General features: G+C 32.2%; 1 protein-coding gene and 1 non-coding gene across 2 annotated transcripts; both read right to left on the bottom strand.

The window, feature by feature from the left end:
- Positions 1–33,521: 33,521 nt before the first annotated feature.
- Positions 33,522–47,203, bottom strand: LOC108903522 (pyruvate kinase-like). Its single transcript, XM_018705741.2, has 4 exons — positions 46,816–47,203; positions 38,492–39,085; positions 36,433–36,775; positions 33,522–33,822 (listed from the first exon to the last, which is right to left on the bottom strand). The coding sequence occupies exons 1-4, from the start codon at positions 47,201–47,203 to the stop codon at positions 33,522–33,524; spliced, it is 1,626 nt and encodes a 541-aa protein (XP_018561257.2).
- A 16,865-nt stretch (positions 47,204–64,068) lies between these two features.
- Trnat-cgu lies at positions 64,069–64,154 on the bottom strand. Its single transcript is given in 2 exon segments — positions 64,069–64,104; positions 64,117–64,154. It is a non-coding gene; the product is annotated as a tRNA-Thr (tRNA).
- Between the last annotated feature and the right edge of the window lie 7,935 nt (positions 64,155–72,089).

Below are 72,089 nucleotides of genomic sequence, written 5' to 3'. Positions count from 1 at the left end.
TTCCGCATGTATTACTGTGTGTATTACTAAATGCAGATGGTCTATGTACAACGCACTCCGCATGCGTTAGAAAATCGTCCGTTGCGTATGTCAGTCTCAGTTGCTCTCGAGGCAACTGCGCTATATAACGCCATGGTTCTTAAATGTTTTTCTATAAGAATTTTAAAAGAGCCTTCGAATTTTCTTTTCTCAAATAAACTCTGATGGTCACTTCTTTCATCTAGCATGGATAACAATAATAAATCATCATTTTCCTCTTTTTCTAGGAGCAAAGCTAACATTGCATTATTTCTTTTTGCCATAGCTTAGTACACAAATTCTTAACACAAGTTATTCAGTACTACACACTAAATCCCTGCCAAAAATAAAAGAATAGAATAATAAACAAATGCGGAATGCGCATTGCAGAAGATAGACCGTAGCTTTAGACTCTTCAGTGAACAAGACGAATCCAGACGAACTCCGCTCTCCGGTATCTCTACTCTGAAATTTCTTTGAAAAATATAGTTATGGGATATTTTGTCGCTCACGGCTCAAAGAATCTTTTCTCCCTCTATTGATTCCTTGGGGACAACCTCGTGTCATCCCTTATTGTTTAAGTCTATATGAGGCCTTCCTCAACTACAAAGTGTAGTTTTGGAAGTGACAGAACAGTCTCTAAGACTTAAGTGGTTCTTGATAGTAACTCGTCGAACTGCAGGCCAACATAGCTGTATAAGTGAAAGAGAGCCACATCTATGAAAAGCCACATAGTGGCTTCAGGGATCAATCCCCCATCTTGCCAAAATGCGTCCTGCAAGTCTAGAAGGACGCAGTTGTGATTTCTGAATAAATTGGTAAAAACCGATTGCATTCCGTTTTCTGGTGATGAAAAGAAGGACTGGATGGATTCACCCATAGTGTCTATCTATCCCATGCACCAGTTCTCTGTTGTGCTGAGTTAGCTCAATAATAGCGCGTGATAGACCAGGCAAGTTAGACAAATATTAAAAAATGTTTTCTGATGAACCGATCGAGCTGTGGTTTTTGGCATTGTCTTCGAAAAAATATCTGGAAAAAAAGTCTGTCTATTACACTTTGGGGCTGGATCGAAACTGCATTGCGGGTGTATAAACTGCATCTTGGAGTGCATCAATTTTTCCCAATTTTCTAAAAATGGTAAAAATTGACTAAAAGTTGTAGAAATTTGTGTGCACGGGTTTTCGGGGTCGGAGATTCCGAATCTGACCCTGAAAAGTTGCCCGACGCCCCTGGGCCCCCCCAAGAGGGCCAGGAGGAGGAGCTTCTGTAAAACATCGAATAGCGTTATTTTTTGAAAATTTGGTCGGCCATCTTGGATCCGCCGTCTTGAATTTTGCATAATCGACCTCGGATCCGTGATCAGTGACACCGATTAAAATTCGTGATGTCTGACCTTAATTAAACCCGTTTTTTTAGGTTAGAAAAAGAACCATCTATTCTGACCGCGGATTCACGTTTGACGAGGTGTTAATCATATAAATGAACATTTGAATATAGAAAAAAAAAATAATATTTTTCTTAGCACTTTTTTGTGAATTTTTGCAATTTTTACCTTGTTTTTTGAAGTTAGGAAATTCCTGTGATTGTGATAGCCCCAGAGCGTCGGGCATACTTTTCAGTGTCAATATCGGAATCCCCGAACCAAAAACCCCCGAGTGTAGATTTAGAAGGCAATTACTCCGCTGTTCGATGTTTTACAGAAGGCCCCCCCCTTGTCCCCCTGGGGGGCCCCAAGGCCGTCAGGAATATTTTTCAGGGTCAGATTCGGAATCTCCGACCCCGAAAACCCGTGTACACAAATTTCTACAACTTTTAGTCAATTTTTACAATTTTTAGAAAATTCGGAAAAATTGATGCACTCCAAGATGCACTTTATGCACCCGCAATGCAGTTTCGATCCAGCCCGAAAGTGTAATAGATAGACTTTTTTCCTGATATTTTTCCGAAGACAATGCCGAAAACCGCAACTCGATCTGTTCATCAGAAAAAAAATTCCGTATTCTGGGTGATTTTGGTCTAACTTGCCTGGACTATGATGATACAACAACAATCGTTTGCCAATCTTGAGCAAGGATAGCCATATGGAAATATGACAGTCAAATTAACTCTACATACTGAACTGTATTTTGTAATTTGACGAAAAGGCATGGGATACGTATTAAAACAAAATATAATAAAATAGAACAAAACAAAATAAGTCAGAACACAATAAAATAAAACAATACAAAAAGAAATGAAACACAACAAACCAGTACAAAACAGAATAAAACAAAGCAAAATACAATCATAAAAATGATATTCTTTAATAATAACAATTATTATAAAGAATTTAGTGGAAAATTGTATTTGTGTTTCCAATTGTAATTTACAAAAATCATGTATTAATTATTAATTTGGTGTGATTACTTCAAGAGTTAGAACAAAAAAATGGAAAGTGCATAAGTTCTAAAAGTCGTATAAGAAACTACCAAGATTTATGTTTATTTTACATTTTAATCTTGAAAAGAGCAGTTGTCGAGAAAATGTACTGCAAACTCTGTATACGGTGGATATCCTAATCCCATGGTCTTAATATAGAAACCATTAAACATGAAAATATTATTGTGTACGGTTATCTGGGCGTTTGCCACTTTTTTTCTGGATACTGAACTCGCACCATACAGTATTTGTTATTTTTAACCTAATTTAGCGGGTATTAATATAACATAAAGAATGAGTTACACGGTACGGAGTTTTCAAAAAGCATCCAGTTATTTCTGTACTCTTTTATGTTCTATTCGTATGCACTTAACTACACTAATATACTTTATTCGTGCTCTTTGTCGCTCCGCAGTCGGGTTGCTTCCAAAAGGGATTAAGCCTAAGTCCGCATGAAAATATTTTGGTTGTATATTAGAGGTTGAAAAGTAGCAGGATTGGATTAACCCTTGTCGTCGTCTTAGAAATCCAGAATAATGCTTCATTAGTACATTTATTATACAGGTAATGGTCTCTTCATCTGTTTGAAGGAGAGAGATTAGCAATCTCTTTCAGTAGATTAGAGTTTACTCCAGTGTAAAGTTTAATTATATTTTCTCTACAGAGCCTTCATAAATGCTTACAAACCACGTGACCAGTAATTTTCTTTGAAACAGTAATTTTATTTCCTTCGCGTTGGTAATTAAATTCTGGTAAAAATTACTGAAACAATAAGATCAAGACTTCGTTAAAATGCAACATTTTGTTTTACCGGTTGGAGTAATTTTTCACGAGATTTCATTCAACCAATCAGTGATCGGATTATCTCGAGTATAAATTCAATGGTTCACTGTAAACGAATTTCAGTAGCGTCCGTCGTCCGTATCTGTTATCGCTTTAATTCATTTTCTGCCATCGTTTTATTGTTTTCTATTTGCCATGTACATTTAAATTTAAAACTTTCTTGACACTTCGTCGGATTACTAGTAAGTGGTAACAGAAACAAAATTTTGAGGTTACTAATATTTTTATTTCAGAACGTATTATGCCTTTTACTCCAGAACAGTACCTTATCGAAATGCAACTCGAAGTGAAAAAAAATTAACCATGACACTTTCTTAAACCAGAAATGTACTAGGTATTGTCAAAATATTTGAATCCAAACACCGCATTTGCAAAGGAAAATCTAGGCAGACCAACTGTACTTACAGAAAATGTTGATAATATGAATGAATAAATCAAAATCCTACAAAGTCCGTATCAAAGTCGTCAAACAGGTAATTTTTTTTGTTAAGTTCGTGCAAATTATCTCAAATTTAGTTTCTGTCATTAAAATATTACAACTTCGAAAATTTTGTTTGAATTTGGGATTAGAATGAAGTAGGTGCAATAAGTATCCTAAAATTTTCAATTTAGAGCTTTCATTTGGAACATGTCATAGAAAAAACGACAGCATTTTTACCCGTACAAGGCAACTGTAGTACAGGAATTATTTCCCCTAGACCATCGAAAGCGATTACAGTACTGTGGGTGGTATATAGAAACATTAATAATAATTAGTTGGACATTTTCCACTGACGAAGCATGGTTTCACATATCAGGTTACAGAAATAACCAAAATTATAGAATCTGGGCTGCAGCAAATCCTCATACATTTGTGGAAACCGGTTTATATCCCCTAAATGTAGGAGTTTGGGTAGCGATTCAAGAAGACGTAAATTAATGAAACTTTTCGTAATGCTATTTTATCTATTATAAAAAGTAAACTGTCTATGTTTATTTTACTCTACACTTAAAAAAATAATAAACTGTGTGTGACAGGTTCACATAATGTTACTTTTGCGTTCATAGTAAAAATTTGCAATTTGTTCATTAATAAGTTTTCTTCTTTTAATAAAGTTAAAAACATTTCAACGAAAAAACAAGAGTATGTTTAGGAAGTATCTAATACTAAATTACATGTACCTATTAAATTTAATATTGATAGTTCATATCAATCAATTTTAAAAACAATTTTATTTAATTACATGTAACTCCTTCAACCACCTCACTGGGGTTTAGGGATTTTCATTTTATATTATTAACCGTGAATTGTTGGTTACTTGACTATGCTCAATGGTTACGTGGCTTGTAAACATGTATGAAGGTTATGTGCTTTTAATAGTTCTTATTTTATTTTTGTCTTTAGCTTTTTATTGTAAAGACATTGCTACATCTAAAGAATGCAGGACATAATTGAAATCAAACTCATTTTGCAATAAAGTTGAAGAAATTACTCAAATTATATATCAATCATACGCGATGATTCACAACAAATGCAAAAAAATTGTAGGTCATGGAACATAAAAAATATTACAAGCTTGTTTTATAAACACGTGTCCAAATTTTAACGGTTTAGTAGTAACAGGGTGCGGAAATTATAAAAATAAATAATTAAATAAAATTATTTTGGCAAAAACATGGATATATACAAACATTTTTTTACTTTTTGATTACGTAAAATTTTACCATTAAAGTATTGTTCAGTGCCATTAAAAGTAATTTTAATTTTAAGGCATATTCAAAACGTAAAAAGCAGTAACATTTTATTTGTTTTAATTTGGTAACATATAAAATAATTAAATATCCTTTAAATAATGATATTGTGGGAAATAACTACCTTGCGGACTACAGTTTCGATGAGCATTGAATTATACCCGCAATATCTAGTAAACTACTAAGGTCATTCGTCAGCAGCCAGTTTAGAACTCATTAGTTCGCATCACTCTGCCATATGTGAGATGACCGACGAACGATACAGCTATTTGGATGCCCTCTACCGAAGTGTGTGTGAGATATAATCTACAAAGTATGTAATATTTTAATTGTTAATGCTAATCAGTGATATCTTCTGATGAAATTAAATTTGCCATATTTTGTTATTCTTCATATTATAGATGATTAGATTTAAAATTTAGAAACTGTCAGTTTGAATTGGTTTGATATAATTAAAACAGAAAACCTCTACATTCGAAATTCTATATTCTACATTCTACATTCTAGATTCAAAATGTAAGAAATTGGATTTTTGGCGTTCCTTGTGAATGCAATATGCACAATGTTGGAGAGCCCTCTCGATCTGTAAATATTAGAATAGATGAACCCAAAGATCATATAAAAACCGGAAATTTGAGAAATCTATAATTTGCTAACAAACTTGGAAAACCCTTCATATAATTCAGTGGAGACAGGTAAAGATTTTCCAGAAGGCAAATAATAGTAATAATAAGAGTCTGCGTTTAGTTAATTAGGTGGTGAAAAATGTATATCACATTACTCGCTGAACTTGGATTTTTGTTGGCTACATATAAAAAGAAGCTATGGAACCACATAAACAAAACTTTCAAACAGATTTCAAAATGAAACGTCATTGTAGTGATTGTCTTATTAGCTGTAGTGATGGTCTTATTACTTATCTTTGTATGTAAGATTTTTTTATTTTTATCAGATCAGCTAGTTGTAGCTAAGGAAAATTATTGACAAAAAAACAAGATTTTGTATTAACAGAAAAATAAAAAAACACAATTAGAATTTTTAGGCCATATCATTTCTGAAAAAGGCATCTTGCCATCAGAGTCAAAAGTAGAGAAAATTCGAGACTTTCCGCGTCCAAAAAAACTTAAAGATTTACAAAGGTTCATCGGAATGGTAAACTTTTATCACAGATTCATACCAAACTTTGCACAAATTCTTATACCATTACATAAATTATCCACTACATTACAAAATAATAGACAAAAATCCATAAATGATTTGGCAGAAGAATGTGAGAGTAGTTTTCAAGGTGCAAAAACACTGTTAGCAAATGCAACTATTTTATCACATCCAATCACCAATAGAAAGTTGTCTTTAACTGTAGCAGCATCGAATACGGGTGGAGGTGCAGTGTTAGAACAATTAAATGATGGAAAGTGGATACCAATCACCTATTTCTCAAAACAAATCGATATTCTACTTTTGATCGCGAACTCTTAGCAGTTTTTCTAGCCATTAAACATTTTAGATATGCAGTGAAGGGTCACGAACTTACTATTTACACAGACCACAAACCATTAACCAATACATTAAGTTCAAAATCACAAAAAAGCTCACGACAAATAAGACATCTTGAGTTCATTGCACAATTTACTTCATATATTAGACACATATAAGGTAAAACTAATGTAGTAGCTGATTGTTTATCACGTACAGATGAAGAATTGCCACGTAGTTTAGATTCTCACAAAACTATTGATTTAGAACTACTAAAACAAGATCAACAGGATGATCCAGATCTTACTTTTTTTATTAAAAAATCAGAGTAACAAAAATTGTAAATATTTGTTGAAACCAGAAAATATACCTTTCTCTGAAGAAAGAGTTTGGTGCGAAGTTTCTTCTTCAACCAGAATTTGTTCCCAAAAATTTTCGATTTAAAATATTTACGAACTTCATAGAATTTCTCATCCGGGAATAGGTGCAACAAAAAAATTAATAAATTCAAAATATTTTTAGCCAAAAATGAATGCAAAGATCACTATATGGACAAAAGCTTGCATAGATTGTCAAAAAGCTAAAATTACAAGACATACTAAATCTCCAATTAGCTCTATTAAGGGTCGTTTTGAACACATTAATATTGATATTGTAGGCCCATTAACAACATCACAAAATTATCGTTATATTTTGACGGTGGTTGAAAGATTCACTAGATGGCCTGAAGCTTATACTCTGTCTAATGTTAATACGGAAACTATAGTAAAAAACTGTTCAATGAATATTTTTGTCGTTTTGGTGTACCCAATACTATAACAACAGATCAAGGATCAGTTTTTGAGTCAAAACTTTTTCAAGAATTTACAAGATATTTAGGTTCTCATCCGATTCATACTACTACTTAGCATCCGTAAAGTAATGAACTAGAAAGATTGCATGGAACACTTAAAGCTGCTCTGATAGCAAAATGCGAAACCAATAATTGGGTCAAAGAACTACCTATACCTAGTTCTTTTAGGAATAAGAGCATCTATTAAAACTGATCTAGACTGCTCTTCATCAGAACTAGTTTATGGTCAACCTTTAAGACTACCAGGTGAATTCTTTATCAATTCACAGCAGAACATTGAGACTTATCCTGTACTCACTGGTTTACGAGAGGCTTTCGCTAATATTAAACCTACTACGACTAGTAATCATTCAAATAATAAACCTTTTATTTCCGCAGATTTGTTAACCTGTAAATACATATTTTTAAGTTCCGAAAAACTTAAATCTTGTTTATTACCTAAGTATGAAGGTCCTTACAAGATTATTAAGAGATTCAACAAAACATTAGTTATTTTCAAAGATAATAAAAAAATGGTGGTCAGCTTAGACAGAGTCAAACCTGCATTTACGTTGGCAGAAAATTTAGAAAACACGTCATGTAGCAATTATCAAAAGAAAGAGGTTACATTCGTTTTAAATTTATATATTTTTTTTGAAGGGGGAGTAGCTGTAGTGATTGTCTTATTAGCTGTAGTGATGGTCTTATTACTTATCTTTGTATGTAAGATTTATTTATTTTTATCAGATCAGCTAGGGTCTATGGTAGCTAAGGAAAATTATTGACAAAAAAAAACTAAATTTTGTATTAATAGATAAATAAAAAACATAAAATTATTTTGAGGCCTCATCCGTTTCGAATTCATTTATATCAGCAAGAATTTAAAATATATTATTTATGTTGCGATAAAAGTGCATCGTCAACATAGTCATGCCTAGCTTATATAACGAAAACATTGTTTTTCGAAAACTAACTATCTTGAATGCGTGATTTAACGATGCCAATTTGTTATATTTAAAAATTTTTTCTGTGTGTTCAGATATTTGGCTAAGCAAACATAGTTTTAGAAAATAACCTTTGCCTGATACTTCTGGTGCCATGGTTTATTTAATTTTTTTTCGCAGGTGGAAAAATATCCAATATGTGCGTTTCTGTAAAACTTAAAATAATAAAACTGAAAAAAATATTTTGTAGATACATTTACAAGATGCTTAATAAAGTTAATTTATAATTTAACTTTATTAGCCATCCAATAAAGACTCGCTCCTGAGCAGTCTAGAGATATGGTTCTCATGTTCAAAATTTACAGTTTAATTGTGGCAATAATTGGTCAAAAGTCAAGCCAGAACCTGGACTCGTGGCTTAACAAAAGCGAACAAAAAGTGATCATAAAGCAATACTGGTCCAATTTAAGATTATTTTGTAACGTTCCTAGAACCAGTAGCTATGCTAACGGCAATTAAATCATAAAATACTATAAAATTATACTTTTAAGAAATTTCGTAGTGTACCTCACCGACAAATAGTGCTGTTTACGACAGCCTTTGAAAACGAAACTAAATTTATGACTTAACACGCTTCAATGGTCGTTTCGTACAATTTCTATTTCATTAGGTCAACCATAAACCTAAATTTGGGACACATTGGTTAAAATGTGTAGTAAATTGGGCTAGAAAGTAGGTTAAACTGTACCCTATTGATTTATTTTGTTGAAAACATACCTTTTTGAGCTTAAAACGGGCGAGCTTGTTTCGAATTGATTCGTGCAGCTTTACTCTCAGTTTTACTTTTAAAATTTCCTTAATTTGTTACAGTTCTTAGCCTGAGAATTTATTTATTTTCGCTTCTGTAGGCCAGAGCTACTCATAGAGGAATATTTTTGGTTAACCTTATTTATTCAAACTAGGTTAGAACATGTTTTTAGACGCGGTAGGGTGCTGCTTTGCCACCCACCGTTTCAGAATTAACATGTGACTAGCTTAAAGTAAAGCAAACAAAGACGATAAATGACCTGACTGGGTAAACAAATACAGGGCTAATATTTCAAATTTTTGCTACATAAAACAACAATATATCACACTGTCATAATGTAGAAATGTGTACCAACTATTCAAAAAATAATTTACCTATTAGAGGAGAAAATATTTAAATATTGTGGCCATATGTAGAAAGAAATATGTTTTATACTAAATTGGAATGTCAATATGCAATTGCGTTTATGATGTTTTCTTTCATTGCTGTAGGCACTGTTTTCTATACTGGATGTAACTGGATATGCTTTAATTATTATTAATTTGATCATATCCTGTTTTTAACGTTGTTCAAAATATTTAACACATTATCATTGTCTGAATACGTATTTGAGGCAATCCTAAATATACAGGATGTCCGCGGTTAGGGTGAGTAAGAGGAAAAACTTTTTTATTTTACATTTTACGGAAAAAAGGCACATAAAAAGTTTTGCTTGAATTTAAAATGAGGTTGCCATGGTGAAACTTAACATTTCATGTACGGGGTGTCCAGAAAATAAAAAAAAATCTGAAAATGTCACGAGAGTAAACTACCTTTATTTTTAATATTTCTGAAAAGTGATATTTTGCAAAAGTCGTGCAAAAAAGTTACTTGAGTTTTTAAATAAAGCAATTCGCACACAAAATTGGTTTAATTTTTTACAGACCTTAATAAATTTGGAAAAATTGTATGTACAATAAAACATTATTCGAAGACTTCTCCGCCAACGTTCACACAAATTTGAAGGCGTGCAAGGAATTCATTGTAACTGCGTCTAATCTCTTCTAAATATATGGAGTGTACAGCATCTCTAATTCATTGTTTTAGCTGCTCGATGTTATTGTCCAAATGCCTGCTAAACACAATTTGTTTGAATCGGCCCAACAAGTAAAAGTCCATGATTGTTAAGTCTGGATATCGCGGGGGCCACTGATATGGCGAATGCCGGCCAATCCAGCGATTGGGAAATGTGTTCTGTAACCAGGTCCTAACAGTTACAGCAGAATGTGCCGGACAACCGTCATGCTGAAAATAAAAACAATTTCGGTAGGCCAGTGGTAAATTGTCCAATTCATTAGTAAAAAACGTTTGGAGCATATTCAGGTAGCTGTTTACATTGCATGTATCTTCAAAGAAGTATGGTTCTATTATTTCATAAAAGGATACCGCACACCAAACATTTACTTTTTTTAATATTGCCGCTTAGATGGTATTCTAAAATGGGGATTCTCGGTACTCCAACATTGCAAATGTTGTGAAGTAGCAATTCCATTTGTAGAAAAAGTATATTCGTCCGAAAACATAATCTGTTGGTGGAAATTTCGTTCCATATCTTCGATCCACAGACAAAAATCGAAACGTTTCGCTTCATCACCTTCCTCTAAAATATGGTTGTGAATTAGTTTGTATGCCTGAATTTTATTTTGTTTCAAAATTTTTTGTATGAGTTTTTTTTTTCACAATTCCTAAGTATTCTGCTCGTCTCCTCAGTGACATGGTTGGATATTCGTTCACTGAATGTACAGCTAGCACAACAGCGACATCTTCATCATAGTTTTTCTTTTGCCTAATTGTTTTCGCCAGTGACCCGGTTCTCAAACTACTTCATGTAAAGACGACTGCGCCACATGCACATCTAGGTATTTTTCATTGAAATCTTGAATTACTTGGCGATAACTGTTAAGCAGCACTATATTAGATATATTTTTTTCTGTAGTCATTTATCCGATAATTAATTATTACTGATGGGGATTTGTAACGAAGTACAGTGATACAAGTGAAGAATAAAATGTCATTTTATTCACAATCTTCTATTTGAAATAAAAAAGTTTTTCCTCTTATTCACCCCAAGGTTATTAGAAGTAACTTCTTGTGACGTAGGAGTCTATTTATTGTTTTTTGTTTGCAATATAACAGCTTAAACAAATAATAGAATAGTATAGGTACCGCCATGATTTTGTGTAAAAACTAAAGCTGTGCACAAAAAAGGAATTTAAAGTCTGAAGTTAGTAAAATCTCGTTTTTTTATAGGAATAATTGCAGTTTAGGTTGGAAACTTTGTTGTCTGCAGCTATACAAAATATTTTATTCCCAAATCAAAATTTGCGCAATAGAACAATTTTTCTAAAAGCTCTAAAGACAATACTTATCTATAGATTGATTGATATGACGACGGAAGACTCAAACAATTCCAGTTTCATTAATAGTGTAAGATATTTGTGTTAGACTTCCGTTTGATTAAATTTATTGGTTATTTGACACCACACTAGATAAAAATTCATATTCCTATAAAGAATAAGCAATTTTTTATATTTATATTTTTCCAATACAATATACCTAAATGAAAGGCAAATAGGATTAAATAAATTTAAAAAGATTTTAAAGTTAATAAACGACAGTAAAATATACATTTATGAATTATTATTAAGACAAATAATATACCATTAATTAAATTGATTAATTAAACGTTTTCTTAAAATACTAGTACAATGAAAGACATAACAGAACATGTTTAAATTAACAAAGTCAGTAACACTTGCAATATATATTATGCAATTTTTGTGAAGGCTCAAAATACCTATCTACATCTACAGCTCAACCAATTTCATTTGGTCGGTGATATACCCCAATGTGAGAGAGTGCTCACTTTATAAAAAGTTGGAGGACCGAGCGATGGGAACTAAAGTATAATTGGGAGAGAAAGTGAAAATGGGTAAAATCCTCGATAAAGAGTGTCCCAAAATTTACGCAAGAAGTAATTTTGATAGACAGATTTTTAATTAAAAATTGTAAACTTTTTATTGATTCACAAAGTCTACAGCATAGGGTTACATATGGAATAGCATGTCGGGTAAATAAAATGGCCTTCACGGTTTTGCTGGCACATACGCCTCATTTGTCGAAATTTTTCAAGACCATTTTGCATAAACGCTGCTGAATTTCCTCTTTCAATACGTGGATGGTCGTGGGCTTGTTGGTATAAACATTAGATTTAAAAAAATAACTCAAAGAAAAAAGTCTAACGGCGTTAAATCGCATAATCTGGGCGGCCAATTCTTATCACCAAAACGGGAAATTATACGACCAGGAAATGCCTCATGCTGTAATTTAATTGTTTCTCAATCTGTATGGCATGTGGCACCGTCTTGTTGAAACCACATGTCGTCTATACATATATCTTGCAATTTAGGCATAAAAAACTGTATTACCATGTTGCGGTAGCGAGCATCATGAATTATTATTTCTTGGCCAGACGCCTTTTCGAAGAAGAATGGTCCGATGATGACACGTTGTGGAAGCATTTCGGGTTAATGGTTTAAAAAATTCTGTCACATTTTAATGGTGCCTCATCCCTTACCAACCCCTTAAAATGCTTCAGTTGAACTCTGATTGCTGTCGATGGTACTCTTGGTACACTCACATCGTGCACTAAATTTGGTTTTTTTAAGTTCAAGTATAGCTGAGATATTGATTTTTTTCAAAATTTAAAACCCCACTTTCAAGGCACTAGTCAAATGTGCAGCTTAGTATAAAGATAAGTTCGTTAAATCACCATATTTTTGGTTTCCCTACATGCCCCTTCTCTGTGTCGGTTCTTATGCGAAACACCCTGTTGTCTATGTGTTGCATTTTCTATTTCTTTTATTCATATACTGTGATAATTGTATAAATGCAACAATTTGCCAGCAAGGCTACCTTGTGAAATATTTTCTTTGTTTATTTGTTAGATATACTTTGTATTGTCTCATTGCAATCATTATTATTCCGACAAATAAACTGTACTTATTATTAATTCAGTAAAAAAAATACGCAGTGATTATGTGATATTACTCCTAATTTTTTCAGTGTGATATGTATGGATACATTTTGGCGATATCAACATCCCTAAGTGTAACTGCTACCTTTACATCAGCTAAAAAATTGGAATTAAACATTTTTGTTAAGTTAGTCAACATTCTTTTTATTTGAAATATTTATCGTGGGATATAGCATTCAACAATCACCTTATTATTCCAATACAACATGCCCAAAATCAGTTTTCACCCTCCGCTCCCTCGACATTAGTGCTGCCGATGATCCAGATTGTTTTCCCCTCTTCCCCCGGCCGACCGGAGCGGGCGCTATTGTGTCTGTCCGCACATGACTCACCCCGTGAGACAGAGTCCAGGGCGCGTGGACGGTCGCCTCGGGGTAGGCCGCAACGTTCCCACTGAGCAACCGCCCTGGCCAAAAGCTCCGAGAGTGCGGGGTTACCAAACTTGTAGTACGGGTGACTGGGGTACGGACTGCATTCAAAAGAATGTATGTCGGATCGGACTCGAACGCTTGTATTGTGCTGAAAGCCGTTTTCTTTAACGCCGATGTTTGCAAACTTGTTGGAATTTGTTATATATTTTAAACTCTTTTTATATTTATAATTTTTTAACATAGTAAATTGGTCAAGTTTTATTATTTCAGGTGATACAAAAATTATGATAGATTTTCTAGCTTTAATAAAATTGATCAAAACAATACAACTGCTACTATTTTTGTTTTGACGAATTCTAGGGACATTTAGCGATTTGAATAGATTTAATAATTACATTTTGCTATTTTGACATTTTCTACATTTCAGATTCAAAACAGCACAATAGAACAATAAATCATTGTCTAGTGCACGAATGACTTACTTAAAAACAGGATCAAAGCGAGTGTTTTTAAGATCTACGTGAGTACAGTAAATATACCTTTACATATATGTCTTACAACGTGTTATCTTCAATTGTGCAAATTCTCATAAAAGACGGTAAATTTTTTATGAATATTTATAGAATTATATTGACTTTGTAAATACATATACATGCATAAATATGTATATTAAAAAACTAAGCAATTATTAGTAGGTCGTCATACCCAATACTAAGGAAATTATATTCTAAACAAAATGTTACAGCTGAATCACCGTTGTCCTCAAAAGTTTGAATTAAATTAAGAATTTAAAAAACCCTAGTCTCGGATATCGGAATATTTCGTGGTGAGAACTTTATTGATATATGAAGAAGAAATCGATCTCAAAGTTAACTTAAGTAGTTAATATTATATATCAGTTTTGTGGGATGTTGTACTATGAAATCAAAAAAGTAATTAAGTATTTAGAAAGAAAGGGTTACACTCATAAAAATTTTATGTAAAAATTGGAACTAGATCATTGGTTATTTTGACGCCACTGTAGGTAATGTAAATTTACATCATACGAGTAAAGTTACATAAAACAAGTAAATTTACACTTTTTATATAATTCACCCAAAATATAGATTTAGGTACATTATCGATATATGTATATTTACGACACCTAACTTTCAATTTTACTAAGAAACAGGAAAAAAGACCTAGGCATTATTATTTTGTAGTATTTTTAGAAAGAATATCTTCTTTTACACACTTAAATATTTTTCCAAAATAGGTTACGACGTACTTAAATGAAGGCAAAATAACATTTAAAACTTAAGAAGATTTATTAATGCAATAAATGACATATTCTCTAGAGTAGAACATAAATTTCTGAATTATACCTAAAGATAAATAATATAGAATATTATTTAAACCATTCAGTTAAACAGCTTTCTTAAAAAATAATACAATAAAAACTTGATTTAACCAGTTTAAATTAACGAAGTCAGAAAAAATTAAAAACATGTAAAACACCTGCCTACTAATTTAAAGAGCAAAGCACATATTTAATTTTGCACGCCTTTTTTTTAGTGTCGCCTCTATCCTTCAATATTCAAAATTAAAAATGAGCTATCAAATACATTTTCATACCCTCGAAAACCGAAGAAAGCTAGAATTAATCTTAAACTTTTTAAATATGAGACCTTATTACATAAATAAACAATATATGTATACTTATCTAAAACAAATGAAATACATTTTCTTCCATGAAACTGACTTTTAATTTAAAATAATTAAGTACAAGGAAAAATATTCAAGACTTTTTGTGGATGAAAATTTTGATCTAGTTTTGGCGTCCAGGTACATTTTGAGGTGGAATCTTTGAACCATTTCGAGAGCAATGACCTTTTCATGAAGAGATTTATATAATTTACACGAAGTCACATTATTCATTTAAAACATTATATTTAGATAGTTAAAATACTATTATATTATTACGACAGAAATGAATGTAAACATGCCTAGTGAACAACTAGCACAGTTCTATACACACGCGCGATAACATCACACTGTGTGATCACATGACTAATCTGATTGGTTGAGCCAAATCAGGTCATGTAAATTCACACTTTTATTCGTATCATTTACATCAAATTTAGAAAAAGCACATAAGTGATTAGGAATAATACATTTTAAAATTTGAAAGTAAAACGTAAAATTCTACACAATGTAGCAAGTATGTTCAATTCATTTACATTTTTTGTGTATAAAAACCATTACAAATATGTAAAAAGCCTATGTGTATTTCCACAATTTTTATCAGTGTATTTGTAATTGTAATTCGAATTCAAAAATTGATTAAACACCTTAAACATAGTTCATTCTGCGTCTGCAACATGATGAAATTATATTAATAAAAATATATCAATTAGTTTGAGGAAAAATATGAAATTTATGAAAAAATTATAATTGACGCCTGAAAATTTTCATTATTGCTTTTAAGATGACATGAACTGTAAAAAAATATCTAGAAAGATTCATCATAATCCTATTATAAGTAATATGTTATAAGTAAACTAAAAAGCTCATCTTGATATAGCGGTCAATAGAAAGTTTATTGAATAAAAAAATAAATTATATAATGGAGGTTTAGTCAGGTCGAACTGAATTATTTTTGTAGTACTGGTTTATTGGTGTAGTATTTTGTTAGGAGCTATACCATTAATTAATTAATTAATTAATTAATTAATTAATTACCATTAATAAAAACTTCTACATAGACGATTTTTTTTCTAAATATTCATGTTTTGACATTTTTTGCATTTCTAACAAAAAATTCCCATGAACAGTTTTTGTAGACCGAATAGTTTTAGAGTAATTTTCAATTTACTTAACCACATCATTTTAAAATTTGAAAAATAAGAACTTTTGTTAGAAATAGAAATGTTATTGGTAATAGAAAGCACTAATATACTACTGTGTAACTCCGCAACTGTTTGATGCATTTGTAACTCAACTTACAATTAACGAATTCTTACTTCTAATTAGATAAATCTGTGAACTAAGTTTCATTAGTCTATGTATTTCAGACATCCCCAGTGATACTTCAGAAAATACAACCTTTTTCTAATTTTAACACTATCTCGAAATTCATTGAGTGAAAAACGAACACGGTTGAGAATTTCCAACATTAAAAACGTAATCATATACAACTAAAAATGATGTAGGTCTCATGCTTCGTTATCAAAATATAAGTAAGTATGTACTCGTATACTTCAGTTTAAAATGTGTGTTTTTTCGCCTGAATGCTATTTCAGTTTCATATTGTAAATAATTCAGTATGGACAGTGAAAATTTATTTCTTTGATGTTTGACAAAAAGGTTAATTTCTTTTTATTTCTTCAAAACTGAAAATAATTACAGAAGTAGCAATTTGTGAACTTAGAACTGCTTTTTTTGTTCAATTTCAATAATGATTGGGCGCAAAGAAAAAAACTAAAATCACTTCTTCTGTGAATTTAGCAAGTTTGCGCTGAAGCAATTCTGTTGGTTAATTCAAGGACAGATATTTTAAGGAGCTCACGAGTAGGTCAAATGATTTTGCAAATGGTACTTGGGGAGTGTACCTAAATTCAGAATGAAATCAAACAGAACTCATGAAGTGGGCTTTAGGAGAAAACACTGCATCAATAGTTTATATCTCAGTTCACGAATCATTATCATCTCAGGTATGCCAATAGTACTTATAAGCTTTTATATACATATATAAAATGCCAACAAGCAAGATCACCACAAAATATTTGAACGAATAGGACTGCCAATTTCCTCAATTTTAATTCATTTCAATTGCAGTTCCGTTATATGAATAAGTGCGAGGTCTGTTTCGAACTTTCTGATTTACCTGCATAACCTTCTCTGTAACTACATGTCCTTGGATGTTGATATCTTATTTAGTTTTCGTGATATCGTTATTTGAGTGCAACGTATTTAAGTGTTAGTGACGATTTTTGAAATGTGCGATTTTTCAGATCAATGATGCAATGTAAAATTTTGCGTAAAACTGGGGAAAATTTTCATGGAAACGTTTCAACTTTTGGGTCGTACTCGGTGTTACGAATGGTTTTCACGATTTAAAAATGATCGTCAATCAATTCAAGATGATCCTCGACTAGGAAGGCCTTCGACTTCAACTGATGACTTCCACGTTCAGAAAGTCAAACATCCGTTGCGTGCGAATCGCCGATTGATTATCATAGAAATTGCAGAAGAGGTTAGCATCTCAATTGGGTCATGCCATGAATTTTTGACTGAAAAATTGAACATTAATCTAGTTGCAGCCAAATTTATCCCTACATTGAAACAAACTTTCAATCATCATAATTGATTGGCAAAGAATTTTCACGCGCCAAGTAAGCAGGTCAGTCTAAATCCAATGTCAATGTCGCGCTTACACTTTTTTTTCGACTTTAATGGAATTGTGCATTTTTGAATACTGCCTTAAGGTGAACAGTGAACCGTGTGGTGTGTACTATCAAGGCGTTTTACAATGGTTACGTGAAAAAATCCTCAAAAAGGAACCAGAGTTGTGGAGAGACAACTCATGGTTCTTGTACCATGAAAATGCGTCTGCTAACTTAGCTTTGTCAATTCGTCAGATTTGTGCCAGAAACCAGATGATTGTCTTCCCTCACCTTCTTTACTCGCCTGGCTCCTTGCGATTTTTTCTTATTTCCCGCCATATTCAGACTATTGATGACATCAAAGCAAATTTGTTACAGATTTTAAAGGCCATTTCAAATGAAGCTATCCAGGACTGCTTCGTGAAATGGAAACACCGTGTGGAAAAGTGTGTGAATAGGGGAGTGGAGTACTTTGAAGGAGACAGGGACCAATAATGTATAAAATTAATAATAAGTTTCAGAAATTAAAGTTCGGTTATTTTCTGAATAGACCTCGCACGCATGTCGATTTGTACAAGACGACGAATTTTTTTTACTTTTTCAGTTACAAAATAACTCCTGTCAACATGTTATGTCTTATATCTATGAAATTGTACCACTTTGACTGAAATTTTAGAACTGATAAAATGTATGTAAATTCGAGTAGATTATATTAAAAAAGTTTTCTATGAAAATCACCAAAAAAAAAACATATTAATTAAAAACTACATATCTACAGTGTAAACAACATTTCCGACCTTAATAGAACTGTCCAGTTTAAACAGAAAAGCCCTCGAGCGATGATTTATATTAAAGCTTTATTACAGTGGAAAAATATTAAAAATGGACGAAATATATGAAATAGGTGCTACCAGCGAACGTGGCTGTAATATCCAAATAATGAAGATTGATAGATCGTCCATTTACGCGAACTATAACAGAATTAAACTTTATGGATCGATACTGCATTTTTCACTTTGACCTAACTCTAATGTCTGGCAAATGTAATCACAATATTGACCCATTAGCACAATATGACGCGTCAACAACGTATCATCTGTTTCATTTTGTAATTTCATCCTGTCCCTATAGTGAATCAATTTAGAACACTTCAGATATACTATAACACATATTGTTAATCAAATCACTTCTGTAGGGTCATGTGTAGGGGAAATGGGAACATTAGGGGGTACATATTGAGCATAGGGAAGCTGCGTGGACCCTTTCGCTACTTTTAAAGGCCAAGATTGGCGAACAGAAAAGGTGAGATCATTTACGTTGAACTTAGTACTGGGACAATAATAACTTTTTATAATTATGCGAATATTAGAATGAGGAATTTTGATATTTTCCCAATGAAGCTGTTCTCAATGAGGTGCATTCAGAAGCAGTTATCAACGTTTTACTCTACTCATAAGTTTTCTTTTAAATTCACATTCTTTGCAGCATGAAATTGTTATTATTCATCTGAGTTTCCATAAAATCGCGACAGATGTGTTCTGCCGACCGATGAGAGGCTGTTTTTGGACCGCTATCGAGTCATTGCAAGAGGTGAAATATTAGTATTGCATTTAACTCTTGAGAATAAGCAGCAATCAAATAAGAAAAAAATAAGGAATGTTAATCAAGGATCCTGTAATTTTGTACGATAATGACCACCCGGGTGTTGCCTTGAAGACTGGAAAGTTGCTTCAGAATTTCAAAGGAAGATTGTGAATCATCTGGAGTACAGTCCGGATTTAACACCAAGTGATTTCACAATACAAATTTAAACACACTTGATTTTTAATAAAATATTGAGTATAAGATTTCAAAATCAAATTACATTGTGGTAAAATTGTAGACTTCAATAGGATACTGTTATTATCTTTTACTGCAATAAAAGTAGCACATATTTTTTTGCAATTATATGAAACTTGTTTTTATACCTACATGATTACAATTGTGACCAATTTTTTTTGCGCAAAATGAAGGACAAAAGTAGTTTTCCGTGAAGATTTCCAAAAATTAGGTCTTTATATTTACCTACATTACGTACCTTATATACGTGCTTTGTTAGACCCAATTTGGAGTATGCCTCTGTGGTTTGGTCTCAATATTAATTGTTACATAACATCACTAGAAAAAGTGCAGACGAGGTCTGCAGATCAAATAGTTTGTTCAGTCTTCCTTCTTCGCCCACAAACATGTTGTGGTGGTCTCCTTTACATCAAATGATTTTTAATTATCATAATATGGAGAATAGCTTAGATATTTTCAATACTTCTATGGCACATATTAAAAGAATTTTCTATTCTATTGAGTTATCGGTTTTTAATTTCTTTTTTGTTTTTGTTTTACTTATGTTGCTGTTTCTGTTGTTTTTATGATGATTTTTAGATATATTAATTCTTATGTGACTTTACCGTTTTGCTATTTTTTTATTGATTGCCTGATATTGTTTCTGATTAACGTTTGTACTTTTTGGTAATTTTTATTTTTACTTATTTTAATTGTTTATGCTTCTTGTGTTAATGTGTATTTAATATAGCTGTAATATTCATCCTGTAATTGCGTTTCTCCTGTTGGGTGAATTAAAATTAAATAAATAAATAAATATTTAAAGGCGGAAAATCAAAAAATTTAACTAAATAAGGATTGAATAGATTCATCTTGGAGGCTTTATAAAAAAAGCATCTACTGATTAAGCTAAGTTGCAAATCTTGAATTTTTATTTTTAATCGGATTTACACTATTATTATTATTAACTATTTTAGGTTACTTTAATATTTGGAACTTTTGATTCGAGTAAAATGCATGAGCTTAAAAATTACAAAAGGCGTACAATATAAGGTTTTAATAAGTACTCGTATATTTGACTCCAAAACCAGGAAACCATCATTGTAGATAATTATGACATTCTTCAACGACTGAAGAGGTGGTCCTTATTCCAGGATTATGGATACACCTATGGCGAAATCAACTGTGGGGATGGTGTCCGCCAAGATGGTTTCAAGGTTTCACTTCCACAAGTCTTTCGAGACTCGAATAGAGGATCAAAGTAAATGGAAGAAATAGTTTGATAACTTGGAAAGATGGAGGCTGGTATGGTTTACGGTCGGCTCCAAAATGTCCAGAGGGACGGGTGCAGGAATATATGAACTCACACCCAGATGGAGTGCAAGCTATTGTCTGAGAAGGTTTCCAACTATATTTCAAGCAGAAATTTTCACGATAATGGTTTTAGACACACACAAGGTAAGTTCGAAACTTGTATGGGAATGTTTACAAATGCTACTGAATTGGCTACCACTAATACAGTTAGACTCTATTGGGTGCCATAACATAAAGGCATTGATGGAAACGAGAGAGCAGATGAACATGCTAGGAATGGATCTGAAATAAAACTGATTGGTCCGGAGCCCATCTGTGGCACATCTTCCAGTGTGGTTAGGGGATCTCTAGGCAAATGGGCTGAGTAAAAAAAAAACAGAAAATACTGGGCTTCAAGGCCAGGGCAAAACCATGCGAAGGAACCTATGAAGGGCCCTTTGAAGAAATTAATCAATGAGTTGCTGAGCTTGAATAAAATTCGGCTCAGGAAAGTGACGGGAGTTGTAATGGGATACTGTCACTTTAAGAAACATCTCTAGAAGCTTTAGCTTGTAGACAATCCGGTCTGCCGAGGATATGCTAGTGTCCAGGATTTACGCATAGTAGAATGATGGTCCTGGGAAAACCCTATCTGAAACCCAAGGAGCTGACAGAAGTGTCGGCAAGGAAGCTTTCGGACTTTGTAAAGAGGACAAAACTGCTTGCTGAGTAGCCACTAGAAGAAAAATAATGTACATTCTTTTTTTCAAATTTCATAACGAGGTGGATTGTAGATAGGTAATGGAAATTCATCAGTTTTTTAAAACAGTGCTTTTTTATTTTTATTTTTTTATTTGAACTATGATGATTCCAATTGACTCTGGTTCAGACATTGCTAGGTATGACGGATGGAAGTCATCAAACCTGACTCAGGGACATGTCGAAGAATCTCTTAATAACATGGTAGAAGTGCCAAACATGATTTTCACAGTACAAAATATTGAACCCTACTAGTTCTGTTTTTTCTACAAGAAATATTGTCAGAAAATCTTGAACGATCTAATGAAAATTTCATTATTTGTCACAGTACAGTAACTTGCCATAGTTAAATAATGACTTCAAATGAATCTCAAAAGTACTTTTTTTCAGTTTAAAATTAATTGCTCTAGAGTTTTAAAATGCTCTAATAAATCTCCAGTCCCGTATAATATATCATTTCCTGCAATCAGCTAAAACGTTTAAACCGGAATGCTCACACGATATAAGTGGTTCGACCTCTGTTAAACCTTGTACGTAACTAAAATAGCAGGGCAAGCCGCCAGACCAGAATGGTATCCCGTCTATAAAGGTTTCGGTTTGTTGAGGGTTAGTTTGTGTAAAACAATTGAAAGGAGGGTTGAGAGTTAATTCAGCATTGTTTTTGATCATATCCGGTTCGAATAGTAGAAATGATTGATAATAATATGACGTAATTAGACAATATTTTGTAAATATAATTTTTTTTCTTTCATTGCACAACAAAAAAGAATTTCAGATTAAAAGTTAGATAATTTTGTTATCATAACGTTAAATTAACGAAAAAAAAAAATAATTTTATAGTTTTTTTGTACAAAATTTGGTAAAATTGCCTGGAAAATATATAGCTAGTGTTTAAGGTTATACAACAAATTATTTTAAGCAGAAAGTTTCATATTAGCGCGGGTCATAGACCGCCTCATTTTTTATTTCGATGTACAGGGTGTTGACATTTGAAAAAAATAGCATTTTCTAAATATTGTTTGAGGATTTTCAACATAGACTGATTTGTCTGAGAATTTCGATGTCAATGGATATTCTGCAAATTTGATTAGTGCTTTTTAGCCATCCCTCTTCTCCACTTTTTTGTAGTTTTGTTTTTTTTTTATATTAAGATGAACTTACAACAAAATTAAGTAAATCGAAAATACTGCTAAATCCATTCGTTCCACAAAAAGAAGTTTATTCTAAATACAACGTAATGTGCCTAAAGTTTAAAACAGCATTACCTAAAAATATTTAAAAGCGATATCTGTAGAAAACTGAAAATTTCTTCGCCAATGGTGAAGGAATTGTTGTTGTGGAACGATTATTTTTTCAATTTATTTGACTGTGTTCTAAGCTTATTTCAATATCAGAAATCTAAAACTTCTTGTACGTCAAAGTTAATACAAATTTTTCGAAATACAGTAAAATTTTCCTGGTAATTTTACGAAATTTCATAAAATTTACATGATAAAAAGAAATCTATGTTGAAAATTTTCAGTGTTGTGTTATATTTGAGAGAAGAATAACATTATTCTCTAGGCATACTATTTCTCAAGTAAAGTTTCACTCTAAACTTAAATTTTTAAGAACTTTTAGGCGTATGTTACAGAGCAACATTTCTTTAAACAATACGAGTAATAATATCGTGTTACCGAAATAAGTACTTTTTATTCACAAACACATTCTAGCTTTACAAAACGTTTAGTGAAATGGTAGCGTTGTTTTACTTTTGCGTCATATATTTTCTTTCGCCTATTATTAAATTGCCACAGATAAAGCTTGACACATTGTTTTCAGACTGAGATTTTTGAAAACAAAAAAAGTATGTGAGAAATAACGACATATTCATTATTTACATAGTTATATAATATTTTATCAACTAACTGTCGAAAAACTATCAAAATATATTAAAGGATTGGGTATTTATTATGTTATACTCGTCTTGTTGCTACATTGAGAAAGCTGGAATTACCACTAAAATAATATCTAATTTTTCAAGTCAAGTCAAGTTTATTATTTTTTTTTAGAACAAGTAATTTTACGTTACTTGTTCTCTTTTTTTAAATAAACTTTATTTACTTTTTTATTGAAACAGGAAGACCCTTTGGTGCTTCCAAAAACTTGAACATTTAAGAAAAATTGTTTTCTGTAATTAGGAAATAATTGCTGGTATAATTGCGAACTGGAGCAAATAAATTAAATTTGATAACAAAATTGTGATAAGACATCGCAAAACTGGTCTGGACTTGGGACGACATATTACTTAAAACTAGCGCTTTAAAATTAAAAAGACACAAAAACTAACTCGGGTTATTTTATATCATTCTAACTTATTAAATTGTTAATAATTAATTTAATGGCTGAGTAATGAATAAAAAAGGTAAAGTTTAAAAAAAATCTATGTACCTAAGCTGAAATATTTATGTACATAAAGGTTATGACTTTGTAAGCATAACACGTAATATTTATGAACCTAGAGGTTGCTTGCATCTAAATGCGTTTCTTTATATGGCATTTAAAAAGAACAGCTTATTTTACCTTTAAAATACAATAAAAAGTCTAGAGAACAAGTAGAACTTTAGACAAAATACAACAAAAAGCGATTATACTTACTTTAGGCAGAATACAATTATGTAATTATAAACAAAAATAGGCACTTACTTGTGTTTTTTTGCATGAATTATGTCTAATATGGACAATTTATGATGTATTATGTTACTTATGGATGAATATTCCAGCTGGAACAATACCGACACACTGAAAAATTACTACGGATATTAAAAATTTCAGGTATGTTTTGTAAATATTTACTGCTTCGTAAAAAATAAACACTGTTAATGAATATTTACTTTATTTCTGTAAATTTTCATACCTACTAATATTACACCAACTACGTATATGTCCATATAAATCCATAAATTTCATAAAAAAGGTAATTTTTCAGTAAATAAACTTTGCTTAGAAATTTTATCTTCATTTTTGTAGTAGTAACATTAAGGACCTTCTATTATAGGTATAGCCCCATTGTAATAACTAATAATAAACCTCACTTTTCAAATAATCCTTAAAGACTTCACTGATCCTAGTTCTGTCTTCGACATTTTCGAAAAAAAATCACATTACAAACCTTTCAATGAAAGTGATTCAATTTCCGGCAAGATTGGAAATTAATTGACTAACATCGTATATTTAAATTGTATCGTATCGCAAAATACTTTAATTGCGATTCCAGAAATATAATGGTGTTATACTATCTCAAAAAATCCTTTTTCGAACGTATCCTTTTAAATTAATATTCGATTCTTTCTGTGATTGCATGTTCTGATTTTGCAGAACTTTTAGTTTATATCTACATCTCGTCCCATTCAAATATATTAATAGCAAATGAGTAAATGGCTATAGAAACAGATAGCAGAAACAATCACATTTTTAGATACAAAAATTACATCATAGTTTTCACTAAGAATGTGCGATTTCGTTTTACATCAACATTACAAGGTGATAGTTTAACACATTAAAAGGTACTGACTAAATAAAGAAAACTAGAATGAATTGCATTGCTGATGTAGATATTTTTTTTTTGTTAAACCAACAGCAACTTCCTAGAAGTTAGATATTGTCAATACTACTGTCGAATTCACGGAAGCCACGAGGCTGGCCCGACTTATTATTGAATTGAATTATGACCACTGTTGTTAAGTTATAAATTGTGTATTTATCTTTAGTGAAAGTACTAAAATTGGATCTAAATTTTGACTGAATCGAATGCAACAATGAACCGCTAGCAGCAATAAAAATCTTTTTCTATATCTGCAAGGACCTTACACTGTCGTTTGACAGATTTATCCTCCACTCAGAGATATGGTAAGTTAATTAAAAAATGTCATCAGAAAACCTCTACATTACCTTGGTTCGATCGAAGACAGAGTATGTCTCAATAATATGGTCACCGAATTATTCATTATACTAGGGTAGTATGACAAGTACCTGGCCTAGACAAGAAAAAAACATTTTTATGTCTAAAATTTATTTTATTTTTGAACGTTCTATACACTCAGTCCAATGTTTCTCTATCTTTTGTATCCCCTCTAAAAAATACAATTACTCCAACCCTTCAAAATAAGTGAGAGCCAATTTTTTTCCTTCGAGCCATCATTTCATATTTGGAAATAGGTAATAATCTTTGGGTGTTAAATCTGGCAAATATGGTGCATGAGGTAAAAATTCGTATCCTCACTTATGGAATTTTGCCGTGGCGTCGACTCGTGTACACACGTGAATTGTCTTGATGGAAGAGGATTTTTTCTTCACCAACAAGTATCTTATCACCGCTTAATATTCAATTTTTTCCACTGTTGTAAAATTACAAAAGTTATTTAAATAGTCGACATTCACAGACTAAAAAACGCAGCGACTTGACAGTTTGACAGTATTGTTGTGTATATTTACGAAAATTATCACTTTTTAAGTATTAGAAGTGTCATTTCCTACCTGGGACAGATACTTATCATAAAACCCTCATGACTGACAATCTTGAAAAGTTTCAGTGTCGTTTATTAAAACTTGCTTCTTTTCGAATTGAAGCTAAATACCCTTGGCTCATCTTAAGAAAATTACTTTAAATTAAAATAAAACAGAACTCTATATTACTCTTTGCATGACCTTTTTGATTTATTTCTAAATTTTTTCACTTATTTGTTTTTATTTTTTATTATTATACCCCATTTGTTTGTATTTCTTTGAGTGTGTCATATTCAATTATATCATTCTTTGCTTATATCAGTATTATGTTGCTTACTTTGTTACTAGACTGTGGCTTGTTGAAAATAAATAAAAAAATGTATACAATAAAACCGTAAACAGACTAGGCGATATCTGTTTTGGTTTGGGTGAATCGTATATCCACGGAGATTTTTGGCTTTTTGACTTTTTGGCTTTCAAATATCACTAGAAATGAAAATATTTCTATGCACATAAAAAAACGTAGGCATAACTTTTGGCGGCACAATATGTTAAAAAATTTCGAAAAATGTCAATATTTTTCTTCCTATTTAATTATATCTTTCCAAGAGTTGATTTTAGGCGAAAATGGAAGAGGAAAAAATGTTTGTAATTAAATTTTTTACAAAATATGACTAGTTACAAATCGAATGAATCATGATTATTATTGTAAAAATCGCCAAAAATGGGGTTAAAAAACATTATTTTTTAGGGAATCTTTTTGGGGTCTTTAAATTGGGTATAAGACTTTCATACTTGGCTCAAGAAAACTTCATATTATGTAGAATCATCACACCACATTTCATCAAAATCGGTTCCATAGATTTTGCATAATAATTTTGCAATTCAGATTTTGAAAAAAAAAATTGCAAATTTTCAAAATTATGCACAGCAAAAACCAAGCCCCTTAGATACTTGAAAATTTAATCATATATAGAAGGACTTTCCAGCTTCTAAACGCTTTTTGAAAAATTCAAATCCGTCAATTAGGAGAGCTCTGGCGCTTGTTTAAACATTGATCGAATTTTTATACATTTTTTATATCCTGATTTATTAATGCAATTAAGTATGAATAAAATATTTTTGTAATTAATTTATTAATTTAATCATCATTTATTTTGTGATTAAAGTGTAATTCGAATATTATTTGAGGAGGTGATTTTCAAAATGCAGTTTTTGAAACATTTTTGAGATTATTACCTAATAATCATGTGAAAAATTGTTGGTGCTATAAAGATAATAATAATAATTAAGTGTATTAATCACCTGACATTAGAAAATATATTTTGTGGTATTTTGTTTAAAACTTTTTTGAATACGAAAGAAATTCGTTTTAAAAACCAAAATCGAAAACTGCGTTTTGAAAATCAACTCATTTATTCTTTAAAATATAAGCAAATGAGAAATTTACTCATTATATTACTAATTTTCGACATATTTTGAAAATAATTGATGTTTAAACAATTTTAGAACATTTAAATAAATTTATTTTTGATCTTTGATAAACAGTATATAAGTTTATGCACTTACCTTTAATACAATAAAAAAATAAAAGTTAATAATTAAAGGAAGTTTAAAGATAAATAATTATCGGACTGTTGAAAGACCAATACCTAATTATTAACGTTAGGCATTTGAAAATACGCTAATTATTATTTTTTAAATCGCGGGACATCGATTTAAAAAAAATCATCAAAATTGGACCTCTAGAAGCTGAGATATTAAAGATTTTTAAGCGCTCCGCGGTTTTGAACTCGCCTATTCAATTTCGAGCAGGCCGAAGCGGCCGCGCTCTCTGCTTCCCTGCTTTTTTAACCCCATTTTTGGCGATTTTTTCGATTTTTATAATAATAATCATGATTAATTCGATTTGTAACTAGTCATATTTTGTAAAAAATTTAATTACAAACATTTTTTTCCTCTTCCATTTTCGCCTAAAATCAACTCTTGAAAAGATACATAATTAAATAGGAAGAAAAATATCGACATTTTTCGAATTTTTTTAACATATTGCGCCGCCACAAGTTAAGTCCACGTTTTTTTATGCGCATAGAAATATTTTCATTTCTAGTGATATCTGAAAGCCAAAAAGCCAAATATCTCCGTGGATATACGATTCATCCAAATATGGACTTTTTGAAACATATACCGTCTGGACTAAAAAGCCATGTGTGTAATAAAGAACTGTTATTGTATTGCACGTCAAGGTCAGATCTACCTCAATATTTCTTCAATAATTCTCATAAAGTATTTTAAATAAAATCCAACACTGTACTAAAATATATTTTAGTACATATTTTCATAATATACAGGGTGTTCCAGATAGACATTCAATTAGACATTTCTGGAAAACTACGCGTACTGGAATTCTGAAAATGTATGTACGGGGGTTTCTCCTAATGTTCTATCGATTGAAAATATTGGCGTCTCCGTGGAACTTCCGGTTCTACCGGAAGTAGACGTCAACTCGCTTATTTCAAACGGAATGTACTATTTTTTATTTAATTTTTGGATTCTACATCGAATTTTAAGGTATGTTTCATACTATTTCTGATACGAACACAGTGGCAGATATAAATTGTGAAGTTCAATGGGGCAATATTAATAAATTTTACTACAATGTTTTTACTATTTTACTGTATTTGTGACAATTTTTTGCACAAACTGGAGAACTGCAATAATGTAATAATTTTTTGCAAGGTATTTTTTCCGTTGCAAGTTTTTATCAAACGCACTATTTTTCTGTTAAGGATTTTATTAATTTCGTAAATTTGACAACAAAATAAATTTATCATAATTAAATAACTAATTTTTCGATTAAATTTCCAAATAATACTTCAATATCCCACATAATACGTCACAGTGTCACCCCTGTATTTGGAGCCGCTCACAAAAGAACCAGTGGGCCGTGAAATTCGATGAAATGTGACGGTGCACACATGTGACCACGCCAATGTGCCTACCAATCAACTATACTGATTTTTAGCGTCGAATGATTAAAGCCCGATTCTCGCAGATTTCGTGCACTGGGTTTTTCGTTTTTAATTTTGCCGCTGCAGAGTTATTAGGTTATAGTTCGCCGGTCACTACACTTCAGTTTTAGCGTGTAATGAATAAAGTGGTACATGGAATGCCTCCCTAATAAAGCCGCATTGATTTTACACCATTTTGTGTAATTTGCTAGGTTATGGATTTTTTTATTAGGGGAGATTGAACAACTGCACTAACGATGGGTCAAATGTAGTTAGTGAATTATTTGAAAAAGTACATGAACGACTCTTAAATTATTAGAATTCATCTTGTGCTCAGTTAATAAATAAATATATTATATAACTTGAAATTTTGATGAAAAAATGACGAACAAAATACAGGATGTAACAGCCACATTGAGACAAACTTTTAGGGTTCCTCTTATCAAAACAAACAACAACCAAGTGAAACATGAAAAGATTCTTAAGGGCTGTATGATCCTTCAAATATTATCAATAATGATAACGAATAACACTAATAGAAATGTTTCATTTAAGCAAAATTAAATGAATAGGTAAATGTAAAAGTATATTTAACAATATATCGGGTGCGAAGGGTTGGGAAATCTCGAAGCTGGAGATACTGGTGGCCAAAATAAGTCGAATGTGCCAAATATGCCTTCCGCAAACGTTGCTGGTTTCAAAGACACAGGGAGTACAATGTTTGAAGTTTATTTTGAAATTTCTCAATAAAACTGACAGAGTGCGAATAAAAATATTGGCATTATTATGTTTTTTGACATGACAATTCAGAATTTTTAACTAACTAATTTTAACGTTGCTTGTATAGAGCGCCATCCTTTGATAAATAAGGGATTTTTTTTTACATTTAAAGTTGCGGACATTGTGTACGGAAAATATGAAAGAATGTCCTTCTTTTCATAAAAAAGTTACTCTTGCTCATTTTCGATATTTCCCTGTATACAAATTTCAATGCATTTCGTTTTTAAGGAGGTATATCGGGTTTACTAAAATGCACATATATACTTAAAATTTATATAGCGTATTACCCAGTGCTCCCTCTGTGCGTCATATTTTTTTGAAATTTGTTTTGAATCTAGATTTTGAGATATTGTTGAAAGTTCGAAAGTTGTTCATTTTAACATGGGTTTATATGGCGAAGATGGACGGTGCGGCTCTTTTTTTGCCCATAACTGAGAAAAAAATGTAGAAATTGTGAAACAAAACTTTTCCATAGATAGTACACGGTATTATCTTATTTTTGATGTAAAACTAATGTAAGTTTTGAACATTGCAGCTGTATTAATTAGAAACAGAATTGCATTTCTGTCTGACTTGAGGATTAATGTGGCAACGTCGCAATCAGCTGACAGCAAAGAGGGAATACATTTGAATGACTTGATAAAAACGAAATTGATTTCAAACATATACATTTCTCCTAAATCCCATGTACATTGTTTCAACAATAAATTATCCACAACAGATTATTTTTTGTAATGTTTTTAAAAAACTAAACTAATTAAAAAAGCGTAGGAATCTGTGATATATTTATTGGAATAAAAAATACAGTTGATAAATCCTTTTAATATATTTAATGGTTTATAAAAACATCGTANCATTGGTCTTAGGGTGTTAACTACGCATAGCAAATTTGAAATAGAAATGTTCAGGCATTTTGGAATTATTGCAGACAATGTTTAATTTTACAGAAACTTTGACGCCCTGTATTTCGTTAAGGAGGCATTTGCGACCCTATGTTTATTAAAACTTTTCGTCTTAATTTTTTATGTATTATCTACCCTAGAAGTCTGTTAGTGGTTTTTTGAATCACCCTTTATAATAATTATATTTTACATAGTTTATACACAATACATTTTTGAACGCGTACGCATCTTTACCCGAATTTGACGCGCAATATCTCCGATGTCCGAGCTCTGTAGGTTCGCAGTGTGTACAACTGCACTCGATTATTAGCGCTGTTGCCACATCTACATAGTCTTTATGCGTACGTTAAATATAATTTAAAACTACTTAAATATTATATTTTTATGTTGTTAATTTTCAATATGTGCATATTGAGTAGATTTCTTTGCTATATAGATAATGTTTATCGCAAATAATTTCAATAGAATTTAATTTTTTCAAGTTGGTAGTAGATTTCAGTCCCATAAGAAAAGCATAAGACCCCCCTGCGATCCTCACTTCCCTTGGACCCCGATATACCTTCTTAAGCCGCCTTTAATCCTTAAATTAAACTAATGTGACTTGACAACTAGTATAAACCAAATTATTTAGGTACAGTTTTCTAAAAAACAACATAAAGGGAAACTTATGAAACTAAATTAAATTAAAAATAAAAAAAGTAGAAAAGTACATAGCACCAAAGAAATCCGTTTAAGGGAACACTGAAAAAAAAACAGACAAAAATATAGACACGACACGAAATCTCATTGTATTCAGTCAATTAATTTTTCATATAGAATGTTTTCATTTTCCAAACTAGGAACCATGTTTCTATTAGAAATATGTATAACAGCTTGAATTTAGTTTGTTTATTTACTTCCCTAGCTAGAGATACCATATCGACCTATAAATATTGAAATAAATAAACACAAAGATATTGTCTGAAGTTATTTATTTCTTCTTTTTCTTTATTTTTTGGGTATTTTGTCATCTGAGGAAAAATTAATGAAATAAACCTTCGCTGCACAAGAATCGGTAAAGGGTTATTTTTATGAAAATAGATTCTTTTTAACCAAAAATCTCGCACTGAAAAAAGAAGACGAATTCAAAATACAAGAAAAGTTACTATATTGTTGCATACCTTAAAAAGTTGTTAACGTTCTGAAAATTTATCTGTTTTATAATTACTTTTTGTTAATTATTTTTGACAATTTAAATTTGCTTTTGTTATAGTTTGGGATGCTATTATTACTTAGTTCATCGTTTAGAATTTGTAGCCAACAAGGATTCAAGCTCATAGATATTTTCACCATTCAACAAAATAATTGCGGTTTCTTCTAATTTTCTTTTAAAGATATTATTTTCCTTCTCCAAAATTTTAACCGAACGCGTTTGAATTATATGACCGCTATCTCAAGTGTGATTGCCAATTTTTGATTTCTCAAATTTTTGTTTTTTTAATGTCAATTTCTTAATTCTAATCTTTACACGTCGTAAGGTCTCTCCAATGTATAGTGCATTCACAAGGTACGTTATAAATGTAATTTTTTTGATTTTGAAAATCATTATGTGGGCGCGTCGTTGAGAACAAAGTTTGTAAGGTATTAGTTGTCTGAAAAACTGTTCTAGTGCTAAATTTGTTACCTATTCTTCATCAATTTTCGAATAATAAAGGAATATATGTAATTTTTATTGTGAATGTAATTTCCCTTTGTTGTGGACAGAACTGTCTTAAAAGTTTCAATGTTCTGTTTGAATAAAATTCTCAGGGTATTGATTATTTATTAGTACATTTTTTATTAATTTCAATTAATTGTTAAAAATTGCATCTTTTGAGGAAATCAATTTGAGTTGGATCCATCGCATAGACATTTAATTACACCTACAGAAGCTACTGCGGGTGCTTCAAAGTGTATATGATGAAAATTAAGGGTAGTAAATTTTCTTAATATGGTCATATAATTTTTAAATTTGGTTGGATCACTTTGCTTTTAAAATATCCACGTGTCAGTGATGTGTATGCATAGAAATTAAATAAGTATAGCAAAGTCTATATCAAGGTATGTATTAACATATATAGAAAAGTTCTCTTCGATGGAAGATAGAAAGTTCTCTTTGATGGAAGGTACAAACTACCAAAAACTTCCTGTTTCCAAATCAGCAAAAAAATAGGAGTTCCCATTTAAAAAACTTAACTCGACCTTCAAATGACCTTGAAGGTCAAAGTCAAGGTCAAATCCAAGGTAACCATCAGATAGCCAGGGAAAAATCTTTACACTATTATCTGAAACGTTTTTCTGCCGTACCGGAACTTTTGGATAGCCCTGTATAATTTTCATTTATAAGAGATTTGATATTTATACGGAAAGAAAAGTCTTTATTCTTAAAATTTCTAAAAGCTGTTTCTCTTTTTATAACATTGATAATAATAACCTTTCCCGAATCAATTCGGATACCGACGATTTAGCCTAATTCTAAAAGTTCAAATTAGGTTATCAAAACTCATACCTAATTAATAGAAATGAGTTTATTTAAAGAAAAATCAACCCCCTGAACTATTGAGGCAAATATTTAATATTTTCTCTTCCTAGCCAAGGCATCAAAATCGGATGCATAAATAATCTGTATGTTATTCGGTATTCCACACCCAGGTCTTGATCCAGAGACAGTCACCACTGTGTCTCCCGCCCGGACATATCCAACATATCTTCCGTAAGCCGTCCCCAGCTGGAGCCTCTGTTCGACATCCTTGTCCCAATTTCCTTCGAATGGCCTGACGTTAACGACGCTGTCAATACCTTTGTAAATTGCTAATTGGCGTGCCACTCGCGGGTATCTTGTCACTGCTATTATTGGACATCTTGGTCGAAACCTGGAAAATCAATGCTGTGTATCTCTCATCTTAAATAGAACTGAAAATTTTATGTTTCTTGTAGGATGTGGGTAATTCGCGCGCATAAAATGGAAGAAATAAGTATATGTGCAAAAAATGTTGTAGCCTTTGATACTTTCCGAAAATAACATGCAGTATGTTGGCCCTCAAGAATACGAAATAAATATGCATAAGTCTAATTTTCATACATGAGGTAAAACGTAAATAAATATTTATAATTCGATTTATCTTAAATTACTAAAACGAGATTTAACTTGTTTTCTTTTAGAGCATATTACTGGTACTACTACAGTCTTAGAAGATAGAGGTAAGCGATCTAAATAGTTTTGTTACAAAATTCAACAAAACGGAGAAGTTTAATTATACTAGAATACCTCCAAATACTTGATTGCAACTGATTCGCAGGGCCTCAAAATAAAAAAGGTGTCGCATAGTACTTTGATCCGCCGAATTGGAATTCCTGGATCAGTTTTTGTTTTGACCTTAAAATCAAGACATTCGTCTAGAAAGCGGTTTTCGAGATGTTAAACTGACCTGAGAGTAATTGACCAGCAAAACATTCGAATTCATGCTTTGCACCATAACCCAATAACCCCGTAACTTCATAACTCATGGTTCATAACTCCATGATCCCGTAACCCGAGATGTGCGAGAGTATAGAACCATGAAACATAGATCTCATACATCAGGACTATGAGTTGGAAGGCGTTCATAAATTCTTAACCCCAGAACCTTGGGTGTGCTAGTATGTTACATCACGAAACTCTGAGGAATTGAGTCTGTAGTCCTGTTCAACTCCGAAACAGTTTAACCATGGTGTCGTTGTGTACGTTGGTGTACAGTCCGTGCGATATTTGTTTTGATAGAATTCCAAGAAAACCCCTGCGCCACTTTCCTGGAATTAACAGCATTCAACACACGAGGTAGAAACACATTGGCGGAAAATTTCAAGGCACGCTCCTGCCGCAGTATATTGTTACAGTATTTCCGATAACAGAACATTATTGGCTTATGCTTTTCTTTTAATTCTGTCTCAATAAATATTGTATACATATAAAGGAAATGTGGTTAAATATTTTAATTTTCTATTAAAAAGTCATCCATATTTATTTTAAATCTGACTTTTTATTCCTAGTTTTTGCACAAAAACTATTAATTATGTCACCTACAGTAAACTATACCGCTGTTTAAATTATAGGAAAACGAAAAGCGCAAATAGGAAACCACAAGCGGGAATCTTTATGGCAGAATATTATAATTATCTGACTTAAAATTTCATTTTGGTAAGTTTAGCATCCTAAGGGCTGTGACGTCATCAAAATTATTTTTCCAATTTCATAAATTAATGTTTTTTAAATTTGAATTTTTTTTTCTCAACGACTTTTATTGTTCTTTCTTTCAAAATATTGAAATGGGTACTCAATGAAAAAGTAGATATGATTATGATTTTTTGGAAAAGCTCTAAAAGATTCAAAATCAAATTGAACAAGTACTTTGTTTACCACAGCAATGCTGATAAAATCAGTAACAGTCTTGATTGAACCAGTGTTTTTCTTTGTACATATCGTTTGTATATTTTAAACGGCAAGAGATATCGAAAAACTTTTTTAATAAAAGTTATTGAGAAAAATGTGGACTTTCGAAAAAATATAGGCTGTTACAAATTCGCTTCTCACTACAGCGATCTCGGAAACGGTGAGAGGTACGAAGTAGCTTAAATGGGGGCAAAGTTGCATAATCAGGGGACCAACATTATGCTTTAAAAAATCAAGGCTAACGTGATTAGTTTTCGAAATATTTGTAAAAAACCGAAATTTTGGAAATCCGTTTTTGTTTCATTTCAGCCTTGTTTGAAGTGATATTGAAAAAAGAACACTTTCTCATGGCTACTTTTTGCCCTCTATCGATTGGCATAATCAATTTTTATACGTAACGTTTCGTCTCTCCAGGACTATCATCAACTTCATTTTTTTAAATACGACCCTGAAAATTTTATTATATTTTTTGCAAGCTTTCATGAGCCCCAATACTACTGCGTGAGCCCGAACCAGACAGACGTTTTGTCTCGAAAAATTCATCTTCAGTGTAATAATTCCAAATTTATTTAATTTTTTTATTTATATTTCTTTGTTTATTGAATTATCGTACACTTTAAGTGTCGTCAGACCATGTAAAATCCATCTAGTTATTTAAACTATTACCAGCATGTGGTACAGTAAAACATTTATTATTATTATTAACTACTACCATCACTTGGTGATACATAACTCAATAACTTGTTAAGATCCACTTCTTATTTGTGGAAGGGTGAAATGGGCGGTGACTATTAGACGCCTTCATTATAGCCAGCTTTCTCTATCGCACGGATTTCTATGACTTACTTTATCGCTCTCACGTAACGGCAGATGGACCATCGGTACTTTCCGACCCTGTATTATCATGCCATATAGATCCCCGCTTGTTTCTTATTTGGTCTTGTTTTACTGTAATAGTGACCAACAATCAGTTCTGGGCCACCTGTATATATTTAAAATTCATTCTGTAGAAATGGCGGAAAATACATTTTATGATTTCCAAATAAAATCTTACCTCGACAGTAATTTTGCTGTCCTTCCTGAAGAAGTAAGACAAATTATTGCAGCCGCACCAGATTTGAGAGCGGATTCCACAGCTGAGATGGCCAAGGCGTAAATCGCCTCCATTGGAGACGAGATGTCGTTGGTTAGTTCATTGAAAATTCGTTTTTCGTAGACCGCCGGTTCCGCTTCTCTACAGATAGTTGATATCGAAATGACGGGTTCCTTCAAGCAACATTCCGTAGGCAACATCAACGCGTCAGCACCATCGATGATAGCGTTAGCGATGTCGCAGACTTCTGCCTTCGAAATTGATTTCACATCCGATATTCGTATAGAACATATTATAGGTATGCCTGCGGATAAATACTTAAATTTTATTAACAAACATTTTTACTTTTCTTCAAAAAATTAATTTTAAGATGTATTGAAGTATCCATTTAGTATCCATTTTTTTTATCACAGCACCAAAAAAATATTATAGTAATGTCAACGAGGTGGAAAAAATTCAATCAAAAATAGTGGCGCGTATTCAGGCACGATTTTTTTTAAATGTGTTTTATTTGGTTCACTGACATTCCCACAATTATTATTTTTTCTCCTATCAAAAATGAGTCTGGAAAGGACTAATGGATATAAAATATGCGATAAATATTACTTCCTATATTATAAATGCAAAATTATTACATTGTTTTATCACTGTGACCCTTTTTTAGGTTTATTCTGGGTTTTAATAATATTGGAGTTAGATGAAAGATCATCTTCTCATAATGCTGCTAATAGACCGAGAGATACTCGTAGAAGTTGAACGACGTCTTTCTCGTTTATGCCTTTTAGGGTACTGAAAGATACATCAGACAATTAAGATTATGGAAAAAAACGATGTGCCCGCCAGGACACATATGTGAAAATTTAATTTTCTTTTTCCGCAGCTTTTCCAAAGCCCTATTTTCTTTAGTCCTTAGTAGGACTTATGCAAATGTTTTTTATGAGTTTTTCGAATACAATAATGTCATATTTCTAATTGGCATTAATGAGAAATTGGTAGACAAATAAAGATGTTTTTCACATTTTCTTACAAAGTTTTCCATTTTTAGGTCCCTTGCGACACTTATGCCAAAACAATTTTGTGATAAAATTGATACTTCTCTTCAACTTATGAACATGGCATAAGTGAGAAATACGTCGCTGTACACATTATTTTTTTGAAAAGGAAAATTGAATTTTCAGAAAGATGTCCCGCAGCCCATCTTTTAAATTTAATTTATTGTACTTGTCTCTCGGTTACCTTTCAGCACTCTCAGAGGCATAAATGAGAAAGACGTCGTCGAACTTCAGTCTAATATCTCCCGGTCTATAAGCTTTGGCAGTGGATCTTTCTTATAGCTTTCAGCGTCCGATTTTCCTCTTATGAACAGAAGCTTGCTATGCCTCTACACACGCGTAATATATGGGCTGTAGTAACTTATTCTCCCTGGCAGAAATTACACAGGATATCTTACACCAGACGGATATTACTCAGATTTTGCAATATTCAGTTAGCAGTCTTACTGTCATTGATCCGCTACTTCGGTTCAGTGAGTTTGCCATCAACTCATTCGACAATCTTTTTAATAATATGATTCCGTCTGTATGGGGGTTTCTTACCACCATTGTTATGCTCTACTCTTCATACAACCATACATGTTTTAATCCTTACTAGCAATGCATCATAGGTTTTGAGCACTCGTAGGGCTCTAGATGGATCTACTTTTGCTAACTCGTCAAGATTTTTGTTACTTCGAAGGCGCTTATGTCCAGGTATGTGAACAAGGGACTTTGTAGACTTACTGTAGTATCCAAACACCCGCTTTCTAGCCTAGATCAATGGTACAAATACGATTGAGCGCCGTTCTCCTTACATTTCTTGTGACAGTTGGTTATAAACAAGTTGAATTTTATATCAATAACCCTCTACTTTTCTAATTCTATCGCATGATGTTTCTTTTGGATGTGGAAATACGCCCCAACATAATTGTACCTACCCTTAACGAAAATTTTTCCTCAACGTTGACTATAAATATAAATCTTACCTGCTAAATTACATTTGGCTGTAATGGATTTCTGTATCAAAAAAACTTTTTCTTTCGGAAGTTCCATCATCAACCTGTCACAATCTAAGCATATCCCATCGGACACCTCAATAATTTTGTCTATATTCTCTATAGCAACCGAATTCTCTATTTTGGTAATAATTGAAATAAACTGCCCCGCTTCGCCCAACAAGTCTTTGATATCCGTTACACCATCCTTATTGCGTATGCCGGAAAGGAAAAGGAAATCCACTTTTTCCTTAATACCACTCTTAATCAGTTCTTTGTCATTCTCGGCAACTTCATTTGTTTCCATGGGAACATTTGGTACCACCACGGCAGAGCTACTCAGTATATCACCTGCACGTTCAACTATGCACTTCACAATGCTCTCCGCGCATTCGATGGCTGAAAGTGTTACAGATCCATCGTTTAGCATCACTTTGTCTCCTGGTTGGATTACTGACGAGAGATTCTCATAGTCTACGAATATCATGTCCTCCGTAACGTGTTCTTCGTATACTGGGTCGGTTGTTAGGTGCGTTATTTGGCCTTTTTCCAATGAAACTTTTTTATTAGGTGGTTTTATTTGACCTAGAAAGAAAATAGGTAATATTACTTCTTGATCATGTTTTGCCTTAACGGCCACATTCATATTGAGGTATGTGTCCATTAAATATCAATATATGATTTAAATTGATCAAGTGTCTCCTAAATGCTGAGATGTAATAATTATGAAATATTAATTTAGCTAAAAATATTATATTGTATTACAAAATAAATGGAATTTTTAAAAAATTGAGACATCAAACAAATTTGGAAATAAAATGTAGCGTAACAGATTTATCAACATTTAAGGAAATATTGAAAATGGTTTTATTATGATAGGGGATTCTTTATAAAGGCAGGAAACCCAGTTAAATAATGAACAAGACAAAAATATGTATAGATAACAATAAAATTACAATAAAAAAAAAAACAAAATACAATCTGAACATTGATTTATGTATAAAAAACACAGTTTCCATGAATAAAAATAACCTTAAGTGATGTGTATACAAATATAAACAGTAACAAGGAAAGAACAAAAAAAGCACATGGTTATACTATTTTTGATAAACAAAAAGATAATGAAAAAATAAAAAGAAGATATTAACTAGAAAAGCAGAAAAATCCTTTATGGTCTGTCAGGGAAGATGTGAATATACAGGCTGTTTGCTACAAGAGGGCCACTCCTATACATACAGGGTAGCCCATCGAAAACGTACCGCAAGGCATTACAGGGTAGTAATGAACTTTTCGGCAAAATCCAAAAACAAGTAAAGTTTGCTTCTGAGGGGGACAACTTTTGGCGCAAAAAGCATAGCAAAATCTTCAATCCCCTAAGTGGGGGTGCCATCCCCCAAATTTTTTTAAATGGGAATGGGGGTCAAGTGGGGGGTCATTAGAAAGGGCTTTTAATTCTCTATACATCGATTCTTACTTTTTGAAAATCGATCCATTATTTTAGAAAATATGCAGCTTTGAAAATACGAACAATATTTTTGACGAGAAATGCGAAAATCGATTTAATTTTACTTCAAAACTTACGGTATTAGCTTGGTAAATTCCTTCAAAAGAATTCGCTGTTTTTTTTTTTGATTTGCGAATTCTTTAGCCTGATTTTGGTGAGCAAAAAATTGTCCGCTTTTTGTTTCGTATTTAGATAGGCCACAAGAAGTTGCTAGATAACTGTCTTGTGACTTGTAGTTGAAGAGTACCAATACTGCCGAGTCTTTTAAATTGATTAATTATGGTGTACTCAATTCCAGAAAGAGTAGAAATTATTGAGCTTTTTTTCAAAAACAATGAATGCGGAAATCGGGTCGCCGAACTGTTCAACCAACGGCATCCTGAGAAACATGCGTCTGGAAAAATTGTTCGCGAATTGGTGGCCAAATTTCGCGAAACTGGCTCCGTTCATAACAAAAAGAGGCAGGTTGAAAATCCGGTACTAAATGAACCTACGGAAATAGCGGTATTGGGGCAAGTGGCAATGGATAGTACGCTGAGTACAATGCAATTGGCTACTGCGACAGGAGTGAGTCGTACAAGTGTCCAACGAATATTAAAAAAATACAAATTCCATCCTTATAAGATTCGGCTAGTGCAAGAGCTAAATGAAGACGATTTTGATCGTCGTTTGCAATTTTGCGAAATAATGACTGAACGAGCGATAAACGATAATTTCCTCTTTAATGTGTGTTTTTCGGACGAGTGTACGTTCTTCTTGAATGGTTTAGTGAATCGCCATAATTGTCGTTACTGGGCTGATACCAATCCAAGGATTTTCCATGAGACACACTCCCAACACCCCCAGAAGTTGAATGTATGGGCAGGTATTTTTGGAAATTCCATTGTAGGTCCTTTTTTCCTTCCTGGAAATTTGACAGGCGATATGTACTTGGATTTACTACAAAATGTCATCGACCCAGCTCTAACAAATATCATAGAGGACGACCCTGCTTACAATGAACACGAACTGATTTTCCAGCAAGACGGAGCTCCTCCACATTACTCGCTCAATGTGCGCAATTACCTAAATGAGACGTTTCCAGGACGCTGGATAGGACGAAGAGGTGCAATTGAGTGGCCCCCTCGGTCACCCGACTTAAATCCTTTAGATTTCTTTCTCTGGGGGCACATTAAAAGCAAAGTTTACAGCACTCCACCTGATACCTTGGAAGATCTGCGAGGACGAATCATTAATGTATGTCGCGAAGTAACACCGCAAGTGCTCCAGAATGTTCGACAACGGTTTGAAGACAACCTGTATCATTGTATGCAAGTTGGCGGACAACATTTTCAGCATTTACTTGACTAATACCGTAAGTTTTGAAGTAAAATTAAATCGATTTTCGCATTTCTCGTCAAAAATATTGTTCGTATTTTCAAAGCTGCATATTTTCTAAAATAATGAATCGATTTTCAAAAAGTAAGAATCGATGTATAGAGAATTAAAAGCCCTTTCTAATGACCCCCCACTTGACCCCCATTCCCATTTGAAAAAATTTAGGGGATAGCACCCCCACAAAGGGGGTTGAAGATTTTGGAATGCTTTTTGAGCCAAAACTTGTCCCCCTCAGAAACAAATTTGATCTGTTTTTGGATTTTACCGAAAAGTTCTTTACTACCCTGTAATGCCTTGCGGTACGTTTTCGATGGGCTACCCTGTATATCGATCTCACTTAATACAAGATGCACGTCAAAATTCTTTATGTTTTTTGTTGCATTTTTGAGGCCTTGTTGCTCGTAAAAACAAATTTGAAATCCATGGTCAATTTTATGAGTAATCATAGAAAAACCGGAAAAGTACAGAAAGTTTAAGGCCGTCCAACTTTTTTATATTAAGAGATAAAGAAAACTTATTTTAATAAAATTTCATGGCAAAATTGATATCTTTCACATGGTGTGTCCCTCTACGTGGACAAAAAAAAAATGTCATCGAAGCAGTTTGTTGATACAAAAAATTGCTTGTGTTTTCCTCTTTCATGCGATGTACTACATGTCGCCTTTATCTTTTATATTTATTACATTTTTTATAATTTTGGTATCAAAAATGTAGATTAATGTAGAAATTGTTTTAAACATGCCAACTACAAAAAATTTAATGAATATAATGTACTTCTGTTAAGCAAAGAATCTGAATATCTGACACCCATCAATTTACTATCATAGAAGTAAGATCTTATGATTTTGGCATCAACAATTCTAATCCAAACGTTTACTGAGAACCTTTGTTGAAATGCAGTTCCTCCGTGCCAATTTATATTACCCTTAGTACATCAAAAAATCCATTGTTACAAAAATGAAACACATCTGACCAGAGAATTCTTCTGCATATAAAAGGATCTTCCCTCTTTCTTTCTTGTCACTACCTACAAAACCCTAATCTCTTTGGTTTATTTTCCTTCTTTAAGAGATGCACTTTTTTCACCTTATAACATTTGAAACCATTTTTTCATAATATTCTTGCACTCCCTCTCTACATTGTAGTTTGCTTCAATCTCTCACTGTTTTGCTCATTTTTCCTATTTACATAATTTAAAATTCTGTTAAAATTAGCTACTTTATTAACAACACCTGATTGTATTGCCCTGTTCTTCTTAAGAGATCCATATCAGCGAAGGTTTTCAACATATTACATTTCTCAATATGTGAAAATATCATTATTATTCAAAATGAATAGCAACAATTCTTAAATCAACAGTTATGTATAAACTATAACAATAAACAATTTATTGGTGACATGAAATGGTGACATTACTGGGATAACACATTGGTTTTCATAGCGTGTTACATTCAGCGAAGCTGCTTTGTCTGTGCAACAGCAATGTTGAAGGCTCAGTTTTCTCTAAAGTAAAAAAACCAATATTAAAATAATGTGTAATCTGTATTTTACTTAAAAGAAGTACATTATATTTATTCCCTTTGTGGCCTGAATTATCTCGAGTTTTTTAAAAGTAAATTTTTTTAAGATCTACTTAACTATTCAACTATTGAAAAAGGTATACAAAACTTATATATTGTATAAAAAAATAGTTTTTATTATACAGAAAAAACACAAAGATGTGGTTCGACTATGGAACCACAGGTACATAAGTACATACATCATTTTTTATGGAATGCGTAAAAATAGTTCGATTTATCAGTTAAACAAAGTCCAACCTGGCAGGTACTGCAATGCCATCTAGCACGATGTAGCGATGAAATAAAGAGTCCCTAATTTGCATTTTAGAAGACCAATAATCTTTGTAACTTGGTTTCTTTGTTAATCCCATCATTATATTTATTCCACAAAAACATTTAATTTCGTCATATGTCGTGGGAACAAAACGGTTATTATTAGTTATTTGTGTTGCATATAAATTTGTTTCAAACACAATTTTTTCTATGAGCTCCTTTGTAGACAAACAGAGAAAAATATCAGTTGGTGATTCTACATATTCGGGCATATTTGGTCCACTGTTTTTTTTTAAACGATGCGGGGTGTTAGCGTGTGCCGAATTACTAGTCCACTGATGTATGAATGTCGCCAAAGGAAGATCATCCTCACTTCTTTGCTTGTTGGTACTGGCAAATCAGGTCTATTTTCTGACAAATCTTCAATTGAGTTCATAATACACTCATCTGCATCAATTTCATCATCCGATGGTGCCCCAGAGGTAATGGAGCCCGTATCGGAAGGTATCTCATCCAACATAACAAATGCCTCATCAGAACTCATGTTAGCTAAATCCAAATATTTCTTTCCTAAAATAAGAAAATTAATTAGTATGTGTAGCCTAGTGGTCCCAAATGGAACCACAGTATATTTACTAAAAAATAAAAGTTTTAGCTATAAAAAACCATCAACATCTTGACACAAAACTGTACTAGAATGCATATTTAAAAGAATAAGATCATAAACTTACGTGACATGGTGACGTGAACTAAGAAGAGACTATCTGTAAACACGTGCAAAAACCGTCGTGCGAGACTCACAAACAACAACTGAGAAATGAATAAACACAGCACGCGGAATTTGAATTAAGGAGGGGGGAATGACGCCTAAAGAAGTGGTTCCACCTAGCACTTACTAGGCCGCTTCTAGGACAGAGTTTGAACTGTGGTCCCAATAAGGCACCACTAGCCCACAAAGGGTTACATTTTTTGTAGTTGACGCGTCTATAACAATTTCTACGTTAACAGGAAAATGTTTACATTTTTTATACCAAAATTGCAAAATATATAATAAATATAAAATATAAAGGCAACCTGTAGTATATCACATGAAAGAGGAAAAGCAATTTTTTGTAGCCACAGCCTGCTTCGATGACATTTTTTTTTGCCAGCGAAGAGGGTGCAGCAAATTACATACGATACTTTAAAAATGTTGTTAAAATAAGTTTTCTCTATCTCTTAAAATAAAAAAGTTAGACGGCCCTAAATTTTCTCTACTTTTTCGTTTTTTTTTATAATTACTCACAAAGTTGGCCATGGATCTTAAATTTGTTTTTACGAGCATCAAGGCCTCAAAAATGCAACAAAAAACATATAAAGAATTTTGACGTGCGTCGTATATTAAGCGAGATACATAGGAGTGGCCCTCTGGTAGTAGACAACCTGTATATAATCTCAATGATATGATTAAATGTTATTTGATGTAAAGGAGACCACTGCAAAATATTGATGCGAGAAAGAGAAATTACAAACATATAAGTATGTAATTTTATATGAGTACATTACAGAGTACATAAACTTCCTAATAAGGTTGTTCATCTAATTCAGAAATATGTTCTGCAAAAAACGTTAAGCTGGTGATGTGACGTAACAATAACCAACCACAGAAGCCTAGTCTTAATTTAGGTCTAACATAACTAATATACTTAAAAGGTACGTAAAAACGCAACGTTACTAAAACTACGGAAAAAACAGTAAGTAAATTTTCTTGAAATCTTTACCTGTTACCTATTACCAAAGCAAACCCCAAATTTGTAATAAACCCCTGCGACACATTCACAATTTGTACAAAAAATATTAATTTGGTATTGTATAACACCTAGAACTTTGACACAACTACGTCTATGCAGTACATGGTCTTCAAATCTATAGCGAAACCGAATATCATTAGTTTCCGGGAAAAAGACTTGGCTTTAGATTTAGAAATATTTAAAGGTATTGGCACTGCGCAAGTCTGAATTTATAAGTTAAATACAGAGTTATATTAGCAAATCATTATCATATAGCAAAAGTGGACATTTGTTGTATTATTAAAAAAAAAACAGCAATAACAGCGATAACAGAATTATCGAATGATGAGGCATATCAGATGTACCTGTACATTTTCAATTCTGCTCACGACGATATACGAGTTTTTAAATTTTGGCTCGGATGTAACAATAAAATCATCACGTAAAGAATAAGACAAAATATATATGAATGAAAGAATGTTATTTTATTAAATGTTCAAATTGGTTTCCCTTCGCTTCCATACAATAATAAAGTCTTTGCTCCACTTCCGAATATTTCGCAGCATTTCGGATGTTATCTGATTTCTCGATAAAAAATTCGTTGTTGATTTTTGATCTGTCGATACACAAACATCATGCTCTATCAGTTCAACTTTTTACCTGTTTTACTTTAAACGAGACAATATTATTTCGTTTTGTCTTGTCCAGACAATATCCCGTAAAATCATCACAAAGTCGATTGAATTCCAATTTTTGAAAATGATTTATACAATTGCTGAAAAAGTGGAAATAATTAGTTTGGTCTACAAGTATAATGATTGTGCACGGCGGCAGCACAGATTTTTAATGATCGTCATCCTGACATAAACACTTCGTATCGGTATGTCCTGGATTCAGTGTATAAATTTTCGGAGACTGGATTAGTTGCAAACATAAAGCATCAACGTGAACAGGTCGTACGTCAGCTATCCTGGGTCACAAGGAACCAAATTTGAGTTTCAGGAAACTTGTAAGTATCTACTTCAGGAATTTCTGTACCTAGTTACCGTCGGATCTTAAAAATTCGTCAGTATTACCCATACAAAATTAATTTGGTGTAAGAAATTAATGAAGACGATCCTGATCGCAATTATATGTTTGGGCGGGTATACTGGGAGACCATCTCATAGGGCCTTTCTTCCTACCAGAAAATCTGGATAGAAACATGTATCTGAATCTACTGGAAACTTATATCTACCTGATGATTGTTGAAGTATTGGAAAATGACAACGTTTTGACAGAAGAGGATGTGTGGTTTCAACAGGAGAGTTCTCCATCACATTATTCGGTAGCTGTGCATGATTTTCTTAATCAGAACTTTCCAAATCACTGGATAGGATGCTTCGAAATGTTCGTTCGGAAGTGGAGCAAAGATTTTATTATCGTATGGAAGTGGAGGGAAAACAATTTGTACACTTAACATTATTTCATTCATTGATATTTTGTCTTACTCTTTGTGATGATTCTATTGTCATATCCAAACCAAAATTTAGGTGTTACTCAACATAGGGTGCCATTTAAGGTTTAAGGGTATTTTACACCCCTGCCTAAGGGGTAGCTTCCAAGACATCAAAATCACACCATCACGTGTCCCCCTTGAAAAGAAAATCGACGTATCTCAGTTTTTTTTGTTTTTTTTTCCGATATTTTCCAGGTGGGAAATTGGGACACCTTGTATATTGTTGAATGTGTGGCGAATTGACAGGTATATAAAAATATGACGTATGTTTTAACTGTATGTTGTAATAATAGTACTAACTATCTTAATTTATGATAATTTTTATTTAGACGTACCTATACGAATTTCAGGGCCTTTAATTTCCAAGGCTATTGCTAGTGGAAAAATTTTGCCAGTATCCTTGCTGTAATTCGCATTAACTGCTCTAACTTTCGATAAAGTTTCCAATACTCTTTGATTGTCTATGGCCTTTATATTGAAGACACGAACATGTAAATGCATGATGTTTTCTAAATCAGAGCAAGAAACATGCGGAGTGATACCGGCTACCAGCTGCGTTTCCCGAAAATATTTTGGTCTTGATTTTATGTTTAGGGAACTCATGTATTCCAAGGTGGTATTGGCGAAAGCCGCTTCCATTTGGGTGTTGTATACTTTTCCATCTTCGGCAGTATAAAAATCTACCATCCAAGGCAGTTTGGGGCATTTTGAATTGAATGCCATTGTTCAACGTACACCTTAAATTTTGAATTGCACTTGGAACATTTCTGTCAATTTTGATTAATTGTCATAAATAAGCTAATCAAAAATTTGTTGTTGTGTTCGTTTCGCTTGAACCAGATTCGAGTTAAATGATTCTAAATGAAACAAACAAACTTTCATCGTCCTTTTTTTTAAACGTTCAGTGGTAGTGGCAAGCAAAAATTAAGCATCACATGGGAAATAATTTAATAAATCTTGATAAATATTAACACAATCATTAAATGATGGCTATCTACTACAGGGAATTTAAAAAAATGAAAACGTTTTAGTAGAAGCCAATTTATATGAAGAGACGTAGTAAATTACTGCAAAGCAAAAATTCTTTAACGTGTTCAAGATCTAATAGCTTTGGTTCTAGGGAAACTGTTTCACCCTTCTTTTGCATTGAATTTCATCTGTTTTTCAATGCGAGTACTTTCATCATTTTTATGTTCTGGCATCCAACACAGCTGAACCGTATTGGTACTTGTCAGTTTGTAGCAATCGCAAACAACTATAAACAAATTTTGAGTTCAAGACCTTTATAGCTTCTTGACTATCGGAGAATATACTGCAAAGCTTACTTGAATAGCTTTTCGTAAATTCTGCAGTAAGTACGAGTTTATAGTAGCGAAGATTTCAGTTTGGAGTGCTATAAGTAAGGTTTTAATCCCTCATTCTTCTTATTCCTGATACGATAAGCTGCCATTCTTTCTTTTTTTGTCTTTATAATATCGGGTGGCAGATTTAACAAGACTTACAAGATAGTTGTTCGTTCACTTAGTAACATTCACGAATCTTCATGTGATAATTATTTTATTTTGTGTGCTTGAAGTGGTACTTTGTGGTAAAAAGTTCAAGAAAACAAATCTTAGATAGTGGGTTTGTATTTTGTCAACAAAATGCATCGGATTTTTTTCTGTTCCTTCTTTTGAAAATCAAAGACAAAGTGGTTTGAAAATTTTTTATCCCGTAACCATTACCTTTTCCGTATACTGTATACATAAATGTATATTGCTGCCCAAGAAGCTACTGAGATATCATTTGCATATTACACTGCAATATTTATGTTTTATATAAACTACTGAATAATAAAGGTTTTCATCAAAACCTTCCCTATAATTTTATTAGCATTTTCAATAATCAAAATCCCATAAAATTAATAATAATCAAAATTGTCAAAAATCAAACATGACTGTAAATGATGTATACTCCGCTTTTCTGTCCTCTTTCTTACAGTAAACAGAAAAATATTAGTCATCATTAGTTTTCATTATCGAAATGTGTATCTTTTATTTGGAAAATTATTAGTATAAAAAGATAGTTATTTTTCTAAATTCTTACTTTTAACAGTGTGACTGTGTTGTGTGTATTAATAAGTACGAATAAACATACTGAAATGGCTCATCAATACAGTAATAGTGAATTAATGAACAAGGTAATAACCTGTGGAAACTCTGAAGAAAATTACGATTTCCAAATAGGGATAAGAAGTCTGTTCGGAGAATAACCAAACTTAATTTTTTTAAACTTATTATTATTAATTTTATGCATTATTGATCCCTATCTTCAAAGTACTTCCCTCATCTATTTACACACTTTTCCTAGCGGTGTTTTCATTTCCTGAAGCAGTTCTGGATGGCTTCATTTGAAGTAGCCTTTAAAGTCTGTGAGGAATTTGCTGTTATGTCATCAATAGTCTGAAAACGGCGTCATTTTAGCACTGATTTTAATTTCGGAAATAAGGAAAAGTCACAAGGAGTCAAGTCTGGCGAGTAAGGAGGATGAGGGAGGACAGTAATCTGATTTTTGGCACAAAACGACGACGATTGACAAAGCTGGGTGTGTGAGCGCATCGTCGTGGTGCAAAAACTATGAGTTGTCTCACCACAACTCGTCCCTATTTGTCAATTTTTCCATTTAGGTAACCGTTGTAAAAAGCCTGGATAGTACACACGATTCACTTTTTCATCTCGAGGCAATAATTAAAAATGCACAATTCCATTAAAGTCGAAAAATCAGTGAGCATCACTTTGACATTGGATCGAGACTGACGTGCATTCTTGGGGCGTGGAGATTCTTTGTCAATCCATTGTGACGATTGAACGTTTGTCTCAATGTCGTAGCCGTAAACTCAGTTTTCGTCTCCCATTATGATCCTTTCAATGAATGTTTCATCGTCATTGAACTATTCAAGCAATTGACAACAACATTCTATACGATTCTGTTTCTGTTGTTCAGTCATCAACAAATGCTGCAACTCGATGCATGTTCAATTTTTTAGTCAAAATTCCATGGCATGGCCAATTGAAATGCCAACCTCTTCTACAATTTCTCTGACAGTCAATCGGCGATTTGCACGCACCAGATCTTTGACTTTCTGAACGTGAGAGTCATCAGTTAAAGTCGAATGCAAATCATCTTTAATTGACTGACAACGACTTTTAAATCGTGAAAACCATTCGTAACATTGCCTACGACCCAGAGCCTCATCTCCGTAAGCTTGTTCCAAAAGTTGAAATGTTTCCGTGAGAGTTTTTCCCAGTCTCATGTAAAATTTTACGTTGTTTCGTTGTTCCAGAAAGTAGCACATTTCAAAAATCGTCACTTAACATTTAAACTTGTTGCATTCAAATAACAATATCACGAAAACTAAATAAGAATCAACAACCCAAGAACATGTGGTTACAAGAGGAGGTTATGCGCAATGCAATGTTGCCAATGGCATATCACTAAATATTTCCATTAATGCGTAATTAAAAAAGTTCGGTTATTTTCTGAACAGACCTCGTACGTAAATATTTGTAAAGGTAGAGCTATCGGTTTTAAAAAAGGTTTCAATGTAGTATGCTAGTAGATATTAAAAATATATATATTCCATTGGCAAAATATATTTTTGTCATTGAGGTATGTAAACTTCATTTTATGTATTCTTCATGTATCCTCTCCAAGTATACAGGATGTAAGAAGTATGATATGCCATAACTTCAGCATGAAATAGAGTTTCATCATAACGTGATAACAGGGCTTAACCTGCTGATGCACACCACGTGTGTACACGGCAGACTTGTCCTACGGAAAAAATGTAAACAACTATTATTGTGAAACATTTAGTAAATTTCAAGACAATCGTTTTACAGTTTTGAAATAAGTAAATAAAATAAAATGTATCGATTTTGTAGTATGAAGATAGTGTTGAGCTTAAATTTTAGCTCGAATTTTAGTAATTATGATTCTCTTAAAACAGGAATTTAACTTTTAATCAAATTATGAATTTGAAAAATATATAATAATTAAAGTACCCAAAGGTTCACGTCGTCCAAGTAATCATATGTATTATAAATAATTTAGGGACCAAAAAGCAAAATTCAGTAATTTTTTAACGCACAATTCCAAAACAACATATATTCAAAATGTCTACCACCATTTTCGATACACACACGACACCTTCGAGCACTCGCTGGAAAACACCTCCAGAAAAGGAAATAGTGGTACAAAAAACACCTCATACGGTCCATTTCCAGAAACCAACACCAACTGAATTGCGTATTGCTGGAAAGCTTAGTACCTCGTGTTATCCGCCGCGCCGTTGTCACATTGCTGTCTATGAATTTTATCGAATTTTAAATTTATTACAACGCTAATTATTTTTAGAATTAAGCATAAAGAAGTTCAAAAAAGTGATAACATTGTATTTTATGGTATTCTATTCACGCAGTTATGTCAATATTCGTTAATTAATCGAACATTTGTACATCAAGTTAGAGATTTTTTTGTTGGATAATTATTTTCTCGGAAATGGTTGAGTTTAGAACCCATGTCATATAAGGTTTTTTTGTTTATTTTAATGTATTCTATCTTCTGTTAAAATTAAGGCAGTCAAACTTCTAGCACCCTGTATAAACACCTTGCATATTGGCGAAATAAATAAAAATATTTGAATTATCAGAATAGGTGATATTTCGTTCCTTGTTGTATAATAATATCAAATAACCCTGCTAATATAATACTCAAGAATCGTCGACTTTTAAATAGTACCTACTGAAATGTTCCATTTTTATTTCTTATTAAAAATGAAAATATAAAGTCTAAAAGAGTGAAAGAGTGACACTGACTCGCACTGAACGAATAGTTTTTGTTCCATTTGTTAAGCTTTTACAAAAAGTGGACGTTAATCCACTCTTCACAGTTGCCCCATGTTTCATAAAAAATCAGCATCCACATAATCCTTAAAATACACACCGCATTGACCAAAACCAAGGAAACCGTGACGGGAATCACTACAAAGCGAAGCTTCTGAGACGCATACATCAAGTCGTCTTGACGTTTACAGAAAGGGCAATTGAATATGGCGGAGGAAAAGCAACTGGCAAAGCCTTCTCTGCAAATATTTAGGACGTGTGGACAGGTATTCAATTGCTAAAGTTTCAAATGATTAATATTTTTAGTTTGATGTCTCTTTCACCATTAAACCTCTATAGAAAATTCAGCAATTGTAATATTTTGACTTTTGTACGTACCTGCCTTGCCTCTTACGATTGTATTTCGGTGACAGTCGAATTGTTGTGATGTGTTGAATTATTAAGACGTTTCCTGCAAGATTTTAGTAAACCACATAAATTTATATGACTGCGTTTGTACAGGGTGTCATAGAAAGTAGTACTTGCTTATGAATATGTTTGTTTTTTCTAAAATGAGAACACTAAAAAAATAGTAATAGTAAAAGTGCACTACATGTTGACAAAAGCAATATTTTGCTTTTTTCGTAACTGTGAAGTATAACTAAGTATATGTAGATAAGTAATTCAGAAAAGTCATGAGCTAGATGTTCATGAAACGATCGGAGTCCCCCATATCTACGTCACTGGCAATTGAAATGTAGAATTACTAGTATAGTTTTGTAAGTACCTTTATAGGGTAATAATACCGACAGTATTACACTATAAAATTTTGTGAAGCTCTTATTACGCGTCTTAAAATATAAAAAATATATTTTATCTGCTCCCAGTATAGTAAATAGACTATTAATACATAGGTTTTAAGGAGGTAAGTGGATTTTACCGTAGAAATGGTAGTTGCTGTGGACAACGGGAGGTAAGTGAGGTAACTTACCTCCCTAGGAAAAAAAGCGATTTCGAGTTATACATATTTTATGAACAAATAAATAGAAATATTTGATGAACATTACATTTTCTTAATTATTAATTGTACAGTTATTACATTTAGTAACATTTATAAAATCTGGATAATTATTCCCCTCGCGTTTCGTCTCCCATTATGATCCTTTCAATGAATGTTTCATCGTCATTGAACTATTCAAGCAATTGACAACAACATTCTATACGATTCTGTTTCTGTTGTTCAGTCATCAACAAATGCTGCAACTGGATGTATNAACGAATTATATATATATATATATGAATTTATAGTACTTGTACAGTTATTACATTTAGTAACTTTTATAAAATCTGGATAATTATTCCCCTCGCGTTTACTAATAATAATTGTCACATTTTTCTCAAAATGATTTGTCCGCTCCATTTCATTCACCGGAGGCTCAATATTACCCGACTAATCCATTAAAACAGCATGATGCGACGCACTACTAGAACCTTGAAATTGAAGTGTCATTGTAAAGAATCCTGTTGGCTATTTCATTTTTGTTACTTAAACTGTCAGCAACATAACTTTCTGCAATTGTGGTTGATTTCCAGCCACCATATCTCTTGATTGCTAATAAATCAACTTCTGTATTAGCCAGTAACTTTGCCGATGTTCTTCGGAATGAATGGCCTGTATGTTTTTCAGGATGTTCTAGTTTCAAAAACTGTGCAATCTTATTAGGAATCATAGAAAGGACATTCTTGGTTGGTTGTAACATTTACCTGTTTGATAGCGCATAAAAAAGCGTGAAATTTCAGTTTTAATTTCCAATCTAATCTTGATATATTTCTTGAGAATTTATAGGTGAGAAACCGAACCCAGACGAGAAGTAATTGTAAACGTACGTGACATACCATTATTAGAATCTGAAATTTAGAATCTGAAATTTTTGAAATTTGCGTTGTCCAAAGTAAGTTTGCACAACTCATCAGAACGCCATGCTCCTGCAATGCCTAAGACAGTCACTACCTTCGTTAGCAAATATGTGTTATCGTGTGCCTGAACGAGAAAATTGTTGACTTGTTCTCTTGTAAAAACGTTTGACTTTTTAGGTGCATAGCCGTCATTCTTACGTTTCAAAAATGCTCCCAACTTAGGGTATTTTGATATATTCCACGCTCTCTTTTATGAGAATAGTTGACTTAATCATTGAGTATTCACTCTACAAACTCGCCGATGACTTTAAAATGCTTGACTTGCTAGCAGTGACATTTCAGAAACATCAGTATTTTTGTTCTGGTACCATTTCTAAATGCTTGTCCGTAGCGCACTTTCGACTTCTCGGGCAATAAAGCATTTGCTGCACTTTCTATTTGAAAATCACTCATTTAGAAATAATAATTCAAAACCATCAAAATTGCAACATTTATGTAGCTTTATTTATAAATACCTTAGAAACGACAAACTCCAAACAACCAAGGCGACTTTGCAATATTTCAAATAATGTCAAAATGAATTGATTAAGAAATGTCAAAAAATAAAACCGAATCTTTATTTCATGAATCATAAAAAACTGTGGGAGCAGATAAAATGTTATACACCACGCAGCAGTTAAGTATAATTTACCAGTCTCGGACTCTATTGCCAGCCCTCGCTCCGCTCGGGCGCAAAATCGTCCTCGACTGGTAAATAATACTTATGTTGTAAATAACTATTTTTCAAAAGCTTTGAAGATCTCGAAAGCAGTTCACTTCCTCATAAGACACCCTGTATAATAAAATCAATTCTTATAATTAAAAAAAACGAATAATATATTAAGCTTTTGTTTTAAAATGTTATACAGGATATTTTAGAAGAAATTACCATAAATTGGGGAGCTGATAGAACATAATAAAATAATACAATTTTCTTCCGTTGATCCATGGGTTTATTGTCTTTTATGTTTTATATGTAAGGTTATTTTTTAAAATCAATTTTTAGCCACATCCGTTCTAAAAAATAATAGAATGCATTGAAATGTGTAGAAATAAGTTTTTGAGGGTGCTTTAGTACACGTTCTAACTAAATTATACAGGGTGTCCAGAAATTCATGCAACAAAATTTGGTCATAGATTCTTAAGACAAATTTTTTGAACAGTATTTTTTCTTTTTGCCAAGTGGCTCCCTCTTTCGGAGTTACAGCCCCCTGAAGTCCGCCCCTAAGAATAATCTTTGTTTTATATCTCAGAACCCTGTTGTACGAGAATCACTAAATTTGATACACAGGGCTTTTATGACATGTGGAATCTCACAGTGCTACGCTTTTTGGCGAGAAACCCCCTTAAGACACTTTTTCGTGGGCCTCCTTGTCTTTGGAACCAGAAAAATTTGGTCGCAAATTAGATTTTTTTTTAAATTATTGATTAGCTAGAAAGCCATTGAATTTAGAATCTTTTTTGTTTCTAGATATTTGTTTCGCAAAACGCAATGTTTTTGAGGAAAATGGTGAATTACGATATGCATTTGATCACATTTTGACATTTTTCTCGAAAACATTGCGTTTTACGAAAAATGTATAGAGAGACAATAAGTTTCTAAATTTAATGACTTTCTAGTGGGCTGATAATGTTTAAGAAATTTAAATATGCGACCAAATTTTTTTGGCTCCAAAGACAAGGGGGGGGGCACAAAAAATTGTCTTAAGGGGGTTCCCCGCCAAAAAAACGTAGCACCATCAGATTTCACATGTCATAAAACCCCTGTGTACCAAATTTAGTGATTCTCGTACAACAGGGTTCTAAGATATAAATAAAAGATTATTCTTAGGGGCAAACTTCAGGGGGCTGTAACTCCGAAAGAGAGGGGCTACTTGGCAAAAATAAAAAATACGGGTCCCCTAAATTTGTCTTAAGAATCTGTGACCAAATTTTGTTGCATGAATTTCGGGACACACTGTATATTCTCTCAATCCCTGAATTTATGGTACTTTTTCCAAGACACCCTCTATAAGAATGTGACGTGAACTTTAAAAAAAATTACTTCAGAAATCTGTTTATTTTCTTTTATTTATCTAAAGTACGTTTTTATTTGTACACAATAAAATTAAAGTGAATACAAAAGCGTGGCTGGTTTTAAGTGCTGAAAGGCAGGGTCTCCTTATAAAGCAGATGTTTTTGAAATAAAAAAAACACAGTGACATTTACAAGCATTCGAAGTGACCATATAGGAGAGATCGATATTTTATAATCAATTGTGTAGCGTTTTCAAATTCAGAAGTCCGTAAAAATTATTCGACCAGATGTGATTTGTTCACCAACGAATCCATAAAATTATCGGCAAACTTAAAAATAAAACTGTTCTGTGGATATCTCATCTGAATTTTTGCTGAATTTGTAAGTTTTTATTTGTTTTAGAATGGATAAGTCATAAAAATTTTCATTTTACGTTTTTGTAAAGGTATTAAAAATTTTTTTTTTTAAGAATCTTGTCAATTGAAGTTAATGTTCTTCAATACCAGAAATCTAGCAAGATATATCCCCACACTACTATATGCGACTGCATTTTATTGTTTGACTTTAATTGATAAAATGTTTTAGAAAAAAAAATTGAACTTGTTTGACTTAGTTTAATAACTTTACAATAAGGTAAAAATTTAAGAGATAATAGAATATATGTTTAATAAAATGTTCATACTATATAGGAATAATAAAAATCAAGAATATTAGTGTAAACTAAAAATAAATGAGTTCTAACAGAAAGCACCGAGAAAAATGCAAAGATTTGTTATATTTTTTTTTATAAATTTATTCAAATTTACCTTTTTTGGAAATCCTGTTCCATAATAGAAAATGTGTTCTCTGGAACAAAATTAATTCTGCCCTATCGTATAAACATTTTACTATATCCTTCGTTATGTTCATTAGTATTTGTTCCCTTCCTATAAACATTTGTTTCATTCACTATTATTTTTAATTAAAACGTACAAGAAAGGTAATGTATTATTCTTTTCAGTTGTTAAAATGGCATTTAATCGATTTTTCTGATGCGTCATTTGTATACGAGAGCCCAAAAATAATTTTAATTACACAGGCATATAATTATTTTTCTTCATACACTTTTTAACAGAGTTTATTGTATTTTGACCCGCTGAAGACGATAAAGTCATTAGACATGCTCTATCACGTCAGGATTTTTCATTAACCTCAAAAAATAGCCAAAATCAGTGGAAATCTCGATTTTTTGTTAAAATAGTTAAGATTTAGAAATTACATACATATTAACAGAGTCAAAATAAAAACTTTTTATACCTGCACATTTTTCTCTAAAGTGCCTCTTTTTTCTCTCCATCTTATCTTATAATTCCTTAAGGATGCATTTTAGAGAAAAAAGTGTAGGAATAAAAAGTTTTTATTGTGACCCAATTAATGCAAACAATAAACTAATAAAAAGGAATATATCATGAGCCCTAAACCTAACGAAAGGAAAAAAAAACATAGCAAATGGAAATCCGAGTACGCCGATATTTTAAAATTAGTGCACAGGCGTGCTAAATGTGTACTTTCTTTAATTTCTAAGTTATAATTGTTCAGATGATTAATAAAGTCGTTTTCAAAATAAATACAAACAATATACAGGCCGATTCAAAATTCAATACAAAGAATTTAATGGCATAATTTTGAGGTCAAAATAAGACTTTCTTTTCCTATAAACGTGGGTCCACAAATGCTTAAGTCTTCGATATAAAGGGTGTTAAAGTTTTTAATTTTTTTCGATTTTTTAGTTATAACTTCCAAATAGGTTTGAATGTTCGTATAAAACTTGGCGTACGGGTTTTTTTAGGGTGCTAAACTTATATGTCATTGCTTTTGACGCTGCTTGTAGAGGGCGCCTCCTATAAGAGTAGGTACGCTTGAATTAAATTGTCCCTAATTTTTCAGCTACCCTGTACATTAACGTTTCGTACGTTTATTCCCCTATCAATTTTAAGCAAAAAAGGTATACTTAGTCGAAATCTTTCAGACCAACCGTTTCCAAGATGTTGGCTGCTGAAGAGTTAAATGTATACCATATTTTCAAATTTTATAACTAGTTACGATGAAAAATTTTAAAATTTATTTTGGATTCACGTTTATACCAACCAAATATTAAATAATTCATAGAAAACTTGTTTAGTTTCTTTATATCCATTGAGCCGCAGCTACATGAGAAACTGTACCTTAACGGTAAACAACTTTGTTATTTATAATCACAGGTACTTACTAGATAACAAGAAATAAAATCTTTACATGCATTTTTCTACGAATTAATGCAGATTCAGGGAAACGTAANATAATTTTAATTACACAGGCATATAATTATTTTTCTTCATACACTTTTTAACAGAGTTTATTGTATTTTGACCCGCTGAAGACGATAAAGTCATTAGACATGCTCTATCACGTCAGGATTTTTCATTAACCTCAAAAAATAGCCAAAATCAGTGGAAATCTCGATTTTTTGTTAAAATAGTTAAGATTTAGAAATTACATACATATTAACAGAGTCAAAATAAAAACTTTTTATACCTGCACATTTTTCTCTAAAGTGCCTCTTTTTTCTCTCCATCTTATCTTATAATTCCTTAAGGATGCATTTTAGAGAAAAAAGTGTAGGAATAAAAAGTTTTTATTGTGACCCAATTAATGCAAACAATAAACTAATAAAAAGGAATATATCATGAGCCCTAAACCTAACGAAAGGAAAAAAAAACATAGCAAACGGAAATCCGGGTACGCCGATATTTTAAAATTAGTGCACAGGCGTGCTAAATGTGTACTTTATTTAATTTCAAAATTATAATTGTTCAGGTGATTAATATAGTCGTTTTCAAAATAAATACAAACAATATACAGGCCGATTCAAAATTCAATACAAAGAATTTAATGGCGTATTTTTGAGGTCAAAATAAGACATTCATTTCCTATAAACGTGGGTCTACAAATGCTTAAGTCTTCGATAGGTGTTAAAGTTTTTAAGTTTAAGTTTTTTTTGGATTTTTTAGTTATAATTTCCAAATAGGTTTGTATGTTCGAATAAAACTTGGGGTACGGGTTTTTTTTAGGGTGCTAAATTTATATATGTCATTGCTTTTGACGCTGCTTCTAGAGTGCGCCACCTATAAGAGTACGCTTGAATAAAATTGGTCCTAATTTTTTTGCTACCCTGTACATTGACGTTTCATGCATTTATTCCTCTATCAGTTTTAAGCAAAAAATGTATACTTAAAATCTATCAGACCAACCGTTTCCAAGATATTCGACTGATGAAGAGTTAAATGCACACCATATTTTCAAATTTTGTAACAATCTACGGTGAAAATTTTAAAATTTATTTTGGAATCACGCTTATAAGAAAAAAAAGTCTTATTTTGACCTCAAAAATACGCCCCTAAATTCTTTGTACTGCATTTTAAATCAGCCTGTATTATTTAATACTGAAGATAGCGACAGTGCCATAACCCTCTCGAATTTTGCTTGTTACTTTTGTACATATAAGTAACTTCATTATAGCTTCAATGTCTAAATTCAGTTTTTTTTTTTAATTCCTGTATGCTAAATTTACAGGAACATTGATAAATATGCTAACTACATCAAAATTCACCATTAAACGATTTATATTAAAATTATTAGAAGTTTTTGCAAGAAATATTTTGTGTTTTTTTATGCGGGTTAGAAAATCCATATAGAGATTTAATAATTTCTAACAAATACTTAGTCGGTTTATTTCAAGGTGAATTCATATAACTATCTAACTGGTTTACTAAAATGTGGATTAAAATAATTCCCCTTTGTTGTCAGTTAGTTATTTCTAGTGTTTAGTGGTGTTTTATAAATTATACTTTCGATAGATTTAGTAGGATCTTCATTACAGTGACTTTAATATTAGTAACACTTTTTGATGATATTGATATATTTTTGCTTCTAGCTAATTCATTAGATTCAATGTAAATGACTTATTTTTTTCTGAAAATGAGATCTTTTCTTCAAACATAGAAAAACATTTTTTTAAGGTAAATAACATATTATTCTAAACGGCAAGTAATGGACAAACACACATAAGTGAGCTATAATGAATTCTATTGAAAACATTATGGGTCGCTATACAGGGTGTGCCAGTGTCAGCGTACAAAAATTTGCCAGGGGGTAGACTAGACCAAAATTCTTATAAAATATTTTTCTCACTGAGTTACAGGGTGTTGTTTAGAAAAAAATAATAACTTTTCGCAATAAATCAAAAACCCTTTCCGGGATTTTAGTAATGTGTGCGTGATCCTTAATAGATGTACACATCTATTAAGAATAATTAAAACTGCATGGTGCTTATTTCGATCTGATACCAGGGGCGGCCTAGGCCAACTTGTTCTTAAGATTATGTCTTCATAACTTTTGCATATACTAGTTTTATGTAATTTGATTGTTTTCCTGAATCTGCAAACGATTCTGAACAAAAAATGTGCTCTTGTTTCATAGCTCAAAAGTGTATGTAAATATTTTATTTGTTATCTAGTAGGTACCTGTCATTATAAAAAAAAGAAAGTTGGTTTACAAGCGTACATGTCAAAATTAAATATGGTACTCGAAGTTACGAGAAATTGTTTACAAAACAAGATATTAAATATTATCAAATTTTCCAACAACGAATATGCCGATATGATATTTGTCTACAGTTTCTGTCATGGAAATTCATTGGTGGCCTCATGATAGTATCTACCCATGTTTCCAAACAGCACGTATTCCAACGAGTTTTCCAAAGATTCCGTGAGACCAGGAGTGTTAAAATTGGAAATACCTGAATAATTTGGAAGATGCAAGCATTTTAGAAGAATATGTAATAGCTGCTAGTTGTTGATGATCCTTCCACCAGTGTCCGAAGAATATCAACGCAAGTAGGTATTCCACGAAGCAGCGTCTGAAGAATTTTAAACCGAGAAGAACTGCACCCATACCACCTACATAAAGTACAAACTTTGCATCTTGGTGATTCCGAAAAAAGGATATAATTTTGCAGGTGGTCATTAGAAAATATCGATAATGACGAAAATTTCTATCGAAGGATATTGTGGAGCGATGAAACTCTTTACGAGTAATGCTATAAATAATTTTAAAAGTTTTCTTGTATGATCCATTGAAAATTCGCATGTGATATGACCCTCTGCGTTTCAAAGAAGATTCTTCATAAATGTCTAGGGAGGAATCTTCAACGGAGTCATTCTGCCTCCCCAAATTGTTGTAGACCGTTTGAATTCAGAGTGATACACGGATTTTTTAGAAAATATTGTTGATGGCGTACTAGATGACGTTCCCTTAGCTTTGCGAAATCAAATGTACTACCAACAAGATGGAGCACCTACTTGTAACGGAAGCAGGTATCTTGGTGGCTCGATTTACATTTTCCAGAACGCTGGATTGGGAAAAATGGACCTTTATGTAGCCTCTTAGGTTCCCTGACCTCAACCCGCTTGATTTTTTTACTGGGGTCATATGAAGCAAACTGGTGTATGTCAAACCCAGTAACACGAGAGACGATTTACTTAAAAAAATTAATGCAGCCGCCGAGCAAATTCTAGTAACCGTTGATTTAGGAAGGGTTTACAATTACTTGGTCAAACGATGTCAGGCATGCATTGAAGTAAATGGACAGCATTTCGAGCATTTATTGAAATAATTGTTTTCTATTTTTAATATTGTCATTTTGCTAACATAATTTCGTTTCTGTTACATAATTTTCAATTTTATTTTTAGTTCCTCTATACGTAACCAAATATATTTAATAATTCATAGAAAACTTGTTTAGTTTATTTATATCCATTGAGCCGCAGCTACATGAGAAACTGTACCTTAACGGTAAAGAACTTTGTTATTTATAATCACAGGTACTTACTAGATAACAAGAAATAAAATCTTTACATGTATTTTTCTACGAATTAATGCAGATTCAGGGAAACGTAATCAAATTACATAAAACTAGGATATGCAAAAGTTATGAAGACATAACCTTGGGGACAAGTTGGCCTAGGCCGCCCCTGGCGTCAGATCGAAATAAGCACCATGTAGTTTTATTGATCTTTAATAGATGTACACTTCACCCAAAAATTACTTAAATCCCTAAAAGGGTTTTTGTGTTATTGCGGAAAGTTATTATTATTTTTTTCTAAACAACAACCTGTAACTCAGTGAGAGTGCATCGCAGAAAAATATTTTATAAGAATTTTAACCTTATTTTGGTCTGGTCTACCCCCTGGTAAATTTTTGTACGCTGACACTGGCACACCCTGTATAGAAACATGATCTTGAAGTTGCAGCGAAAATAATGGAACGAAATTTAACATATTTTTAAAAAATCTTGTCAATAAAAAATTGACTGTCTTGGCGTCTGTTTACAAAAGTTATTCGTTTCGTCTCTTATTATAATATTTTTCATACTATTAACTATATAGAGACCATTTAATATATCAAAGATATTTTCAGACAGAACGAGAACAGGAGCTAGACGAATTCCATTAACGATGAAATTTTTAGTCCACCCCATTAGCAGGAGGACCCTCAGAAGCAGAAAACTAATACATAATTAACCGAAAGATTCCCAATATTTGAAAGGATAATCCAAGACACAGGCCGTATTCGCAGAAGTTGATTTCGCATGCAGGCAGAGTTGTGGGGGTGTTGTTGCATTATCAAGGACGTCAGAGGATATTAGAGGGTGCGATATGATTGAGGGGGTGCTCGCGACCCTTCACTGTTGCCCCCGGATCACACAGAGGCCTCCTGGGTCAACCGAATCCGGAACAAGCTGACGCGTTAGGGGGTGCACTTTAAGGGTTGTAATCGAAAAATCTATGATAATATTTACCCTGTTTCCTGAGACTTTTGTGAAATATGTACCGAAATCAATTTTGCGTCACTCAAATTCTATGTAAATTATGTGAGTGTTACATTTGATATTTTGGTTGTATAAAAATTTTGTATATCTTGTTTAATAGTAATAAGTAGACACCAATGCTCTGCACAGAAGCTTAGATATTGTTCTACTGTTTTTTAGAAATCTACGAAAATTTCAGGAAAGAATGAAAAATATACAGAGTTCTTCAAGGTAAGTGGCCTCTATTAAACGTTTCAGAGGAACCTAATTTTTTGGAACCGTGTCCGCCATCTTGGACTAAAATTCCTCAAAAACAGATTTCAGATTCGTAGTCAGCGACCCCAAAAACCCCCCTATACCAAATTTGGCGTAAATTGGTAAATTTGTTGGAATCGCGTCCGCCATCTTGGAAAATGGTCAAGGACATATCTAAACGTAAAACTTTCCGCTCATTTCATTTCCGGGGTCAAAAGTAGGGCATTCCATTTGAAAAAATTAACTTGACCTTGAAATAACCTTGAAGGTCAAGGTCAAGGTCAAATATAGGGTCACCATTGAATAGCTAGGGAAAAATCCTAAATCTTTTGTCTGAATCATTTTTCCTCAAAATGCATTTTTCGAAAGTTATTGTGCTGTTTCCATACTTTTGGGACACGTATAATTGACAAAACATTCATTATCTGGCATCATGGATATAACAGAAAAAATCCTGAGCCACCTCCATGGAATATATCCGCTCCATGGTGATGGAAGCAAATGATGCCTTGCCTTGTTTGTCGACGTTCGTATCATATGAAAGACAGACGGCACCTTAAGGTGCAGCGTTTACAGAAAGACAACCCAATTAGACAGATATCTGAACGTTGAGTCTTTTAATCATCCAAAACAGAACGAAATATTGTCAATACATCGAACACGTGCCAACGGAAACACAATATTAATACAATTTACAATACCTCAAGAAAGATCGGAATAGCTTTTTCTAGACGAGCTGCGCGAACAATGTACTGCAAGGTCTCGGTGTAGGTATACACATGTATTCATGCGGAAAAGTATACATTGGACGATCGTTGCCAGTACGAGGTTAAAGGAACATAAATGTCTCTTGGAGAATCACAACGTAAAAAAATTAGCAGTTTTGAAGCACAGGGCAGATGTAGGACACGTGACAGACCTAACTAATACCTGAATTCTGATGGAACAAGGAACCGGAATCACATGGACAAACCATGTATAGGAACGCTGTGGATCAGTACATACAGCCAATTCAAATACCGGTTAGGAGTCTTAATAATCAGTTTCTTGTTGTTATTAAAAGTAGAGTTTTCTTTTTAATTGACATTAGCTGAAAAAATAAATAGGTTTTTAAACGAAGCTATATTAAAACTTTTTAGTAACCGATGTATTTATATTAAAAGTATTATATCCTTTAAAGCCATTCATTAACAACAACATAACAAATCTACAAAAGGCTTTACAATAAAACAGTATTATGTTATGTAACTTACAGTTAGAAATTAGAATTTCATAAAACGTGTTAGTTGTGTTTGAAAATTAAGTTTAATAATTGTACTCACTTAGTTTGACATAACAGTAATTTAGTGTTGTTGCGTTAGTGAGGTGTGTAAGATTATACCTAATTTGATTAGGTTAGTGATAGTTATAATAAATTGTACATAAGTATGACAATAATGAACTTGTTGATATGTTGTTAATCTACCGTGAATGCAAACAAAAATCTATAGGGAAGTGCATCTCTAACTTACGTTTGCTAACCAAGTAATCGCCTTCTAAAAAAATGTTACTTCCTTAAGTACATACATACATAAATAGATAAATAATAGTTCAACTACAAAATTTAAAAAATTGGGCTCGTGCAGGGATCGAACCTGCGACCTCCATCAAAGCATGGGAGCTACGTGCGTGGCGCTCTGACCAACTGAGCTAACGAGCCACTGCAACATAGTTTGAATCGTAGGTATAAAACTGATAAGTACAAGGTGTCCCACGATGACGAGATATTAGACATATTTCAGAAACTACTTCGATTTTAATTTTTAAACTATGGGTAATAGTGTTTTCGGGCATTCCCTTCTCAACTAAAATAATGGCGTCCACCATTTTTGGTACCTGTAAAGGGCATAGGTAACACTACATTATGGTATACCAACAAATTAAAACATTTAATACTAGGTGTTTCATTTTTGCTGTTACATTTTGATAAATTCAAACAGTTATAACTTTGTTAACTTAAATGAAACCCCCTATATTTTTTTACTCTGTCTAATGCAGAATTAAATTTCCTTTCGAGAGATATAATCATTGTTAGGGTTGCCGTTACTACTGTTAGAGATATTTGCATTTTCTATTTTTTTTGGACAGTTTTTCTCGTGTCAGACCTGTTGTCAAATTGGCCATGACCAGAAACACTTGGAAAATGTGACAAAGTAATTTCAAGAACATGTAGAGAATCTGCTGTTTTTTTTCCATAAATAACAAGTAAATTAAAATAATCCTCATAAGTATAATTTAAACGATCCTCAGGCATTTTTATTTAAATTTTCTGCAAAAACTATTATAGACATAACTATAATTTGACAATTAAATTGACAAATGTTATTTTAATTGTTTTGGAGTGTTGAGGACTACATTTGTACTTTTGAAAGCTCTGCGCACAGCATTCTTATGAAGTTTCTAAAGAGCAAGGTTTTGTGTTAAATTTAAAATTTAAAAATATTAGTTATGTATCATTCATCATTTCCATGCTTAAAAGCCAGCTTTATAAGTCTGATATCATTTTCCTACACTGTAAGAAAAATTTTAAATATTTTCACTAAATTTCACTCAATAACGTATCGATTTCTGTCCACCTGATTGAGTGAAGTACGACTAAAATTTTATGAGTGAAACTAGCAGTTTTAGTTCAAATATTATCAGAAATGTGCAAAATTATCAAAATAATATTGACTGAAAATGTACTCAATAATTTCACTCAATGGATTCACTCGGCTTTCACTCATACCGATTTATTTACAGTGTAAAATCACCAGAGTTTCGTTTTTAAAATACAGGGTGCCTCAATATTTAGTTTACATAGACTTTTGGGGGAAGAAAGTCCTGTATTCAAAATGACTTCACTTAGTCTCCAGAGAGCAAATTTTGCAAAAAAGTGATTTTCTGTTTACGTAAATCTAAAACGCACTGCCTCATTTAACTGAAGTTTATTTGAGCATGATATGAAAAACAGACAGTGAAATGTTTATTCCAATTTATTCTTCAAATTGAAGGTAGATATCTAAAATGAATTAGCAGAATGATTCAAATTTAAGTGACAATCTACAAACACCAATAACATTGCACAAATTTTGAGTCAGTAAAAAGAAGTGAAGAAAAAAATTAACATTTCTTTTTCTCCATCCCTCCAAGAATTTCAGAAAAAAATCATTGTTATTATCAAAATGTAAGAGGCAACTAAAACAACTGATCTACTAAAGATTTTTTGATTTTGTTGATTTTGTTACTACTAATACCACTAAAGGTGGCGGAGTTCTCTTGGCAGTCAGCAATTCATTTAGGGTAGTAAAATTAAATTTAAATATTCCTCATACAATAAATAATATTGACATTTTAACTGTAAAAATTAAGCTTGGATATAAATATTTATGTATTTACGTACCACCTACATGTGTAAATGATAATTACGAGCATTTATGTGAATTTCTGGCCACCATGCCTTGGTTGTATAATGAAAATTTATTAATATTAGGTGACTTTAATATTCCTGAGTACTCAATGTGCAAGGAAAATAGTATATCAACTCCCAATTTTAATACTTTGAATAACTTCTTGAATTTTCTTGGCCTTGATCAATATAATCGAGTTTATAATAATCAAAATAAGTTATTAGACTTAATTCTATATAATAAAAGTTTTATCGTTGAAAAAGCACCTGATGTCATTCTGCATGAAGATGTAGTCAGTAAAATCCGGCACTGTTAGTCAATGTAGATATTAGCAAACCTAAACATATTAACGTTGTTAATTCATCCAATGATTTTAACGTTAAAAGAGCTAATTTTCCGGCCTTGTATGAAGATATTACTAATACTGATTGGCACTTTCTTAGAGAACATGGAGATCCAAATAACGCAGTTGAGTCATTTAATAATAAGTTGAAGGACATATTTTATGATAACATTCCCATGAAAAACTCTACAACGAAATCTTACCCTCATTGGTTTAATGGTCATATTATTTATAATATTAAACAAAAGCTCTCATGTTGGAAAAGGTATAAAAAGTTTAATAACGATGATGATTTGAATGCATTTAAACGTCTTAGATCACAGATAAAATCTGATATTAAATTAGCATGTGAAGCCCATCTTCACAATATATATTTTAATTCCCAATTTAATTTAGCACCTCTTCCTTACATACTGAAATATAATGATGACTTAATCGATGATCTCCAATCGATAGCTAATAGTTTTGCTGACTATTTTTCCAAATCCTTTACGGTACCAAGCATGATAATTAATAATTCTATCTTTTCATCAGCATCATCAAATATTTCTATTAGTCAAACTGATGTTATTAATGTCATTAAAAGAATTAAACCTACTATGACTATGGGCCCAGACTTAGTTCCTTCATTTTTGGTTAAAGATTGTGCTACTGCTCTGGCGGAACCACTTGCGTTTATTTTTAACTTAATCCTCAATTCATGTTATTTTCCCGATCTTTGGAAACTGTCCAGAATATACCCCATTTATAAAAAAGGTGGAAAAATTGAACTGTAATTTTGCCAAAGTTTTAGAAATTATTCTTCATAACTTCATTTACAGTCAGGTTGCAAATACAATATCGATTGAACAACATGGCTTTATGAAGAACAGATCAACGGTTACTAACTTGGTCACAAAATGTCGATACGTAGCTGAAAAGCTTGACCGTCAGAGTCAAGTGGATGTTGTGTATACTGACTTCTCTAAGGCGTTCGACAGACTCGACCACGGAATTTTATTGGATAAATTAATAGCGTTTGATCTCAGCATACCAATGATTAATTTCTTAAAGTCGTATCTGCAGAATAGATACCAATTTGTTCAATTCCGGGGGTATAAATCTGAAAGGTTTCAGCAAAGGTCGGGTGTACCACAAGGATCTATTTTTTGTCCGTTATTGTTCGTAATGTTCATTAACGCTATAATTGCGAATGTTAACTGGGTACACTGTTTGTTGTATGCTGATGATCTGAAATTATTCACAGAAATTACATCTGAATCTGATTGTGCTCTACTTCAAAAAGCAATAAATATGATAGCTGTTTGGTGCAACCAAAATAAATTACCTCTAAATGCAGATAAATGTAATGTAATGTCTTTTACACGTAAAATTAACTGCATCAAATATAACTACAACATTGATAGTTCTATGTTGCAAAGGCCTCAGTACATAAAAGATCTTGGTGTTTTTTTTCGATGCTAAATTAAATTTTATAAAACACATTGGCATGGTTCATCATCTGCTTATAAATCTTTAGGTATCATTATACGTTCTTCTCAAGGATTCCGCATCAGCATACATACTATGAAACTACTTTATGAATCTTTTGTTAGGTCAAAATTGGAATATTCATCAATTGCCTGGAGTCCTTTTTATAGTGTACACGTTGAATCTTTGGAAAAAGTTCAAAGAAATTTTTTTAAATTTGTCGCATTTAAGCTTGACGGAATATATCCTGAAATAGGATATCCACATAATGCCCTACTTGATCGTTTTCATTGTAATGAGTTAAAAACACGTAGAATTACGCATCAAATTGTCTTTTTACATAAAATACTAAACAACTTAATAGATTGCACCTGATTACTGAACAAAATTCAGATCAAAGTTCCTAGACTTGCTTCTCGTCAAAATAATATATTTAAGTTACCCACTGTAAGAACTAACATTATGAAAGCATCTTCTTTATATCAGATGACTGTCAACTATTGCAATGTTGAGAACAGGTTAGATATATTTTTTTTGCAATTTTAATGAAATTAAAAAGCGGATTCTTTACTGTTAATTTATAGTTTTAATACTTTATTTTTGTTTTTACTATATTATCGATTTGTGTTTATCTATATGTATAAGTGTATGTGTGTGCATATGTATCGATATTTTTATGTATTTATTTATGTGTGATGATTTTATGTATTGCCATGTTCAATTTATTATTATTAATTCTGTTTATTGACATATATTTTCAAATACGTTGTGTGTTGTATTACTACATTGACTTTGTATCCTCTAACTGGGCATTTGCCTGTTGGATACGTAGTGAAATAAATAAATAAATTAAACTGTTAATAGGTACTAGAAAATAGTGGAAGATAAAACACTCTAAATAGAAAAATCGTTAAAATAAAAATTCTTTCCACTAGGCGATTTATATACAGGGTGTCTCTAAAGGGTCTGTACAACGCTCTCCCAGATATAGTACGGTTCAAAATAAGTCGATTGAACTATACTTGCCTTAGTCCAAAAATTAATAATAATAGAGCTATAGGGTGACAAAGTTGAAAAAATAAACAACATTTTATTTAATTTCTTCCGACTACTTGGAGCTAATTTCGTGAAATTTCGCACCCGGGAGTTTTTTGGGATGAGAAATTCGAATTTATCGAGGATTTCGTGGTATCTTCTAGAGGGCGCCACAAGCAACTATTAGGACATATTTAAATTGCCAAAACTTTTTTGTGCCACGATGTATTTCAATTTGGGATGGAAAAATCTTTTACCCCAACTGTTCTACTTAAAAAAGGTATACCTTGCTAATATCTCTATAGCCTACCATGTTCAACAAAAAGTCATTTAAATTTGTAAATGCATAAAAAAATAGTTTAAAAGTTGTTTTTATCTCCTTTGGTAAACGAAATTAGAAGCAATCGTTTATTAGTAAGAAATATGCATTTAAAGGAAACAGTGCAATTACAATTTTAAATTTCGTTTATTTAACAGTTTTACTGCAAACATAATTGACAGTAAAAAAACATACTTTCTAAAAACAATCTAATCACGAAATACGAAATTTTACGAAATTAACTCGAAGTAATCGACAGATATTAAAGAAAATGTTATTTATTATTCCAACTTTGACACTTTGTAGCTCCGTTATTATCAATTATTTTTGGACTAAGGCAGGTTTAGTTAAATCGTCTTATTTTAGCCGTACTATATCTGGTAGAACGTTGTACAGATCCTTTAGACATACCCTGTATACATATACTTATTTTTTTAACTTACAATGGCTAAAATGCAAGCCGGTTTCAAATTTTAACTGTTTTCGATATTTTCGCGATTAATGATTTTCCTAAGATGTCGTTCACCCTGCACATTCCTTTATGGTTTAATAAAATTTCTATGATTTTATTGAAATGTGGTGATATGTCAACGTCTTACCTAAATCATGTTAACTTATCTGGCTATTGAAATTATTCCTAGTTCACCGTAAATATTTGTATTTTAGTGGCGTTCGACTGTAATTTCAGGCACAATGGCAAGTTTAGAGGAGTCGAAATTCCAAACGGAGCAGAACGAAAAATATAATGATTTCTTCATTTAGTGTTCATGGGCCGGACCTTCAGAATTACGGTAATTGTGTCCACTTGTCGCGTGGAGAATTTTTAGTGAGGGCTGTAAATTTAGAAAGTAGGACAAGTCAGAATATAAATGAGCTATTCATTCAAGATGCAGAATTCGCTCAAGTTTCTGGAAGAGCGCCCTCCCAGAGTATATTAATGATTATATACACCAAATTTAAAAATGCAAATTCGTGTTTTAGTTTATATGCAATGTTGCAATCTAGGATTAGGTACCGCCCTAAATTCTTTTATTTATTAACATATTTTAATGAAAATATATCCCGTGACAATACAATACAATAATGATGTTTCCTTTATTACTAATTTGCATAATACTGATATACAATATTCAAATAATGCATGTGTTTCTGCAACACCCTGTATTCTAACACAACAAAAATTGGTATAGTAGGGTTTTAGATAGTCCTGAATAAGAATCCGTTGCAGTTTTTGTCGAAAAAAATCGCTAATATTACTTCTCGTTTTTTCTTCCTATAAAACGCGTGTCAGTTGGCTATGGCTTAGATCACGAAAATACCGAAATTATACGTTCTACTCCTTTTTCTCAGATCTATCAAACAAAAAAAGTTGAAACAAATCGGTCAACAAATATCAATTTTACAATGGTGGCTAATGCTTAAGTGAGACGCACTGTATATTTCAATAATAATTTTTATTTGGCGTCAACAATAGAAGGAATGTGCCAAAGGAAATAGCAACATCTCAATTTGGTTTAATCTGAAACTTATACAGGACACTGCTTTGCAATAAACGATATGGGGGTGGCGTTCTAGTATGGTAGCGGAAACATATAGAAGATTCTATACAAAATAAAATTTCAATCGAAAATAAATTGTGTTATTGACAAGTTCCGTAGGCTCTGCTGAAGATAGATTCTATCTTCTGATAGCACTGGATCTGGCATTTTAACTCACTGCAATTTACATGTAGTGCAAAATAGATTGTAATCGTAATAGTTATAATAATAATTACTGTTTGAAATATTATATTACTTAAAATGTATATTGTTTAATTAATAAAATCATAAATAAGTTTCGAAAAAATGGCAAATTATTTTGACATTTGTTTTATGTTCTAGAACGAAAAAGACTTTAACGTTCTAGAATATAAAAGTATTTTGCAGCTAGGTGACAAAACAGACTCACTTTGTCAACTGAAAATTTAACGAAAATGTCGCCTTTTAATGACAGTTTTCGAGAAAAATAATTCTAAGTAAAATGTAGAAAGTTCTATGGTAGTTATTTTTACCTGTTTGTCTTTGATCCGGTATGCATTTTCGTATTAATACATACATATAATTTTTTATTTTTATATTAGATGCTAGCTAGTTGGGACATGTAGCGGAGCAGTATCGAAGAACATTGACTTTATTTAATAGAATTTTTAGAAAAAAATTTAATTTAGATGAATTCGCTTAATACCTTTGGAATAAAGTAAAAAAAAAACGTTGCAAATCATCTGAAAATCTATGAAGACTCATGATTGAACAATAATATTGAAAAGGGTCAATCTTTCGTGGAATCAACTTGACTTGATAGAATTTGTAATATCTACATGTTCTCACAGCAATCTTCGATCAATTGTCGAATCGTGTGAAATCTCCTTTATTGCTAGTCCTACCATTTAAAACTCTTAAGTATTTTTACATACAGGTTGTTCCACCTAAGAGGGATTCTTCTGTAACTCTGTGACTATAAAATTTATAAAAAAAATGGTTTTAATAAAAGTTGTCTGGAATCATGTGGGTCATGTAAAGAAAATATTTTTAGCTTTACATTTCGCGTGGGCGCTACATAACGTTATTTTAAATGGAACATATTATTGCGTTTTTGAATTCCTTGGTTAACATAGGTAGAGTTTATTAAATGTGCATAGTGTTTAAAACTTACCGTTTTCGAGATAATCAGTTGTTGAAAAAAATCACGATTTCAGCTCTCTAAATGAGGCTAGCTGGATAGCGTGTAAACCGTAAAAGTTAGAAATCTGCAGTTTTCACAGTTCGTTTTGGCATAAATTACTCTATATTGTCAAGTGACGTGAGCAAAACGTGTACATTATTCAGATTCGGAAAAACTGAGACCTACATTTAATAATTTTACGAGTTGAAAAACTTTTTTTTTCAAGTAGAGTAATTTATGCCAAAACGAACTGTGTAAAACTGCAGGTTTCTAGCTCTTACGTTTTAGATGCTATATGGCCTCATTTAAAGAGCTGAAATCATGATTTTTTTCAACAAC

Source organism: Anoplophora glabripennis, unplaced genomic scaffold (assembly GCF_000390285.2).
Source record: "Anoplophora glabripennis isolate ALB-LARVAE unplaced genomic scaffold, Agla_2.0 scaffold94, whole genome shotgun sequence".
Taxonomy (NCBI): Eukaryota; Metazoa; Arthropoda; class Insecta; order Coleoptera; family Cerambycidae; genus Anoplophora; species Anoplophora glabripennis.
This window is presented reverse-complemented; position numbering and strand designations above follow the sequence as displayed.

Excerpts from the sequence above, each read along its gene's own strand:
- LOC108903522 (XM_018705741.2), bottom strand. The coding sequence starts at position 47,203 with ATGGCATTCAATTCAAAATGCCCCAAACTGCCTTGGATGGTAGATTTT. Across the intron at positions 39,086-46,815 it reads AGGCCCTGAAATTCGTATAG|GTCAAATAAAACCACCTAAT; the intron begins GTACGTCTAAAT and ends TTTTCTTTCTAG. Across the intron at positions 36,776-38,491 it reads AGCCAAATGTAATTTAGCAG|GCATACCTATAATATGTTCT; the intron begins GTAAGATTTATA and ends ATTTATCCGCAG.